We start from the raw sequence: 72,089 nt of genomic DNA on the forward strand, positions 1-72,089 counted from the left end.
AAAATGTTGGCTGCTCTTAGTTGTTTATTAATTTAAACAGTCGAGTACCACAATAAATTGTCAACCCGGGAAAGTCCTTTTATCTCAAAGGTGACCTCGTACTGTATGCACTCAATTCTAAAAGCATTAAAGGCTATAGTATAAACAATCTATTCTCTGTCAAACCCTTACTCTGTGTTATAGCAGTTATAATTTATTGTAGGAATGGAATGAAACGGATAATTAATTTAAGGTAACAAATCTGCAAAAAGAAATGATGGTTGTCTTGTAACAGAGGATCAAGACCCTATCCTTAGAGTAAGAACATTCAGCACCTGCCCCTGTTATCCAGTTTGCCAATACACTCTGGAAATCCTAATCACCAGTGAGACACTCTTTTACAGCATCAATTGATTAAGAAAACAAAATAGCAGCAAAGGTAAAATATGAGAAGCAATGCTCATGGACTAGAAATACACAACAATCACACACACACACTCAATATAAAAAGGAATGGGTGAATCTTGTGATGAAGGTGGGCCCTGTCCTTCTCACAAGATTCCCTAGGACACAGATGCTAAGTTAAAATACTCAGAACAATGCTTTATTCATTTCCCAATATGCCAAATTACAATAGAGATTCAATCTTGTTCCTTCACTACAATTTCCTCTGTTACAACCTCTTCTCCCCCTGTTCTAATGTAGATGTCTCCCCTTTATAGAGGAGACATCTATTACAATAGATTGTCATTTTTCATTCAGTTTGACTTTTTTGTATAAAAATAGTAAATCAATTCTTGTTACAGCATGCTGTTACAATAGTGTGTAACTGTGTATTCCTTTATTCATCGGATCCCTTTTCTGTCTCAACCGTCTCCTTGAAATTCACGTGTTGTCCTTTGTTGTTTCACCATTGTTGCAGATCTAGTAAATCTCAACTGTTTCCTCGAAGTTCTCATGTTGTTTCTGTTGTTTCAGCATCTGCGACTGAGGTCTTGCCGGTTTAGACGGTTGTTGATCCTCCTGTTGCAATGACTGCAAAATATGGTTTTACCATGTTTAGACAATTGCTGTTTCTGCTGTTTCGGCAACTGGTTTTGCCAACTTTAGACAGTTGTTGTTTCTGCTGTTTCGGTAACTGTAAAATATAATTCTGCAGACTTTGAACAGTTTCAACAATTACTCAGCAACTTAGTCAACTTCAAAGCTTAATTATTAAGATAACATGATTATGTGTTGAATGATTAAACATATAGCAATGAGGAGAGTTACTTCATACCTTTGGACTAATTAGGACAAAATGCTAGCAAAGGCTTTCAACTATGGGTTGAAGAGGGTAATATAATGGCAAAATATACGATCAAAAATAGACAATATGGGAACCTAACAACACGTAATCCAGGTAATAATGAGGTTAAACTCCCCCCCGCAATGTGATAGGTTGTCCCAGCCGTCAAATAAAGGAGCAGCGCCCATTTTGAAATAGAGTCATAAAGGAACAGCGTATAAAAATATGCCATGTTTAGAAAAACAACAAATTACCAAAATCGAGGCATAGAGTTGGATCGCATATTACATAAGAGGCTGTTGTGATATGATGTGAGGCTGAGAGGAGAGGACATCTGTCGTACTTTCTAAATCTCCTGTGGTCATTGTCAATTACTCTACCATGATTGGTGATAATAGATTTGCATGCGCTATATAATTCGGGAAATGATATATGATTAATTACTAAGGTGTAAGAAACAAAAGGGTGTTTAATAACTCACCTATTGGTGTAAATAATGTGACTTTGATACCACTAACAGTGCTCTGCTACCGACAGGTGTCCATAACCTTGGCAGAGTTGTTTATTTCACCCATGGAACCATGATCCGCTGTGTATACTTTAGGGAATGTAATGTCAAAATGTAGGCCATCATGCTGGCTTGGTAACTAGTTGACCATAATGTCATTCATGAGGAAGGAGCGAAAAGTGGGCAGGCCCGCTCATGATGAGACCTCCTATTCCAAGGGTTGTTTATTTGATATACCTTTTGGACCATATCCCTGGTGTGGTGGCCATAGTGGGAATGCCACTTCGCTTTTGTCCTCATGATCATGGTAGGCTGGCTCTTGATGAGACCCCCTATCCTGCATTTGACAACTTATAACTCATGTTTACTTTTTTCTTTCTTTGTCACAAAGTACCTTCCCTTTTTTATACACAATGGGTGGTTCAACACTCCTTAAGAGTACGAATGGTGGAAGAAGTCTTAACATCTCAATAGGAAGATATATACCCTTTGGTCTTATTCCTAAATAGTAATCAAAGAGGATGAAAAAAAGGGTCATCATGATGAAGATGAACAATCATAGTAGAATTAGTAGAACAATGACAGCAGAAGATGATAAATAAGTGTGTCCTTCCTTTTGTCCTCTCACCATTGCAGAGCCTTATAAAGATAGCGATTTATGATTAGCTGATTTCAGTATGTTGAGGTTTTGTATCCATTGCATAAATGCATAGCTGTATTCTAAAAGACTTGAAAGAACAGGAGCAATAAGCATCCTTAATTTAGATAAGCAAAAGGGACAAGCTACTTCATAAGGAGAGCAAAAGCATGCAAGTGGTGTTTCTTTTAGAGAAAGGGCCAACAAGAGACCTCAAATAGCAGAAAATGCAATGTCATTCCTTTGAAAAAGGAACAGCATAACATTCCGATGCCGTTCCTTTGAAAAAGAAATAGCAAGATCGAAAATATGTTGTTCTTTTGGAAAAGGAACAACAAACACACGGAAATGTCGTTCCTTTTGAAAAAGGAACAACAAAATCAAAAATATGCTATTCCTTTGGACAATGAACATCAAACACACGGAAATGTTGTTCCTTTTGAAAAAGGAACAGCAGAAATCAAAAATGTTGTTCCTTTGGAAAAAGGAACAGCAAGCATGCAAAGATGTGGTTCCTTTGGAAAAGGAACAGCGACAATTGAACACGTTGTTCCTTTGGAAAAGGAACAGGAAAACACATAGATATGACGTTCCTCTGATAAAGGAACAACAGAAATCGAAACGTTGTTCCCTTAGAAAAGGAACAACAGAACAGGCAAATGCCATTCCTTTGGAAAAGGAACAACACAAAATCAAGAATGCTGTTCCTTTGGAAAAGGAACAACAAGACACACAAAAATAAAGAAAAAGATCTTAATTACAACAAGATGACGGCTGATCCAATGGAATTTTCTCTTTTTGAAAAAGGAACAGCCGGAAGAAAATGCTGTTCTTTTGAAAAAAGGAACAGCAAAACATTAATTCAAAAATATGTAGAAAAATGATTCAAAAGAAAAAAGAACTTATGTACAAATTGTAAAAAGAAATGAATTCCTTAATGAATTATAGGTGAGGAAGACTTCTCTTCCTCCCCCAGAATCTCCATATTAGAGTCTCGGCGTAGCTGCTGAGAAAAGGACTCCACAGTGAGTGGTTTGCAATAGAGGCGAACTCGGTGGCCATTTGCCTTGAAGGCATATCCAGAACCATCAATAGTGATTAGAGTAAGGGTCCCATTGTCATGTACCTTTTGGATTTAGTATGGTCCACACCAACGAGTCTGGAGTTTCCCAGGGAAATCTTGAAACCTGGAGTCATACAACAGAGCCCAGTCTCCCTCGTGCAAGACATTGTTTTTAATAGAGCATCATGCCATTTAGCTCGCTGTTGTTGGATCAGGGTAGTATTTTGAAGTGCAGAGAGCCTAATTTCGTCCAACTCATTGATCTGCTGCAATCGATTAATTTGTGCCTCGCCTATATCTAAGCTAACTTCCTGTGCTGTCTGTAATGTTTGGATTTCGAATTCTATAGGGAAAATGGGTTGTTTTCCAAACACTAATTGATAAGGTGAGTAACCAGGGGTGCTTCTCCATGTTGTTCTATAAGCCCAAAGTGATTCAAGTAGTCTGGCAGCCCAATCACATCTATGGGATACAATGTTTTTTGTTAAAATTGCTTCTATTATTTTATTGCTGCTTTCTACCTGTCCATTCGCCTGTGGGTGGTATGGAGTAGTGATTTTATGCTGGACGTGATAATTGTTGAGTGTTGTAGCTAATCTGTTCCCAGCAAACTATGGTCCATCGTCTGTAATTATTTCTCTTGAAAGGCCATAACGTACAAATAGATGGAACAGGAATTGTATGAAAGAGTCCTCTGTAGCTCTAGGCAATGCTTCTGCTTCAACCCACTTGGTGACATATTCTATTGCCACCAAAATATATGTTTTCTGGCTTGATGATGGGTTGATAGGTCCAACGAAATCAAGAGCCCATCGCTTGAATGGTTTAATGACTAACTGTGGTTTCAGAGGCATCTCATCAGATTGACCAGGACATCCTGCTCACTGGCAGCTGCCACAGGCTTGGACATTTTTCTTTACATCTTTGAAAATCGTGGGCCAATAATACCCTGTCTACAGCACCTTATGTCCAGTTCTGCGCTTAGCAAAATGTCCACTACATGGTCCATCATGATAGGCTTTTAAAATGTCAAAGATTCCATCTTCTCAAATGCATCTCCTGATATGCATGTCTGCCCCTGTGCGAAACAAATAGCCCCCAATCCACGAGAATCGAGCACTCTTCTGAACAATCTGCTTCCGCTCATTAGGGGTTAGGTGTTTTGGTAATTTACCTACTACGAGGTAATTGGAAACATCAGCATACCAGGGTGTTTGAACAGCAACAGAAAACAGATGCTCATCCGGAAATTGATCTTCAACTGTTGCTGCATCGATTGGCTTTGGCATTCTTGAGAGAAAATCAGCTACAGGGTTTTCTTTGCCAAGTCGATCCTTGATTGTGATATCAAATTCCTGCAATAGAATCAGCCATCTAGTTATTCTGTCGTTTGTGACGGGCTTATTTGCTAAATATTTTATGGCAGAATGATCTGTATACAAGATAACAGGATATCCAGTAATGTAATGTCTAAACTTATTGACAGCATGTATTACAACTAGGAATTCTTTTTCAGTAACAATGTAATTTAATTCAGCAGGGGATAAATTTTTGCTGATGTAATAAATAGCATATGGTTTTTTATCCTCTTCCTGCCCAAGGACTACTCCAATGGTTGTGTCTGAGGCATCAGATGATATCTGGAATGGCAAATCCCAATTTGGTCCTCGAAGGACTGGAGCTGTGAATACGAGCTTCTTCAGATCCTTGAAAGCACGTTCACATTTTTCTGTCCAAAGAAAATCAACGTTACCAGTTAGTGCATATATGTTGGGTGTGGAGCCTGATTATCTTCTATATTCAAAGGTATCGCCACATAGGACCCCAGTTCAAAATGGGGGCGGCTGCGACCTTTGGGAGCCCCCCCCTAGCGGGGGGTTTCGGGGGCAGCGCCCCCGAAGCTAAAAACAGCTGTAAAATTGCCTTGTAAAAGTATAGTAATTTCTAGTAAATCTGGGCCGTTCATTAGGCAGATGATCTGACGGTAGAACTTATGTTTAGTTTAGGGTTTTTTGCCCTAGAAGGCAACCCCTCTCTTTGTATGAGGGTATTGTATTTGAGGCTGTGAGATAGATGTGTATTCTGTGAGCGAGAAATAGAGAGGTGAGACTGTGAGAGAAAACAGAGGATATTACAGCGGATTTGCTGTAGGTTGTGTCTCTTCATTTTGCTGGATAATAAAAAGGAAGGACTGGCTGTTTGGGGTGGACGTAGCCCAAACTGGGTGAACCACGTATATCTGTGTCTCTCTTGTTTTGTGCGTTTTCTGTGTTTATATTTCTGCAATATTTTATGTGTTCCATTGCTCCGTAATATATAATTTTCTAACAATATAGAGGTGCAGCAATGTGCGAATAATGTTCTATAAATCGCCTATAATAACCAGAAAATCCAAGAAAAGTGCCTACCTCTATTTGAGTAGTAGGAGTGGGAATAAGCAAAAGTATTTGGATTTTGGCCAGGTCTACCTGAATGCTAGCTGCTAAAACATAGTGTCCTAGGATAAGTCCTTCACTCATCATCATATAACATTTTTCGTGGCTTAAGCAAAGCTTGGTAGCAATGCAACATTGTAGGACTTTTTCTAGGGTGTCCAAAGATGGATCAAAATCATCTCCATATGGTTTAAATTCATCCATGTATACTTCAAGTCCATCATTTATTAAATCTGCAAAAATACTAAGGATATCCCTTTGGAATGTGGCAGGAGCATTGCATAAGCCAAAAGGTAGAACTCGATAGGCAAATGTTACCTAAGGACAAGTAAAAGTAGTTTTGTCTTGGTCTTCAGGGACAATCTGAATCTGATTGTATCCACTGAAGCCATCCAGGAAAGAAAAGAATTTATTTCCTGCTAAAGTATCTAATACTTGGTCTATGAATGGGAGAGGGAAGTGGTCTTTTTGTGTTTCTTTATTTAGCTCCGTGTAATCCACACAGATTCTCCATTTCCCATTCTTTTTTGGTACCACCACAAGCGGAGAGACCCATTTACTATCAGAGGTAGGATAAATAAAATTGGCATCTAAAAGTTTTTGAAGTTCAGCTTTTACCACATCTTTTAGATGAGGATTAAGTCTCCTTTGAGGTTGACGAACAGGTCTGGCATCCTTTTCTATATAAATGTGGTGTGTACATAATTGGGGGTCAATTCCTTTCATATCAGGGTAATCCCATGCAAATGCTTCTTTATATTTTGTTAGCAACTGGATGAGCTTCATTTCTTGTTCAGGTGTGAGGTTGGCATTAATATTTAAGGTTTTCCCGGTTCAATTTCCACACTTTTACTATTTGCAACAGAAGTAACAGGTATTGTTTGATCATGTGTATCTTTCAGAGGATCTTCTTCTAATTAATTATCAAATGCTACTTCTATCATGTGACACTGTGTACAGGATCTAGTTTGACTAATAAAATTATTAATGGCATCATCTTCTGTTTGGTCTTTAAAATCAAGTGCCTCTTGTAGAGTTAATGGAGATCTAATGTTATCAGTAAGGTATGATACAAGGTGCTTATTAGTTTTGATTATAATGACACTTGGCTGCGCTGGAGGATATAGAACTAAATTCTTGATATTTGGTCCTTTGGTTATGGTCATATTTCCTTGCTGGCAGCCAATGTAAGCATCAGCAGTAGCAAGCCAAGGTCTACCTAAAATCAGCGGGTGTCCATCAAGTCGGGTTTTGAGATTTATTATCAGGAAATCTGTTGGATATTCCCAGGAATCAATAGAGACCATGACATCATGTAGAGTACCCTCCGGCCTAACCACAGATCAGTCAGCCAATTCTAGCAAGGTAGAGGTGGGTTCTACCGACGTAATGCCCAGCTTTTGGCAATGGTTGTTAAGATATTACTTACAGCTCCTAGATCAACTAAGGCATTAGACAGGGTCTGACCATAAATTTGAACAGTTACAATTGGATTTCCTGGGTCTTCATATTTAATGGGTGTTTCTTTCCCTGATAGTAAGTCAGATAAAGTGCCGACTACTTTGACTCTTGGAGTATTTGTTATATTCCTCCTTGGTTTCTTTATGCACAATTCTTTGATAGTTTTTGCATATATGGGGATGTCTTAAATGACTTGGAGGAATGGAATTTTTATGTACAGGTTTTCTAATTCTCCCAGAATGTCAAAGTCAGGATATTGTATAGGTCGAGGTATGACTAATCGTTCTGGGAATGGAGGAGAGGATGTGGTTGCTTGATTATGAGTTTGTTGTTTATTCACATCCTCTTGTTGTGACAGATGTTCTCTGGGTAACTGATCTTCAATCTAAATTGTCTTATCACCCTCAATTTCAATAATACGCCCAGATCTTAACTGAAGATCATTGCACTCCCTTAGATCAGCTCCTATTTCTGGTGTTTCTATAATTTGGAGAGATTGGACCAGTCTGTTATTTGGATTGGGGTTGTGCTGGGCTGGGAGTTGCGGTCTCAGATTAGACTGGGGATTCTGTTGTAAGGCTGGCAGTGTAGGTTGAGGGAGTGGAATAGTTCCTACTAGCTGATGCATCGGTCTTTGCCAGTTTGTCTGCCAGGCTGAACTTTGTGAAGTAGGGGGAGTCCATTGTGGAGAATATGGGTTACCTTGCCAATATGGTGGAGTATAAGGGAAATTTGGCCAACCAGATTGGCTTGCCTGATTCAGCGACGAGTTTGAAGAAGGAAACAACTGTGGTGACCAATTTGGAAACATAGGTTGGGATTGACTTTTCCACATATTATATTGTTGAGCATTATATTGTGGAGGCTGAAAAGAAGAAGTTGGGTCTAAAAACATACCAGATTGTCTCGGCTGCCACTGACGGCACTGGTTGATCAAATACACTGATTCTGGTTCTTCTTCCACTTCTTTATATACCGCCTTCAATCCAAGAAGTGAGGGGCAGCTCTCCGTAAGGTGATCCTTTGTACAGATGGCGCATGTTTGGACTGTATCCAGTGGACACTCTTTATGACTATGCTTTTTCCTGCATCGGGGCCAGAAGATCGCCAAATTCTATTCTGCCTCCATTTGCTTCTGTTTAGCCTACATAATATCAAGTTGTGTAGTTAGTGTCCCCAGAATATCAGTTTAAAATTTTCCAATAAATTTCCAATTTCTACCCATGTTACTCCTTCTGTTGAAATTTTATTATCTCTTACAAACTGATCATGTTCTGTCGGTTTTATTCTTGTGTTGCCTCTCGAGCTCCTGATACATAAATCAATAATGTCAGCAAAATTTTCTTGATAAATATCCCCTTTTCCCATGATGTTTAATGTTTCGATCCATTGTTCCTTCACGCCCCTTATCAATGCAGTTTTTAACACATTATTAGGTAAAGGTAGTGATGCATAAGGAGATCTTTGTAGATTGCACTAGAAATGTTCCACATACTCCTCTAATGTTTCATTCGGTCTAGCTGTCATCTGGAATATTTCGTCCTTTAGTTCTCTAGACCTGCAATAATCCTGATATTTTTTTAGGAAAGATTATTTCATTTGATCCCAGTTACTTATAACCCCGCCACCTAATCCCATAAACCATCTTAAAGCAACCCCTTTTAATGTAGAGGGAAATAGTTTCAGTTTCTGGGGGTCGGTGGTGTAATCATATCCCCTGCAAAACACATCAAATTCAAATAAAAATGCATCCAGGTCTTCTGATGTGAGACCGTGAAATGTAGGGATATGTTGAAGAGGGATTGATTTCATAGGCGCATTTGCTGCAGAATCCACTATAGGGTATTGTAATGTAGAGGTTTGAGTGTTTGGCTAATTTTGAGCCATAGGGTCGAATATATGCCAATAACCTTCTGGGATATCTAGGAGGGTATTCCTAGGTTGAGAGGGAATGGCTTTGACAGGAATAGTTTTAATAGCACTTCCTCTATCTGGGATAATGAGAATGCCTGATGTCTGAGGAGATTGGGTTCCTTCAACAATGATTTTTGCAGCACTCCCCTTGTCTGGGTTGTTTAATGGCTGATTTGTTCCAATAGGAGATCCTGGTTCCTCGGTTTCACCTGTTTCTCCTTCTCCTTCACAAAGATTGCTTAAATTCCCTTCCTGCAATAGTTCTGGAGTAGAATTTTCAATTTCTTGAAAGTCCTGCTCTTTAGTTTGACTATGCACCTCAACAAAGGCTACAGATGGTGACCCTGTGGCTTGAAGGGAACTAGTAGGCTATTTAGAAATGATTTTCCTGGGTCCTACTGATGGTTGAGTTTCTGCTTTCTTGTAGATTTCGTCTATGAAGGTCATTCGGCCAAGGGTCACCAACCCCTTAGATTTTTCTGGCTTGGGTGGAGGTTTGGTATTTTTTTCCTGGTTATTTCTGCTTAGTCATGCACTCAAATGAACTACTAAATTCTATTCAAACAAAGCAACAACAAATCTGTTAGGAAAGCGGACAGAGGAGCAGGGCTTTTACATGCTCCGTACGTAGGTTCTTACCTTCCGTTTTTAAAATCCAACTCTTCCCTAGCAGGTTCATACACTACTCTGAAAAAAAGGACAAATGGCTACACTCTTTCCCCGGCAACGGCGCCAAAATGTAGAGCTATAAAAATGGTCTCTTTCACCTCTAATTACCTCACATTAATATGTCAATCTAGGAGCATCTTGTTATTTCAAAGAGTGTCTCCGACTGAGGCTATCATTTGCTAGAGTAATGCTAGTAGTACAGTGTTCGGAAATACAAGAGTAAACGGATGCTTGTCTACAACTAAGCTACTCTAAAAGAGTAAATCACACACTCAGAAGACTAGGCAACTTATCAGTCAAGGGTTCGGTAGCGGTAACCCATCCCTTTGGAAACTGATGGAAAAGGAATTATAGAACAGACCGTGGATCTGGGAGCCAGACAGTAAATGCCAAGGCTCACTACAGCCTTAGATCGTCTCCCACACCAAAATAACAAACACCAACACATGGAACGACAGATAAGAAAATGGAACAGCAAATAAGAAATCGAACAGCAAATCTATAATCGAACAACAATTCTTAAATGGAACAACAGTTATGAAATAGAATCAGTAGCTAAGTCTCGCGAGAAATAACAAACTTAATCTACCAAATCAAATGCATTAATCATAATCAAGCAACAATCTTTCACTCTCAAGGCAGATCAAACAACACACACCAATGGAACAACACTGATTACTGATAAGTTATGGAACATCGCTTGAAAGCCATATACACACACAACACGCTTAAAGAGTAATTTGATCCAAATATCAATCTTAGTTAGAGGGAATATGACTGCATTTCAAAATAGAACAGCATCGTTCATCAATTCAACAATCGTAAAGAACATAACTCCCAAGATAAATTCTGTAACGTGAATGAACAGATGCACAGCACAAAAGCTCTGTAATGGGATAGTAACAGTATTCTGTTAAGACTAGTAATATTCAATCAACTCTAAAAGGAATAGTAATATGATGCAGAGTCAATATAATAGTTCTGTCTATGGAAATCTTAATGAATTAAACATAACAGAGCATGTGATGTAAACTTATAAAGCATATCAGATTACCAAATAACGACGATAAGCAAACCACGTAGAAATCAAATCGTAATAATACAAGAGCAAGTGTCCTCCAGGGCCGGGCCCTTAGCCTCCAGGGGTACACTGCTTTAGGTTAATCTAGACTCAGAGATGAAGTAATCACCAAGTTTGTATTAATGCATGAAGTAATATTACAGTAAACCAATTCTTATCGAGACTCGATGATCGAAGTTGTGATCTTAACAGAAATTACATAAAAGCATAATCATGTCTAACTCTCCTCCCGAGCTAACAATGTTGTCCCTTTTATAAGGGTGATGGCGGAGATGTCTAAGTATAAAAATTGATAAAACAGCGATCCCCCACGATCAAGTATCCTGAGGGATTCGCCGAACCGTTAGTCCTTAATCATCTCTTTTCTCCCCTGCGTCGAGCTGGTGTCTCCACCTCCTTTTCAGGGCCAATTTGCTTTGATCTGCTTAGCCTTGTTTGCATTCGGTCTCCCGTCAAAGGGACAACAGTTATCTTATCCTTGTCCTTTCCTTTGGAATGGAAACTTCTCGTTTGCACTCTTCCCTGCATAAGGAAATGACAATTGTCAGCATTTTAGTCTTGCATATAAAACTCACATGTTTTGTTATAATTCTTTATCATTTTCCAAGTTCATGATGCAAAAAGGTTTGCAAGTTCTACTGAAAAGATACTAAAATGACCATCAAAAACCTACCTTTTTAGTGCTCCACACTTCTGCTAGAAAAGGTCCCCAAAGAATGGGACATGACAGCCCAGATCTTGGGACTGTATTTGGGTCTCCAATTTAGTTAGATCTTCTCCAATTTTGATGGCAAACTCTTGCAAAAAATTGATCTTAACTTCATGGCTACAGAGACAAGACTTCAAATAAGAAGAAAGATATGAAGCAAAGTTCTCATCTACCTCATCATCTGTGCACATATCTTCCCATTCTCTAAAGCCTTGAATAGAGCACACCTCTATTTTGAATTCTTCCTCTTTCTCCATCCATGTTTCAAGAAAGATATGCCAAAAATCTGCAAATGAATTAATAGATATGATAGGAAAACATTTAATCCATCTTCTACATTTGCCTTGAAATGAATCAAAGAACAATCTGATGAAGACATCTTCCTTTTTTACTCTAAGAATTTTCACAAATGTTTTAAAATTTTCTATATGTTCAAGAGTCAAAGTCAGATCTTCCCCATTGAATTTAGGGCCATTACTCAAAATATATGCATCCTTCGGTAATTGATTAGGAAAACCAGGAATATTAGAAAAATGGATACATGAATACTCTTAACAAATAGAAACAACATCTGAGTCCTTCATTTAGCCAGTGGAGCCACCATCAATACTTTAAAACTCAGGATTTCGAACAATGGAGTCGTCAGGTAGATGATTTCAGCCTTCATATGTGTTTGACTACTATCCACCATCAACAATAAGATCTACAACTTGAACGATCTTTCCCAGAGAAGATCTGTCACCTCATCCCCAACAGCGACGCCAATATGTTAGCACTCAGAATGAGCCTCAAGGTTCAGAAGAGGAAATTTTGAGGTAACCACAGACCAAGATTTTGATCTTACATCTAGCCCTACTAGACCAGAGAGGGCTCTCTCTTTGCCAAAAAAATGTGGTTGCGATAACTGAATCTTAGGCTAGCTATGAAGAATAAGGATTTGATTGAAAATTGTGGGTTGAAAACAAGAAGAGAAGGGACTATTGGGCTATGGATTTGGGGCTAGTTTCTGCTGACAAACATGGAGCAAGGTAAGTGCAATGTATAGCCAGATTAAAGATATAACGAGAGAAGAAAAGAGGGAAAAGACCGTTGCCCTGCAGGCATCAATCAGGGGATGGGTCTACAGTGGCAACTTTAGAAGAAAGAGAAGCAAAGGGTTACTCAATAGAGCATCTAATAGAGGATGGATTCTGAAAAGATAACCACTACATCAAACAACATAATCATTGTGAAAGGAGAATCATGCATGGATGGATTCCTAACATTTCCCTTAGAGAATTTTGTAACCAAATTTGTACAAAAAACAAAGAATGGAAATGAATTTACAAGAAAAACATGTTGCACATTAAACACCGTGATGAATCCCAAATTTAAAGAGCAAAAAAAGCTTCATTAACATAATATTCAAGGAAAACTTTACACAGTCTAATCGCAATCTCAATCTGCTGCAAAAACCCAACCATTACACTCTGAAATTCATCAAATATATATAATTATCCCATCCCTGTACTAAGGGAGTTGAGCTCAACCATCTCTCTCAAGATATAATTTGTTACATTTAATTTGGACCGAATTTCTGAAAATAGGGCTCAACGATGAACCTGTATCTCCTGAACCATAACACCTGTTACAAAACTGAAAGAGGTTTTTGTAGATAAGGTCATGTTTGAGAAAAAAATCTCTCAAATTTTGGAAATTTGTTTCCAGTTTCTTGGAATCCATGCCACAAAATAATCTCTAAACAAGAAATCACTAAATATTTAAATCTGTAAAAATAGGCTGTAAAGATCTAGTCAAATATTCCAATTCATGATACTTGTAAATAAAATGAAAAAGGTTTTTGTTATATGGCTCGTGGTTGAAAAAAACCTTCTTGGGTTTCTCAAAATTACTTTCCATCTATTGTAAAATGGCGCCGCACTACAATGGCTAAAAAAGTAAAAGAAATGAAAAATTTGTTTTGTTTTAATGTAGGCTTCAAATATTACTGCATATCTCCCACATAGTAACACCTGTGCATAAACTGAAGGAGGTTTTTGTTATGTGGTATGTGATTGACAAAAAGTCTTTCAATTTTATAAAATTCATGTCCATTACTTCAGAAACTGATTTTGTAGTAAACTTGTCCCTGTGTGCAGCAAATGACCTCAAAACAGTATAACCAAGAATCAATCATTCATTTTGATCATATCTTTTGATCCGGGAGCTGGTTTTGGGAGTGTGATATACCATTGGAAAGATTTTTCCAAGCTAATTCTAATGAAAATGCTTAGGATATGATTTTCCCTGAAACTCATGTGAAAAACATCTCTGAAAACCAGACATAGTAAGAGCCCATTTTGATCCCTGGTGACAGGCTGCGAAGACTGGAACTAACAGGAGGATAAGATCACTCACATTGTCGATCATTGGCTTGATCACGTCATAGGAGGGTTTGTAGCTAAAATTTCATTCAACACCGCAGTTAGCTGCAGTGAGGTGGAGCGACGCTTTTTCAAAGGACTGTGAGGTAAGTACGTGAAATCTTTGAATACCTGGATTAAAATGCTATTGTACGAAAAACGGTTTATGCAGCTTCCTTGATGTTTAGAGCTACACAAAGCAGAAAATATTACAGAAACAAAGGAAAAAAGGGTCCTAAATATAGAATGTTGATTTCACCTCCACGAGGTGACGAAGAAGGGATAGCGCAGGTTTCTCCGTGAAGTTCTATTCAGTTAATACGGCAAGGATTCCCGCGAATACCACCTCCACCCACACCACCTCCAACTTCACCACAATCACCTGTGACTTCACCCGTACCACCTCTGCCTCCACCACAGTGTAGTATGGAGAATTCAGTGAAGATACCTTTGTTAAAAGGCTTGGGGAATGAGGACTTGGACCAATTTTGGTTCATTGTAAAAGTTGTATGGGAAGCTCAGGGCATTATAGATGACAACATGAAGAAGGTGAGATTGGTTAGTGCTCTGCAGGATCATGCGCTAACCTGGTATATCAAGTAAACTAATGATAACCTGAATGTTTGAGTAATGGACCTAGACAACACTAAATAGAGAATTCAGTAGACCTAAATCTGAAGCACAGTCGATTGTCGAGTTCAAAGAAATCGTGATGCAACCAGGAAAGACACCTTGGGAACTCAATTAGAGGTTGAAGTGTACAATCTGCGAAGCTAACATGAACCTAACAGACAGACAACATCACAAATGGTTTGTGGCTTCGCTCCTGCCACACTTAAGGGTTGTGCTATCACAACAGAAGATAACAACTCAGGCGGAGGCCTTGGAGATTGCAATGGCACTGCATGAAACCCCGATGCAAGATCCAAATCTGGGGTTTAAATAGATCCATGCGTAGTTGAAAAATCTTTTCCTTGAGATGCAAAGTTTGAAGCAGGATAGAACAGTTTGACTAGAGGTGTGCAAAGAGGTATGGTGCCTGAAATGCAAGGGTCAGGGGAATGACAAAGACCATTGTCTAGTCTTTGCGAACTATATTGCAGGAGGAGGACCAATGCCTTTGAGGCCGGAAGCTCAAGCAGGACTGAGCGCAGGGCCTGCACTATGGTGCGCTATTTGTCAGGTAGCAAGAAAACAAGCCATGGATAGCTATCATTTGTTGCAGAAGTTTGTACAGAGACCGCAACAATTATTTTGCAACTTTTGTAGGTCGATAGGGCATGATGAGCGCAACTGTAGAAGCTATTAGTTTATGATGGATAAAACAATCAGCTATAGGGTTCAGGCCGAAACGCGACCCCTTGACCACAGCACAAGGATGGCGCGGATAGGATTTCAAGGTCGCAGACAAGGCCGAGGCAGAGGAGGACCTAATAGAGGTCAGGGACAGTTGATTTGCTACAATTGTGGAGGACCAGGACACTATGCCCATGATTGTACTAACCCAACACATCCGTCGTGCAAGTATTGCACTTCGTTTGATCATGAAACGGAAGACTGCCCTAGGCTGATAGAAAGGATACGTGACAAAGGAATGCTACCACTGCAACCAACTCAGAACCTGCAGATGATGAGGTCTGAACTGCGCGAAGAGGACCCAAATGTTAATATAGTGCTTCGAAGTGTAGTCACAACAGGATATGACAAGGGGAAACAGCCTGAAGATAGTACATGGGTGTGCAAAGCTCCAGCAAAGGAGGCTGAGTTTGATTTGGAGCATGCACGAGAAACCTTCATGGAAGCGAAGAAGAGCTTCACTGAGGCCTCCAACTCAGGAAGCAAGGATAAGTCTGATTGAGAGATGGACCCTTCTATGCTTACAACTTTCCTGGAAACCTGCATGAAGTTATTGCACGATAACAAGGCTGTGAAGGGGCTGCAAGAGCTCATAAATAGATGTGTTGTAAACACTCCAACTGAGCTGCACATGGTACGAAAGCTTGGTAAGCATAAAACAAGGACGGGATGGGAGATGAGATTGACCACGCAGATAGGAAAGTATGAAATGGATCAGGCTATCTTCGACCTGGGGTCAGGTGCGAATGTCCTACCTAAACAGACTTGGGAACGGATGGGAAGACACGTGCTACAATGGTCTCCGATTCAGCTAAGGATGGCGAATCAGCAAAATATCATCCCCATGGGGCAGTTACAGGGGGTGACTATGGATATTGAAGGTGCGACCGCGCTGGCTGACTTTGAAGTAATAGAAATTGTCGACGATAGCAACCCCTATCATACGCTCTTGGGAATTGATTGGGCTACTGATATGAATGGGGTAATCAATCTAAAGAAGTGAAAGATGATATTTGAGAAGAAATTGCTATGCGTAATAGTACCCCTAGATCCTGTTGAAGGATCACGCTATACTGAACCAGTCTGTAATTATGAGAGTGATGATGATCTGGACTGTATCTATAAGATAACAACGCGAGACCAAGATTGGGTGAATCCAACAGTGGATGGATGAATTACCTGGGATCGTGAGAGTTCATGCACCTCAAACTCTGATGAAGAGCTAGAGTGCAAGCAAAATCGGTTACATGAAGTAACTACAATGAGTTGTAACATGATGACTCGGTCGCTACACTATGTGTCATCAAAGGCAAGGAAACTACCCACTTATGATGGCCTAAATGTTGTAGATATTTTTCTGGATGCATTTGAGGGGGAGGTACCAGAAAAGCAGTGCTTCCAGGCGTTGGACTAGGCACTGCGCGCTACGCCCGCAAGGTGGTGGAGTACGGACAAGGGAAGCTTTGATGATTGGCGAGAATGTAGGAAAATGATGAGAACTCGCTTTGGGAAGCTGAAGGTATGAATAACAGACAAATATGATGGCCAGGAGAAGAACTATTCCAAGGCAGAGAAGAACTACTCCACCACCGAGAGCGAAGGGTGAACCATGGTGTATGCGCTCCAGAAGTTTAGACATTACTTGTTGGGAGGCCATTTTAAGATGTACACAGATCATTCCGCGCTGAAGTACCTGGTCAATAAGCCTGTGTTGAGGGGGAGAATCTGCAGATAGTTATTATTGTTCCAGGAGTATGATTTTGAAGTTATTGTGAAGCTTGGACGACTGAACGCGGGACCAGACCATCTGTCATGCATAAAAAAAGGGGTAGATCCCACTAATTTGGAGGAAGGATTGCCTGACGCGCAACTATTTGCAGTGCACATCGTGGATGGTCATTTTGAGGATATAATACACTTCCTAATGAAAGGAACTGCCCCAGAAGGATACACTATCCAGTAGAAGAAGGAATTAGTAGTGCGCATGGAAGATTTTTCGGTTATTGCTAGGCATCTTTATAGAATGGGGTCTGATGAGATATTGCGACGATATGTACCTGAGTTTGAAAGAAGTAGCATTGTCTCAAATTCTCATGGGGGTGCTGTGGGAGGGCATTATGCAGGAAGAGAAACTGCGCAAAAGATTCTACGCGCAGGGTTGTGCGACCAATCCTCCATCAGGACTCCAAAGTGTACTACAAGGCGTGTGATGTATGTCAAAGGATGGCAGGCCATCGTGGAGGGATGATTTGCCTTTGAATCCTCAAATGACGTTGCAACCCTTTAAGAAATGGGCGATAGATTTTGTGGGACCCATTCAGCCCCAAGGAAACATGGGAGAAAGGTAAATTATCACTGCGACAGAGTATTTGACTCATTGAGCGGAGGCACAGCCTTTGAAGGATTACACAGGCGCGACTGCTGCAAACTTCCTCTTTGAGGATGTACTGACGCGATTTGGCTATCCAAAAATCTTGATGAGTGATCGTGGTATGCACTTTCTAAATGAGATGATTAGCGCGCTAATGGAGGAATTTCAGGTATATCACCAGAAGAGCATGCCTTATCACCAACAGGCTAACGGGACAGTGGAAGCATTCAATAAAGTGCTGGAGAATGCGCTGACCAAGGTTTGCAATGCTTAGCGAAGTGATTGGGAGCTACGCATACCTTCAGTACTATGGTCTTATCGAACGATATGCAAGAAGTTGATTGGACAAACCCCCTTTAGGCTTGTCTATGGCGTTGAAGTGGTAATGCCTATGGATTATATTGTGCCTAGTTTGCGCACAGCAAAGCTCACAGGTATGATGGATCGCAGAGCCCTGGAGGAAAGGCTCGCACAACTGGATGAACTTGAGGAAGAGATATTTCTAGCTGGATTTCACCAATAGGTCTAGAATCAGCGCGAAAAGGCATGGCATGATTGACATATTAAGCTGCACACCTTTAAGGTAAATGACCTGGTTTTGTTATATGATAGTAAGTTTGATAAATTTCCAACCAAGTTCGGGACAAACTGGTTAGGGCCTTATGTCATTAAGGAAATTACCGATGGAGGAGTTGTACAGCTGGACAAATTGAATGGAGAATCCTTCCCAGAAAAGGTGGATGGCAGTCGCTTGAAGCCATACACCAATGGTCCAGCCATGTGACTAGATGAAGGCAGCACAGTATTAACGCTCTAGGTAGCTAAAAGGAGGCACGTGACTATAAGCTACACTGCTCAGGTTGGGAAGCTACGTGATTGGAGGTTTTTGTGAAGCAAGGAAGTGTCACAGGTTCCGCGGTAGCGCGAAGGAAGCTATGCTACCCAGGGAGAAATCACGCAAGTCGGCCGAAAAGTGACTGTTAAAGTCACTGTTCATGATTTGACAGTTGAAATGCAGCCAAATGGAGTGGGCGGTTGGAATTTAAGATGAAATTTATGGCTCAGATCCTTGAAAATATGTCCCCAATCTGGCATTAATGAACCAAATTTGGGGGAAACGGTCAGATTTGAATCCAAAATGCCCTATAAATTACAAGTGGCTATCCAGCGAAAAACACTTGGCATTTTGAGAATTGAGTTGTTGAGCTCTCAAACACCCATGGACTGAGAATTCTTCGAGGCTTTCAAAGAGACTCCCACATTTGCAAACTTGCCAGAGATGTCGCGAGCACTGTTCAAAACTGTTATGTCAGCACTCGTAGAAATTATAAATACTGAACATGTAATAGAGGAGTTGGTATAGGAAATGGAAAGAAAGGCAGAACTAGCTGCTCCAGAAGTAGCCAAAGTATTGGCAGAGGTCGCTAAATTGCCGAGGATGACGAGACCAAATCCAACCCCAACCAAGGAAACCGTGAAGGACAAGAAGGGCAAGCAACTTGCCATACCAGTGCATGCATCGCTAAGGAGAAACCCACCATACAGGAGAAAGGAAAGGCCATAAACTTAGAACTAGAGGAGGAAGATATTGAAGACATCCTGATGGACGATGAGGACGTGGGAGTCGAAGTAGAGGAGGTTGAAGCCGAGGGCACGAACCCTATTACTCTGTTGCCAGAGTATGTCCCTCTGTACAAGCCTAAGTCCAAGGTACCAAAGGACATTGATGAGAGTAAGACTCCCCTACAAACTCTTCTACTACCGGACGAAATTGTTTTCAATGGGTCGTGCTTGGCATGAGTGTCGCTGCTGAAACTTGAAGACTGGGACTTAGTAGACCGCAAGAAGTTCCCACACCAGGTGACCAAGCAGCTGATGTGCCACATCATTGATACGAATTTGGGAATGACCACACTGGAGCCGCAGAGGTAGCTCAAGGGAGTAGAAAAGGAAGGGTTTCTTAACCTGCTCTAGGTGCCACACTACAATCGCACCCTGGTAACAGTTTTGGTCATCAAGCAGGCACTGTGCTTGGTGCATGATGGGTGTCTATGGTTGGAGGAGCCGATACCCATCAAAGATAGGTTGGTTCACCAAATAATGAGATTTCCATATACAAGGGACAATCTAGCCATGATCTTTGGCAGAAAAGGTGGCAAACAGGCTCTCGCAAAGTCAATGAAAGAAAATTTTAAACTGGTGAAGAAACTGTGCGGATACACTATATCCAGTATCTATGACCCTGTTGTGAAGGTAGCCACACAAACCTTAGTGTGGAAGGTGATGAGGAAGTGTCACGTCGATGAGGTGCCAGCGCATGTCATCATGCTAGCAGCACAGTGCACTAAAGGAGTCCAGTTCAACTGGTCAGACTACCTTCGCGGAGAGTTCCTGACGAATTGCTGCGAAGCACAAGAGCTCAGCAAGACATTCCACTATGCGTGGCTCTTGCTGTCAATTGTGCTAGTAGCATGGGAGATGCCAGAGGACAGCCAATTCCCTTCGGTTGCACCAGACCTCCCAGAAGCAATGAAGTATGCTTCGTTGTGGGCGACCAAGGATGCGCAGTGAGTCAGGGACATCAATATCTTTTGGATCTTGATGGAAATGAACATTCGAATGGCCATCAATTGCGAGCCGTGATTCTCACTTATGGTGTACACCACCCTGCAGGGCTACGCTGAATTCAAAGAAGACTTCCATCGAGTATCCATCAGGGCGCTGAAGGACCTTGTGCAGAAATGGTATGACTTGTTATATTTGGAGACAGATGATGCCATTGATGCAGTGCTTGATGAATGGCCGACAGAGTGGCAATCTACAACAGACTTGGCAGTGGGAAGAAGAAAGTCCACTGCACAGAAGAAAAAGGAGGAGGCCAGGCTTAAGATGACACAGCTGGCTAAAAAAAGGAAGAAGGAGGTTGCTGATAAGGCTCAGGTGGAGCACGAGGCCGTGCAACAGACAGGTGGAATAGAGCGGGGCTCTGACAAAGGCGCAAGGTCGCCTTCACCTGAGACCAAGGAGGAAACAGATGAACAGCACAGTGCGGACCCTCAAGAGACGTCCGCCTGCATCAAGCGCCAAAGAGAGCTGGAGAAGGGAGGGTCCAGGAAGAAATCAAAGGTGACCAAGACCTCGTTGGACCCCATCACATTGACATAGGGTGATTTACATGATATCGGTGACACAGTCAGGGATGTCACCGTGGAGGCCCTGCAACAATTTGAACAACAACAACAGATCATCCTAGGGGCTATCCAGATAGGATTATAGGCACTGCAGACCCACACATCATAGGCTTGCATGGTGTCTACCAGCTTGGCTATTGGCACTTCATAGGCTGTCGATATGCTGCACATGAAGGCTTCTAGTGCGATAGTGCTTCCAGATGGAGGACTGACCACATAAAAGGAGGCTAACAGGCCCACTATTAGTGCCCTAAAGGGAGTGGGGTTGAACCTAGCAGTGCTACCACGCGAAGCGCTCCACCTCCTGTAGGATGGAGTAATTGCAGAACTGAGGGCCTGTGAGCACCGTGCCCTCTAGGTGATCAGTGAACAACAGATAAACAACGAGCAAATTGCCCTACAGAGAAATGCTTCCATCATCGTTAATACCGAGGCAACCAATCAGAAAAAGCACATTTTGTAGATCGTTCAGGAGGCATGCATAATGGTCCCAAGGTTGGCCCATCCGGAGGAGGAGCCAGTCGAGGTAAACATCCGAAAGTTGGCTATAGGGGTGCACGACACTCAGACTGAGATGGTGTGGGTTCAGTTGGAGTCGAACTTCCAAATTACATAATTATAGTTGAGGGCTCAGCCTTCAACTCTGCCATAAGTGAAGGAACAACAAGCGACCACTATCACAGAGGCAGTAGCGGCGGTGGATAGTGCAGTAGCAGACTGCACACAGTTGTTTGAGCAGTCATTTGAGGTCCTGACAAGCTTGCAGGAGGACCCCAATATACAGAGGTTAGAGATGGAAGCGAGCGAGCTACAGTAGCACTACGATGAGGTCAAGGACACAACATGAACTGTTGCACTGACACATAGACTAGCCAAGTTGTAGGAGGCCAAGCAGCTGAAGGAATAGGTGGATGCATCGTTGCACAAGGAAGCAGTGCTCAAGGCGAGACTAAAGCCCTGGCTGGATGAGGCTTACGTAGTGACAGGAAATATCAAAGGCAAGCTTGCGACTCTGCAGGCAACGCAACAAAATCTTCAGGTTAACAGTGCAAGAGCAGTGACCAAGAAGACAGTGGAAGACACGAAGTAGGCGGCAGCTCAATGCATGACTGAGGTTGCAATTATACGGGTTGAGCTGGAAGGACTTCACGTAAATATCTCCGCACCTACCGAGTGACTCGAGGGTGAGTCACGATGTTTGTGTTGGGGGCCTGTTGGGAACGGGATCCCCCAAAGGGTAGTTTTGGGGCTAAAAGCCCATGTTTGAGTCAAATTTTGTAATAAACTTGTAAAGACTCCGCATTTTGTGGTCACGGAGCATGAAGGTGTCATAAGTCATAAAGGGTTGTCCACCCTTAGTTTTGTAAAGTAAATTCAGTTGTAAGAGATCTACCCATGGTCCGCAGACCATGGGATTGTATAAAAAGAGCTAAGCTCTAAGTAGTTAGAATAATCAAGAAAGGAAGAGAGTCATAGCTCAAAAGAAGAAGTCTAAGCTTCGAGTCATAGCGTAGGTAGAGGCTCTACAGCTGAGTGCACAGAGCCTAGGGTAGAAGTCTGCAGTTGAGTGCGTAAACCCCTGCAGCTGTGTGCACAGGGTGGATAGAGTCTGTAATCGATTGAAGATATCAATAAAGAGAATTATTCTGCAATTTTTGTGTCTTTGTCTCGATTGATGCACCTTGTCATTTTATTTATGAATTTCCTTTATAATTCTTATATGGTGCGCGTATGTGTATAATTATGTTGGATAATTGAACGCATATAAGAATATCTATTTATGTGGTGCTAACTATGAGTATCTAATAAGATAAGTAAGATTATTAATATAACTTGACAATGTGTGCAATATGCTACCTTAGTAACGCGAAAGTATCTGAATCGAAGGACAGGGTTGCGAGAAGGTCAGTCGTACCCTTTCACAGATGTATTGAAGAATGGAATAGAGGGCTCATCTGGTAAGCCCTAGAGCGAAGTCACCTGCATGAAGGCACGAATAAAGGGAATAAAACGACATCACGACTATCTCAGGGTGCGGAAACGTGGTTCCAGCATCCCCCCATATTGCTTTGGGTGAGACTTCGGTCCGCGCTCTGCGGGTTGATGCCGAAAGGGCCAGTGGTGTAGGGATTTGTTTGGCTAATTAATGTTGAACCTGGGTCAGGCCCCTTCAAGCAAACACGAGCAGCGACTGCTGCCGGGATGAGGGCTTGGGAGGCCCATCTACGCAGTTTATGCATGCAAGATAGATAGGGAAGCTTGGACAACACTGCATTGTTTTGAGGCACAGGACACTACTGCGGGATGGGGGTCTTGGGAGGATACCTCTGTGCAATTTTTGAGTGTGTTGCATCTTGGGTAGCTAGGAAGGAATATTGCATAGTTTATTGTAAGGCACTACTGTAGGATGGGTTCTGAGAGGACACATATGCACAATTTTAGGCTACAAGGAAGACTGAAAATCCAAGGGACAATACTACGCAGTTTCTGATGATAGTGGCATTCGGCTTGGGGAAGGACACGAGAGGAAGCCACAACATAGTTCTTGATGCCAAGGGATGTGGGATGTTGGGGTCTCTGTGCGCTATGGGGTTTCAGTAGGCAAGGGAGGAAGCTTGAGGGTTGCAGAAGCAAAGTGCATAGTTTCAGAAAGATGGATGAGGCTAAGTTGCTTGGGAAAATGGCTAAGTGTGAGATCAGTGAAACATATGTAAACATCAATAATACTTCACTGTGATCGCACACGAACACTTAGTGATCCAACATATACCATACATAATGTATAAAACATACTCTTCTTGATGCGACAACCTTCGTGAAAAGAGTGCATGAAGTGAGTGTGAAACATGTCTCTGTGATGATGTCGACTCATGCACGTATGCTTTCCCATGAAGCAAAACAACATTCCCTTTGCATGACAAACAAAAATTATCATAACGAAAGACAACACTTTCTGTGTAAAGATGAGAACATTACCAACTCTTAATATCAATGAGGGGAATATTGAGATCATCAACTTACCGAAAAATGACCAAGGATGATCGATCGCAGGATCCAAGGTAGGGTTCAAAATTTGCATGTAAGCCAAAGTTTTGGAGGGTTGTTGTAGCTGCTACAACACCTTGATGTGTTCAATTTCAAAATCAAACTTTGTGAAGAGAGCTTTCCATGACACAAATTTTGACTCTCCTGGTTTTTTTATATCTTTGCTTAGAACCTTCTTCATGGCCGAAGCATCAGTTCTGAGAAGAAATCTTTTGTTTATTAGGTGTATATCAAATTTATCAATGCAATTCCAGGCAACTTTTACTTCTTTCTCAATAGTTGAATAGTTTTTCTCTGCAGGATTCCACACACCTAAGGCAAATTGGATAATTTGTTCTTGATCTTCTTTGATTTTCTTGAGGACTCCTCCCCATCCTATATCACTGGCATCAGTTTCAACAATTTTATAGAGACTTTCATTAGAGATGTACAAAATGGGAATCATTTTTACCTTTTCTTTAATATTTTTTATAATAGGAGTATGTGTTGCAGTCCATGGTTCTGGATTCTTTTAAAGTCTCTGATTTAGCATCTTTCTATCTTATGCACAATCTTTGTAGAAATTGTAGACATAGTTGAGACAACCCAAGAATCGTTGAAGTTGGGTTCTGTATTTAATCTCATCTAGGAATTTACCTGCAAATGCTACTGCATGTTGCTGGAGAGAAATTTGACCATTTTCTATGGTATGTCCAAGGAATTTGAACTTGGTCTGAAAAACATCCATCTTTTTCTTGCTCAAAACTAACCCACTGTTTTTGACTATCTCCTTGAATTTGTTTACATGCTTGAAGTGTTCATCCACTGATTTGGAAAATACTAAAACATCATTAATATATACAATTAACCAATCAAAATATGCCCTAAATACCAAATCCATATCTTTTTTGTATTTGGAAGGAGCATGCTTGAGGCCGAATGGCATAACATTCCATTCATAATGTCCAGAGGGGACACTGAATGGTGTCTTGAACCGATCTTCTTCTTTGTTTGATACTTTCCAAAAGCCCAATTTCATATCAAATTTTCAAAATAATTTTTCCCTTGCAATTTTTTTATATAAGATTAACAATGTAAACTTTGAAATGGGAACTATAAACTCAAAATGAGAACTCTACCCAAAAAACCCCGAAAAAACATGAAAAACAGTGCTAAAAACGAAAAGTGTGTATACTAGAACGATGGCTTTTTTTAGGGTCAATTTTGAACATGTTTTAAAAATGGCATTGAGAACGATTTTTTTGTGCAAAAATTGTGCAAAAACCAGCCTGAAAATGAAAAGCGCTAATAATGGAACGATGGATTTTTTTTTTGGTAAATTTTCAACATTTAAAAAAAATACCAGTGAAATCGAATTTTTATGTGCAAAAATTGTGCAAAAAACACCCTCAAAACGAAAACTGTTGATGCTTGAATAACACTTTTTTTTTGGTAAATTTTCAACATTTTGAAATAATAGTGTAAAATATTTTGTTATGACTCCAAAAAACATTAAAATTTCAAAAAAACAATGAAAACATAAAACTAAAAATATAAACAATGAAAAAAACACAAAAAAATGTTAAAGAAAAATACCAAAACGTAAATAAAAATATATATTAAAAAAAAAGGAAAAAAAAATCAATCATAAAAATGTAAAAAAAAAAAGAAAAAATCCAAAATTAACCTATAAAATCTAGGAATTAAACAATTAACAAAATTTAAAGAAATAAATAATAAGAAAAACATATTTTCAAAAAAATAACATTTTTTTAATGTGGTAAACCATAAAAAAAAAATGAAAAAAATTAAAATAAAATAAAATAAACTATAAAATTAAGTAAAAAACCCTAAAAAACAAAAATACACTGAAATTAAAAATAAAATAAAAATCCGAAAAATAATTAAAATTAAAAAAAAATACATATTTTCAAATTAAACATCATTTTCAAAAAAACATTAAAATTAAAAAAAGCTAAATATAGTTTTGATATTTTTTAAAATAAAATTTAATATATATATATATATATATATATATATATATATATATATATATATATATATATATATATATATATATATATATATATATATATATATATATACAATAAACATATTTAACAAAATTTATTTTTTATTTAAAAAAACAATTTTATCGGCCACCACCCCCACGGGTGGCCGGGCGGTGGCTATTTGATTCCGAGAATCAAATAGCCACTTCCCGGCCACCCCCACGGGCGGTTGGGCGGTGGCTATCCGATTCTCGGAATCGGAGAATCGGATAGCCACCACTCAACCCCCTATGGGGGTGGCCGGGTGATGGTTATCTGATTCTCTGAATCGGATAGCCACCGCTCGGCCGCCCGTGGGGGCGGCCAGTGATGGCCATATGATTCTGAGAATCGGATATCCACCTCAAGGGCAGTCAGGGGATGGTTATCCGATTCCTAGAATCGGATAGCCACCGCCTGACCGCCAGTGGCGTGGTTATCTGATTCTCGGAATCAAATAGCCATCACTCGACTGATCGTGGGGGTGGCTATCCAATTCTCAGAATCGAATAGCCATCGCCCAGATGCCCATGGGGGTGGCTATCCAATTCTAGGAATCGAATAGTCATCGCCCGGTTGCCCATGGGGGTGGTTATCCGATTCTCGGAATCATATAGCCACCGCCCAACCACCTGTGGGTGTGGCGGGGCAGTGGCTATCTGATTCTCAAAATCATATGGCCATCGCTCGACTGTCTGTGGGGGTGGCCAGGCGGTGGCTATCCGATTCTATCTGATTCCGAGAATCGGATAACCACCCTCATGGGCAGTCGGGCGGTGGTTATTTGATTCCGATTACGGGAACTAATACTGTTACGTGTTCAATATTTGTAATATGTGTTTTTCACATTAATTTTTAAGTTAATCATTATTTTTTGAAAAAAAAAAGTGATTATTATTATTTTTTTGACATAAAATTCATAAAAAAAAACTATTATTTAACCATTTTTAGTTTAAATTTTCATATAAAAATTGTGATTTTGACATGCCAATTCTAGCAAAAGATTATCAAAACGTGTAGTTTTTTAGTTATATTTATGTTAAAAATGGTTTTTTTATGTCCACTGTTAAAAAATATTGTTTTTTATAAACAATTATTTCATGTGGATTGAAAAATTAATTAAGGATGTATAAATATGTAGAATATCAAAAATTCAAAATATCGACCTTCTAATTTAGAAATGAAAAACAATAAAAACCTCACTACAAAAAAATCAAAATTAAAATAAAAACAAGAAAATATGAAGAAAACGACCACTTCAAAAATTATTAAAATTACAAAATAATTATTTACATTTCATACATTAGAAAATTTAAAGTCAAAAAATAGGTCTTTTAAAAAAAGGGTATGATGCAGAATTACCACTTTTTTAAATTAGCATGAAAATCACTACCATTCTAAAATTCAATGTACATAAAAAAAATTAAAGTGTCAAAAACTATGCTCTAAAACAAAAACATTTGTGTTTTGCATCACCCCTTTTCAAAATCAGGTCACTTTTTTGCTATCTCTACAAAACGGGTAACAGTATTAGTTCCCGTTTCAAAGCTTACATTGTTGATTTCCCTTATGGCGATTGGATAAGTATCATCAACCAAAACATTATTTAACGACCTATAATTTATCACCAATCTAGGTACTCCTCTAATCTGCTCAAAACGTTTATTTACATAGAATCCATAACGATTCCATGGACTGTTTTATTCTATTATCAATTTTCTCTTAAAATGGTCTTGTATCTCTTTCTGGAAGAGCTTTCTATATTCTTCATTCATGGGTATGTCTCTACTCTTATATGGTTTTCCTTTATAATCTGCCTTGTAGGGAAATTCCATAAAGCATGGTTTCATGTGCCAGAAATAATTTGGTTCTTCTAGACAACACTATTTCTCTAACTATCCCTTTAATCCTTCTATTTTTCTGATGATTGCATCTTGCTTCAATCCTTCTTTAGCCTTCAGGTAGGACTTTAGATCCTTGATCTCTTCTAGAATTTTTTTATGTTTGTCCTAAATCCTACATAGCTTAGACCATGGTTGAGATTCTTGGTGTTGATATAAAAGGAAATGTGATAGCTTGCAAATATCTTTATTAATCTAGAACATAAATAAAATATCCAAATTTCCCATCATCTAGCCTTGTTGATCCATGGGGTTCTACAACTGTAAGGAATGGGTTCCCTAGGATGCATTCTACTGGAATACCCCATACTACAAATTCAATGTTTGTGGAGTAATTTTCTAGGCACTAGGTGGCTTTAGGGACATCATATTGGAAGTTGTATTCTTGTTTTCCCAATCCTATGCCTTCTCTTTTTGCCTTAACCGAGTATTTTGCATGAATTGAGGTTTTATTTAACACATTTAGTTCAGCTCCTATGTCTAACAAAATTTTTAGAGTAAAGACTTCCACTTGTATTTTTAATTTGAGCATGATATGCTATGGTTGGTGCTAGACCGCCATGATTTTCATATTGCTTAATCTTGAGAAATCATCTGTCTTGACCTCATAAATTTCCACATTGGTATTCTTTTTGAAAAGAGGCTATTTTTCTGAGATATAATCTTCCTACTTTTCTTTCCCCTTTTCTATTTTGGAAACCTAAGTTCTATTTCACTAATCTCTTTCTAAAAAAATATATTTCATGGCTGAATTCATTTAATGTGAGTATTCTATGCTTATCTTGTTGATGGTTTCTTTGGAATGATTTAGTGTTTTTCTCAAATGAAGTATCAAGAAAGAGGGTTTTTGTGATAGTACATTTTCTTAGAGGAGTTGAAGTAGACCCTTGATTTTTTATCATAGTTTGCAGAAATGTATCCATCAGCGTTTCTTTCATTTCTCATTGAGGAAGCATCTTAATGCCTGCCAAGACTTTAGCTTCTTCATCGTCTGAAATATGTCATGCATATTTTCAATTTCTTCTATAAGGCAAATTCATCTTCAGTGTTATATTCTGATTCTAACTCTAAGCCTTTCCAATGACATTCTTCTGAATCTGTATAGTCACAAAAATCAGTAAGAAAACCCGCTTCATGTTCATCTTCAGATTTTGTGTCAGAATTACTAAAACTGGAAGTTTCTATAGAATCGCAACACTTTTGTCCCATAATATGTATTTCTTCTTTGATATGAATATTGGGACACTTTTCATTTTTATGTAGTTTGGAACGACATTTATAGCACTAGATGTGGACTAAGGGTTTTCTTTCTTCTCTTTTTTGCCTATCATGTTGGTATTTTCTAACATTTTCTTGGGACCTTTTCCCTCTGTGTCATTTTGATTCTTCTCCCTTGTGGACAATTGTTTGAAGTATGTCCCTTTTTCCCACATAACCAACAAGTGAGCCTATTCCAGGCTTCTTGTTTGTGAGCCTTAAGATGAATATCTTGAGGACCATAATAACGGGAATTTAGAATTATTTTGTCATAGCCTTTTTCTTTTCTTATTCTTTGGGGTTTTGCAGGATGGTTCATTTTTATTTTTGAGATTTTCTTGAGGGCCTTCTTTACCCTTTTCTTTTGTACAACAAGATCATATATATAGATAGACCATATTTTTTGCAGATAGATCTACTGTCAGGTAGCCTAGACAATTTATGTATAGATTTATTCACCTTCATATTTGTGCATAGTCCAACCAAGGCTTTTGTTATGGTATTATATATTTCCCTCCAAGTATAAGATTCATAGGGGTTTTGGAATAATTTTTGAATTTTCAAATAATTTACAAATTTAGAAGGCAGAGCAGAAAAATGCACTTGTTTCCATAAGAGATTCTTGCTATCTTTTACTTCATAGATTCTTTCAATCCAATCCCTATGGAGGTATTCATTATGGGACATGTTTTTACATTTGAGATTCATTATTATCATATAGTTTTTATTTGATATTCTTGATTCTGCACCGCACCAATGTTCAAGGATGAATGATGTCAGAGCTCCAATCATGTTATTTTGGGGATCCCCATTTTCATTATGTACAACATCCCCTTCTTCATATTAACTATTTCTTCTGCCATTTTATCTACCAATGTCGTAGAGGATTTTGTTTCCCACCATCTTCTGAGTGTACAAGTAAAACATTGAATTGGTGCCTTATAGGCTTCTACTTCACTTTTACCCCTCATGAACATTAGCTTATATTGAGTGAACATTTGATGAATCATTTGTCTTATCTGGCCAGAACTTAGATTGTCAATGTTCCATTTTTTATGTGCATCATTGAATTTTTTTTGAGATTCTGGAAACTTACCCTTACCACTCAAATCAAGAGCAGAATATCTTCAGTACTGGCTGGGAAATGGATCATAAACTGGTATTAGATCAAATTCAAATCAGGTCTCTGATTTTTCTCATTTCTCTTTTGGAAAAAAACTGGGAAATTTATCTATATATTTCTGGATACAATGTATAGGGACATGATGGATAAATAATAGTGAAGAAGGAATGTCTTTATCTTTGGACGTAGAAGACAATTTTCCAAATTGTGAGGAAAGATATTCAATATTTTTTTGGGTCAACACAAAGGCTTTGTGGATTTCATTTTCGATTTCATCAAATTTTCCATCTATTTTTGCAGACAATGTTCTTGATTCACTATGAGCTTCTCATACAAAGCCTTCTATTGTAGAAACAAAAAACTGGAAATCATTCAGAATTTTATTTATACTATTTATAGAGACCTGCATAGACTCTACTTGTTCTTTGTGTGCATTTTATGCTAATGCATGCATATCTAAACTCTTTGTATTCTTCCCTCTATTCCTATGGCTAAGTCATCTTCAAGGACTAAAGGTATTACTTTAACCACCTTTCCTGTTTCTTCAAGGACAATTCCTTTATATGGAGAAAACGTATAGGTGGATTCTATCTTACTACCATCACATGTTGTCCAATGGTGTTTAGAAGAATGTTATGTTGATAACATCTGTAAATCCATGTTTTCTTCTTGCTTCTTCCATTCATAAAAATAAATTCATTAATATGTATAATCCATATATTCCTTCCATCTTAATGAAATATTTGTTTTTTCTACTAGAGATGTAGTTAAATTGAATTCCTTGACATCTCGATGAGTAAATAAATCCCAATTTATAATTATTTTCATCCAAGCTCAAATTAGTTTATACTTAGGACAACCTCCCATGAGAAAGAAGAACTTAAACATCTCAGGCTTAGATGGCCTTTTATAATCACTTGGGACATTGTTCTAAAATCGGCTTGATGGGATGCGATGGTCCATTTGTTCCAAATACCCTAATCCATAGTTGGGAATACCTGACGACCTCATTTTTCTAAACATTTATGTTAGCCTTGGATCTTCATTTTCGAGGGATGGAAGTTCATGTATCATCATGACAATATCATCTAGAAATGATATATCGTAGAGTCTTCCTCCAACGGAGAATGAAGCTTGCAAATGAAAATGATTCTGGATTGAGCTACATGAACACTTACATGAACTCTTACACAAACCTTCAAACAGATCCAACACAAATGCACTCTTTTAACGACATCTTTCCTATACAAGCAAACTGCACGTGAGGATCCTAAGCGAACCTCAGATGAACTTCACTTAATCACAAATAGTTTATGTGCAAAGATATAGCACATAATGGAACTTCTGCTTTTCATTAAAGAAACTGGATGTTACAACAAATGGGTATTACAAATAGATCCAAAGATCAACAAGACACAAAACTATCTCAAGCTAAAGTAGAGATTGACTACAAAGGAATTTACCAAAGGAATATTATCGTACTACTGATATTGACTAGTGTCATTTCCATATATTAACTGAGATGTAGGTCAAATGGCACCAATCATCGGAGAAGCTCTCTGAGTCTCAGAGAATCGTCTGGTAAAGTCTTGTAATAATGACTTTTTGGGACATGCAATCATCCTAAAATTATAAAGTATACAAAGTGGATATGCAAATCCCCCATCGATACCTTTATTTACATAGTGGATATATTATCGGAATCCCACGATACCGGTCACACTCATCGTCAAGTGACTAGAATTTTACATTATTTCACAGAGTGGATTCTTTTATCGTGCAAATCCCACGAGAAATGAATATATGTAAAATAGTTATGTTCCCAACATATTTGTGCCAGGGAATCTCTATTTAGAATATCTTCCATTGGTGTCCCATGCTTTAGAAAAGATGCGTCAAAGTATCATGGGATTCCCAAGTACTATTTGATGCTTCATTTTTGTCATGACTAGCCATTGGTGATGTTTAGCCATAAAATCCAAAATAATCCCATCATCTGTGAATATGTTTAAATCTGCTACAGTTTTACAAGGTTGGTGAAACCAGTCCATACATTTTTCAAATGCTTGTCTGTAATATGATTTGGAAATAAATGGGGTCCATAGGATTTTTCTTTTATGCCGAACCATGTCCACCATGCTTTTAACCAGTCGGGCCGATGTAGTAGCTGAGTGAGAAATAGTGATCCAAATTTTAAGAGAGTATAATAGGTGCTATCTGGTTTGTCTCTGCAAAGTAGGTTCCACCATAACCCCTTTATGTCCAGAGAAATCATAAAAATAATCAGGAAAAACAAGTTATGGGTTGTGTTGAGGCCACAAAATTCTATGGAAATATGGATCTCTAGCTCTATTTATCACATAATATTTGTGGAAAATATTAAATATGTTATTTTCCTCTCCCCAAATTATGCTCAAGTCTTTGAAATGAAGGTTTAAGGCATCTTCTGTCATATTTTCCAGAGGTTTAGAATGGTCAAAACCCATATCATGGATCCATTTGTTGGATTTTGGATAAACCTTTCGTTCTGGGACAAAATGTTGTAGATTTCCATGAGGTTGGAGATTTGCATCTACGACATGAGTGTTTCGAAGCTACCAAGTTTGTTTCCAAGAATTTATATAATATTCCCACTTCATGGAGCCTGGAATTTCTCTTAGAGTTTCGTGACTAAGAACAGGATCCCATTCAGTTACTATAACTGACTGCTATGAAATATGAATCAGTTGCTATGAAATCAACTACTACAAAATTGGAACCAATTTCTATGAAATAAACTACTACAAATTCGTCCACTACAGAATTGGAAGCAACAACTAAGAAATCAACTGCTACAGAATTGGAATTAGCTGATATGAAATAAAATACAACATAATTGGAATCAATTTCTACAAAAATTGCTTAAACTCGATATGAGATTGTGTTATTAACTTGTATTTTTTTTAAAGTTGTTTATGGATCCTTTTAAATATCCAATCATTATGTGTGGGCTTAAAAATTCTTGAGTGATTTGAAAGTTGGATAAAATACTATTTCAAGATGGCTAATCCCTTAGCAAAATCATATTTAAATGAAGCAAACAATTTGGATGGTGTCAATTACATGAATTAGAAATTTAATATTTATACATTGATGGAAGGATACAATGTCTTGTTGATAGTGAGTGGTGATTGAGTGAAGCCAGAGGCAGCTGCAAGAGCTATAGTTGCATCAATTAAAGATTGGGAGAAGTGAGAGACTAAGGTGAAAGTGTTGTTGTTAATCTCTGTAAAAGACAACATTATACAACATATTAGAGATTGCAATACATTAAATTAGAATTTAACAACACTTAAGGACTTGTATGAATCAAAGAATACAAATCAAATCTTGTTAATGAAGAGTAAGCTAATGTCTAAAATGAAATAAAATGGAAGTATCAATAATTTTAATTCAATAATTAAGGATTTTAAAGATAAACTTGGAGACATAAGTGAAGCAGTATCTATCATTGAACTAGTCACTCTAACCTTAAATGGGATGTTAGATGAGTAGCATGTGTTCATCACAGGTCTTGCAGCAAAAGGGAGAAAGCTCTCACTTTTGATGAGTTGGAAGGTATACTCATGCAGGAGGAAGAAAGACGAATACATATTAAGCCTAAAAATTCTGATTTGGAGTTGATGGTAAAAGGGAAACCACCTTTCAAAAGGAATGTGGAAATATGGTGATAGAATTGGAACTACTCAAGAAATTTAATATAAATCAAGAGACACAATTCTACTCTACTGCTCTACAGAAATCAATTCATAATTTAGAACAACATTCACAAACATGCATCAATCACATGCACAAGTACACATATGTATCTAGGGGAAACCAACTGGTAAAAACCCCTTAAGCCTTTTTTCAGTAATCATATGAATAGAGACTTTATTACAATTGCTAGCTCTAGCTCAAAGAACAACTTGCAAAAGAATAACTATTCTCTCTGGTCAATGAGAAGCGATGACCCAGACTTAGTAAATTTATGCCCCCACCTGATCTCCTATTTCTTGGCACATATAAGCTAATTCCATCTCCTAAAAAATTAGGAGGTCCCTATTTTATTGCGCAATTTCCAAGGATTGATTGACTTCCTGCATGCAAAATTATGTACACTCAATACTAGTATACAACTGATGTTACATTGTTGTTAGTGTCCAAGTATGAATCATGTAATTCACCCAAACCACATTTAATTGTCAACTCGAGCTTCTATTAGTTGTTTCAAGTCTATCATGCACTATAGGTCCAAGCCACAATTTCGCTACCTAGCAATGAACATTAACTATAAATTCATCAATGTGTAACCACAAGCAATACTGTAACAACAAATAAGAGTAACACCAAGTAATAACTGTAACAACGAATATGAGTAACAACAATAACGACTCACAACAACGAATTAATAAATATTCACAGCAATAATAAAATTATCGAAATAAACCTAACACACATCTAATCCAGGAGCACCTGTACAGGAGAGTGGGCCCAACTCCCTGATCAGGGATAGGGCAGATCAAAGAATCACCATATGCTCAGAAGATCAATTTGTCATTAATAAAATAAATATTACAATTGTGCTATTATAGACTCAAAGTTAGAGTATTCTCTTGCAAACTTAACGCCTCTTAACAGTGTTTCCTTTCACAGCCCGCAACTCTACTTTATACAATTTGTCAATGATACAACTCCCACAATTACGACACTATATTCCCTTAATTACATGGTGGTTTTTATAACAAAATAGAATGTTAAAATATAGAAATGTGTCAATCGAATGGTTGATTCACCGTTGCAGCCAATATTGAAGAATAGCATTGCCAGTTTGATAGCATCGTTCATTAAATCACAGTCTTGGTCATTCTCCCTTCAAATCTGTGCAAATAACTGAATTAGCAAGTCACTTAGGTAATAATCCCCTATGACTATGCTTTATTGACAAATAATCCATAAAGACATGACGAGCGGTATACCTGTGCAATTTAAGATATCAATTAACCATTATTGGCGTGAAATGCATAAAAGACCAGGGTAAAAAGGGTGAGTAAAAGTATGAAAATATAGCCACCAACATATCCCCCCAATTGACCTTACTGCATGTCCTCATGCACTTTTTCGTCTGTGCAAGTCTGGGTTCGAGCTACGATGGTCAGCGTGAAGTTGTGCAAGGTCATATTTAGCAAACATCTCTGTCCCTGGAGGTTTATACCCATCTGTTTGGATGACTTATTTCTACAAATCTTTGCTCACCTTGTAAGATGGGGTGTATTGATCAACTGGCACCCAGATGATGGGAAATCGAAACCTCAAACCCATCCATCAGACCCCACGAAGCCATATGCATGCAATATATCGGGGTACCCTATGTAGAGCCTGTGTGAAATTGGGGGCCCCAAAAGGTTCATGTATCCTGATAGCTGATGACGAGACCATCCAACTTTTTTGGCAGTTGTCCCTGACCTCCTCTTAACAAGAAAAGATTTGTTTTATGCATATATCAATACACAATTGTTAAGTTTCCAACATCTTTTCTTTCTATCATTCAATCCCCAAGAGGGTTTTGTGTTTGTTATAAACATTCCCGGACTGACAATTCTCCATCCTAATTACAAGTGACCTATTTACTTGGTTTTCTTCAAACATATAAAAAGCCTTCTTCAATTTAACCTGGTTGAGGGTGTAGGAGGTGAAATTTGAGGGTTGTTGATATTGTTGGACCCACCAACATTCAGGGGATGACCCCGGTATGAAGTCCAAACTAGACCTCACACCGTTTGGTGTGAGAGCCCCATTCGGTATGATGTCTCGGTTGCCATTATCTTAAGGATTTTCCTCAACTCTTGTTTGTCAACACAGGAGAGTGGTCTACTTTGTCTTCGCTAAGTGAGGTTCGTGTGCCTCGTGAGTGTAAGTGTCACTCGTGTCAATGGTTCTTTCAATGTAGAGGGAGAGGGTGAGAGTGAGTCAAAAGTCAGTTGGGAGAAGTCCCAACTCTACTAGGAACACATAACACAACAAGATGTCCATAGCTTCCAGCAGAGAAATCCACACGGATGCGGCAGTCACAACACATAAGGGAAGATAACACGTATAACACTCAACGGATTACTCCACATGAGTGCAACGGTTGTTAAAGAAAGTTTTATGTGAAAAGTCTCCTTGATGTCCGGGAAGGTAGCCACCATGGGCGAGACAACGTTAACATCATATACAACACATTTTAATTAATAGATTATGTATTACAACAAGTGAAATAGTTAAAATATGAAACAAGGGTTAAAGTAACATGCATCAAAAGTGTTTTAGATTAGTCTTACAACAGTTACAATGCGTGTGTGAAAATGTACTAGCCTGTTAGCAGTCTTTTGAATTAAGCGAAAGTTCCAAGACATATCGTTACACCATACATCACTAACCCCGTGAGAGGGGCATTGGAGCCACTACTTACTCCTCAAAGAAAATATTACAGACTCTCTTGGCTATGTGGGAGGAGCTGAGGTGAAAAGTCCTTTGCATGTACAAATGAGGGGGTATTTATAACCAAGGGCGAAGCTAACCATTTATGGTTGTTCGACTACCCTCATGACTATTTGACTTCCATGACTTTTCAAATTTACATGACTCTTTGTACAAAAAGTGGGTCTCTTAGACTTCTGCATTACATTACATTGATAGATAGTATGGCCCATAATAGAGATGTGGATGACATGATTCATGACATGACTCGACATGACAATGCTGGTACATTCGTGCTGCTGCTAGGTGATGGATGTCCTCATGGTGTGTCACAGCTTCACCTCCGCATGGAAAAGTGTGCGAAGTCTTCGATGGTCATTGGTTCACTTGATGTTGCTTTTACACATTTCTCCTTGCTTATATGTTGGAAGGCTTGACAACTTCGTTTGTTCGCGAAAGGTGCATGTCTGTTCATCCATCCATCCATGAGCACATCTTGCATGTTTTCTCATCCATCTGTTCGTGAACACATATTTGGATGATCATTTGTTCACAAGAACATCTCTTTGCATGCATCATATGTTTGTCCGTTGGTGAACTTGTCCTTTCACATGCGCTCCCCTTCGTTCATCCCCTTCATCATTGTGCCATGTTTGTTTGTGTACCTGTTCCTATAGTCACTCATGACGAGACGACATCAAATCCAAAAACCTCCTAGTCTACCATGATACATGATCATTTTGGATGCAGGTGACTGGGAGAGGAAACAAGGTTGCGAGGCGGGATGGAGGCTCCGGGAACTGCTGATGAAATTCTTCAAGAGTCACTAGGTAATGGATATAGGCAATCCAGATCGACAGTGACTGTTCATGAGGTCTGGCCCAACTAGAGGACAAAACTGCACATTTTTTTAGGGGAACAGTCTGGGTTGCAGGAAGGCTGGGCAGGAAAAATCTGTGCAGTTTTGGGAGCGAGCGGGAAGTGGGGCTTGGCAGCAAAAACTGTGCAATTTTTTGAAGGAACAGGCCGGGATGTACGGAGGCTTGACAGACAAAAACTGCACAATGTTTTGGAGGAACTGGTCGAGAGCCTGTGAGCCAAAACTACGCAATTCTTGGAGGGAATTGGTAGGTGGATGCTTTGTCACTAGCAGTAGAAACCATGCAATTCCTAAGGGGAAATGGAAGTCAGCTGTCAGGAGCTTGGCCGCAAACATTGTGCAATTCCTGGAGGGAACTGGCAGTCTGTTGTCGAGAGCTTGGCAGCAGAAACTACGCAATTCCTAGAAGGAACTGGAAATCTACTACTGGGAGCTAATGGCGAGATAAGTTGCACTGATGTTGGGAGGCCATCCTACTGATCATCTTTGTGCAATTTTTGAGCTGAGCGGACTACTGGGCAGTAGAGGGCCTACTCATGAAAACTGCATAACTTTGTACATGCGCAGTCGATCCACTATAGGGAGAGCTAGCTAGAAAGATTGTGCAATTTCTTGAGAGAGACAGGGACAAGCACTGGGTGTCTATCCAGCCTGTCTGTACAATTTTCTCAGTCATCACAGTGGGCAAGGCTTGCAGCCCCTGTACAATTTTTCAGTGGAGTCAGTCCCGAGGTGGCTGTCCGGTCAAACTCTTCGATTAAATGGCACATAGACTGATAGATTTTCTTGTGGGAAACGCATCTTGAAATGACTTTCTTGGTGCTCTTGTGTTGTTCTCGGTGACAACCGATCCTATAGGTTTTAACCTTGTATAGAAATTACCTACATAAAAATGCTAAGAACAGAAAATAAACAATGCGAGAACATAATACATAAAACACATCTACACAGAGATATTCCCCTGGATCCCAAAACCAGGACTACCAGGTTGATTTTTCATTTTCTTCCTTTCAATGTTACAATACATAGTTATACATGTTGAAGAATCGAATACCATGGACCGAAAACCATCGCGTCCAAAAGCATGTGTGAAAACCATGTACAAAACCATAGGTAAGTTCGCCCCACCTAATATAGGGTCCAAAAAATAATTTCCCTGGGGCACTGCCCCAGACCCCGTAGAGGGGGCCTACCCGCCCCCCTCGAACCCCTTGTGACCCCCCCGCTGCGCAGTCAGTGCAACGAAGGGGGGGCTCTGCCCCCCCTCTAACCCTCTAGTTAACTAGCGGAGCTAGTCATGGAAAGAATATAACACAACCCAACAATATCCCACTTGTTGTTTTCTTTCCATAGGGGGACACAGGAGAGCTTAGTCATTTATCCAGCCCTGTAATGCCCATTGTTTCTATACACCAAGAGAGCTTCTCACAGCTCACAGATTTTGTCAATGCATCTGCAGTATTCTCCAAAGTGTCCACCTTTACCAACAACTCCCGCTCAATACTCCCACTGCATGTGCAATGTCTGATCTAGTACAGACCATCGCATACATCAGACTACCGACTGCACATTCATATGGAACACAAGACATGTCATCTTCGTCTTCTTATGTCTTGGGACATTGTTCAGTAGATAACTTTACACCTACAGGAATAGGAACCTTCACCGGTTTACTACCCTGCATATTAAACCTCTGCAATATTGTCTTGACATACTTCCTCTGGTTTAATCAGAGCTTCCTCTTTGCTCGATCTCTTTTAATTTCCATGCCCAAAATATAGTTTGCAGCACCAAGATCTTTCATGTTGAATTTGGAGGGCAATTGGGACTTCAAATTCTGGATAATTTTTGTGTCATTTCCAACCAGCAACATGTCATTCACATACAAGACCAGATAAATAACACGGTCACCAATTAATTTAAAATACACACAATGACATGCTTTGCTTCTGGTGAAGCCAAGTTCCCGTATAAATGTATCAAATTTCTGATACCACATCCTTGGTGACTGTTTTAGCCCATACATAGACTTATTTAAATTTCACACCAGTTCTTTCTTACCCTTCACTGAAAATCCTTCAGGTTGCTTCATGTAGATCTCCTCTTCTAGATCCTTGTGAAGAAATGTTGTCTTCACATCCATCCATTCTACCTCAAAATCAAAAGCAGCAGCAACAGATAAAAGTAATATAATAGAAGCTACCTTGGCAACAGGAGAAAAAATATCATCAAAATCAATTCCTGCTGGGAATAACCTTTTTCTACAAACCGAGCTTTGTATTTCTACACCTTTCCTTCTGCATTTGTCTTCTTCTTGAACACCCATTTTCCACCAATGGGTTTCCTTCAAGCCTGCAACTCCACCAGATCCCAAGCCTCATTTTTGTCCAAAGATGCCATTTCATCAACCATGGCCTCTTTCCAGAGTTTTCCATCCTCTAAATCTAGTGCTTCCCTCATAGTTCTAGGATCATCATCAGTAATAGATAGAGAAAAGTTTGAACAAAAAACAGATGGAATATACCTTTCTGGCTACCTACTTTCTCGAACTGATCTTCTGACAACCGGAGTTTGTGGCCCTTCATCTTCTGATTCCTCTTCTGTTGTAGAGTATGTTTCTTCCTCCTTTATCTTAAACTCTATCTTCTCAGGTTCCTTTGATGGGACTTCATGTTTAACAACAATTTTCACCTCTCTGAACACCACATCTCAGTTATACACAACCTTCCTTGTTACTGGGTTCCAAATCTTATAACCCTTTAAACCATCCTTATACCCAATAAAGATGCACTTTTCATATATACTATCCAACTTTGTTCTTTTCTCCTTTGGAACATGTACATACGCATCACAACCAAATACCCTCAGATGTGAAAGAGAGTGTGTCTTACTAGTCCATACCTCTTGTGGAGTCTTATCCTCCAACACTGATGAAGGTGATCCGTTGACCAAGTAACATGTTGTCTCCACCGCCTCTACCTAGAATTTCTCTCCTAACCCGACACCACTGAGCATGCTTCTTGCCATTTCCATCAACGCCTTGTTCATTCTCTTTGCAACTCCATTTTGGTCAGGTGTGTATGGAGTAGTCTTCTAACATGCTATACCACACTTCTTACAGAATTCTTCAAATTCCTTGATGCAAAACTCTCCACTCTTATCTTTCCTCAACACCTTTATCTTCTTCTCTAACTAGTTTTCCACGAGAGCCTTAAATTCTTTAAACCTGTCAAAAACTTCAGATTTCTTCTTCAGGAAATATATCCATGTATTCCTTGAGAAGTCATTTATAAATGATACATAGTACACAGACTTACGCAGTGATGGAATCTTGACAGGTCCAAACACATCACTGTGCACAAGCTCTAATATATGTTTCACCCTCTTACCACCAGAGGGGAAATTCACCCGCTTCTCCTTCCCATATACACAATTTTTACAGAAATCAAAATCCAGAGAGATACTAGTCATACCTTCTACCATACCTTTACCATGAAGTATTCGAAGGCCCTTCTCTCCAATATGTCCAAGCCTTTGATGCCATATCATGGTCTTTTCTTCAGAGACCACTAGATTTTTTGCTCCACTTTCAGGAACCACAGAACTATTGCACCCATCAATAACAATGCTACCTTGCATCTTGTACAAAGTTCCAATCTGAACTCCCTGCATCAATACTAATGCTCCCCGAACCATCTTGCAGGTATCCTTCTCAAACACTATTTTTACACCTGCATCATCTAGCTTGCTTACAGAAATCAGATTTTTGGCCAATGCAGGAATATGTAGAACACCCTAAAGTGTTCTAACACTTCCACCTTGAAATTTCAACTTTACTTTTCCGTGACCAATGATTCTAACCTTCCTATCATCCCCTAAGAAGACATCTCAACCATCATATTTCTCATCCTCGTAGAACCACTCTCTATGGGGAGTGAAGTGAAAGGATGCACCTGAGTCAATCAACCATGCCTCATGATCTACATGTGTACTTGAAGAAGCCAAGTACACATCCCCACCTTCATCTGAGGTGTTTTTTGCCTCTATAGAAGGATCATCATCAGATCCCTTTCCTTTGTCAGGAGCTTTAGATTTGTAGTGCCTTTCATATTTCCATTCCTTTCCGCATTTCCAACACACCCCCTTTACAAGTTTTCCTGGAGATTTAGATCTCCCTCTAGATTTAGACCTCCCACTCAATGACTTATTTTTGGTTCTGTTCTGGGACCGTCCTCATACAAACAAGGAATCACCATTCCAGCTCTCCATATTTTTCCATCTCATCTCCTCCGTCGGCAAGGATGAGACTATTTCATCAAACTGCAAGGAAATTGCATTGCTACCTATTACAATAACTAGACTATCCCACGAATCTGGTAGAGAACACAACAAACTGATGCACTTATCTTCATATGAAATTATAATATCAACAGATAATAACTGACTTACCACAATATTAAATGTGTTCAGATGCTCTGTCACTGAGTCTCCATCTTTCATCCTCAGGTTATACAACTTTTTTCGTAGGAACAATTTATTCACCAGAGACTTAGATTGGTATAGTCCTTAACCTGTCCCACAAAGCATTCGTTGTAGCTTCCCCTGATACATTCAACAATACTAAACCTAAGACACAGAATCGTATTGTTCTTTTTTCCTTCCGATCCAACTTCTTCCATTCTTCATCAGACACTCCCGTTGGTTTAGTACCTGGATCTACTACAATCCACTGATCTTTATCCACCAACACATCCTCCATCTTGAGTTTCCATAACTCAAAACTCTGACCATTAAATTTCCTGATCTCTATCTTTCCACTACTCGCCATCTTCTTTCACCACCAGAATCGATCCCGCAGATATCCCACTGAACAGGGTCTACGACAGGCCTGAGCGAAACCCCTCAGCAACAAAGGTGTCCCTTTGAAGCCAAAACAACTCTGATACCAAATGTAGGTTTTAACACCGTATAGAAATTACTTGCATACGAATTCTAAGAACACAAAATAAACAATGCGAGAGCATAACACATGAAACACATATACACAGAGATTTTCCCCTAGATCCAAAAATTGGGACTACCAGCTTCATTTTTCATTTTGTTCCTTTCAATGTTACAATAGATATTTATACATGCTAAAGCATCCAATACCATGGAGCGAAAACCATCGCATCCAAAACCATGTGCAAAAACCATTCACAAAACCATAGGTTGGTTCGTCCCACGTAATATAGGGTCCAAAAATAATTTCCCTGTGGTGCTGTCCCAAACCCCGTAGAGGGGGGCTATCCGGCCCCCTCAAACCCCCTATGACCCCCTCGCTACACAATTGACGCAACGAAGGGGGGCTCCAACCCCCCTCTAACCCCCTAGTTAACTAGGGGAGCTAGTCGTGGAAAGAATATAACACAACCCAACAGATCGATTCAATGGTGGGGTGATGGTCTGGCTTTCAGAGGGGAGTCTGGTAGTCAGAACTTTAGCAAAATGGCTAAGTTTGTGAATGAGTGAAAGATTCATATGTGATCTTGCAACACACACTTGCATGACTCGATGACGAGATGACTCAAACCATCCAGACACATATGTACAACATGACTGACCAATGGTGTAGGCGACAAGCATGACACTTGTGATTGATTATTGGTTGACCATGACGATGCTTGCGCGATAGTGAATGTGACTTTGTGTGTGAGTGTGATAGATGTTTTCATAGCGAACACAACAAGTACACATGAAGCGAAGACTTTGAGCATAACCAGAACATGGTCGCAAGCATGACTTTGACATCAACATGCAAGACTTGGTGAAATGAACAAGCAAGGCGAATGCGAAGACTCACGTGAGCTCATGGAGTGAACCCGAGTGTGTTTAGTCATCAAGTGAAACTCTCAAAGGAGGCGACAAAATTGGGTGCAGGCAAACATTTTGGAGGGTAGTTGTAGTTGTTACAACAAGGGTCTAGGAGGTAAAAGCTCTGAGTTGAATGTCTCCTACATATGGAACTGGGTTAAATGATTGATTATTGCCCAGGAAGTAGTCATGCATGTATAATTCGCATGTCAAATGCTGCTCCAAAATAGTGTGGCATCTCAAGATGTGCAAAAACTGCATTGAATCTTCTATATGATGACTGATCTCCTCATGGATGCTTTCTAAAAAAAAATAATAGATATTGTTCATGGAGGAAAAAGATGTAGGTATGAGTAGGGGGACAGAAATCCATTTCCCGTTGAGACAAGGTAAACATCTCTTCCTTATTGGCCTTGAGTAACTTCACCTATTCTTCCAAGCACTCAATTTTCTTCTGTTGTTTCTCCTACTTCCACTTTTCCCTTTCTATCTATTCTATGTAACCAGAGACTATTTTCACAGCTTGCTCACGAGTTTTCCTTATTCCTTCTCGGTGTGCCTCTAAAGGAATGGACCCTCGTTGAAAATGAGTTGTTGTAGCTTGCCACTTCTGGATTTCTTTGGACATGACAAACTCCCATGCCTTGATCATATGCAAAAACAACTCTATCTGTGTAGTTGCTGAAGTCGTTGGCCTATCGTCAGTCTGTGTAGCTGCTGAAACAATTCTAGGCTGGGACTTTGCATCATTTTTCTTTTTCTTTCTCACTTATCTTCATATGAACCACAACTGTTTCCTCAATTTAATGACGTCCATTTTCAACTACATATTCTCTCTAAATTATGCCTAATATTGTTCCTTAAGAGGTGGTCTCCTTATCGCACATTGTTAAATAAACTCTTGTTTCACAACTACTTCTATAGGCCTCACAGCTTGTCCACGGCCTGGCGTATTGCCGTTGACAAAATCATCAACCGGTTCTTGTTTTACTCTGATTTATTTTGTTTATTTCCTAACTTGGGGAACAATCCTGCCATCTCTTTCTTCTAGTCTCAAGACTTCTAAATATTCCCTCTGTGCTTCTGGATTCACTGCAGGGTCTTGTGTAGTAGTGTCTTTGACACCCTCCTCTTGCAATTTCTCTGCTGCCCGACCACCCTCCTCCACCTGTGTAGGAATGGTTCCTAACCCTTACGAGTTAGTTTTGTCAGCAACATCCTTTTCCGTTTGCTCGGGAATGGTTTTTAATCCTTACAGGTAAGTTTGATCAGTAGTGTCATCTCCCTTCTTCTCTAGAATAGTTTCTAACCCTTGCGGGTCAACCTCATCTATAACAATCTCCTCCATTTGCTCAAGAGTAGTTTTTGGCCCTTGCGAGTTGGTCTGTTCAACAACATCTTGTTCCATCGACCCAGGAATAGTTTCTACAGGACTAATACTAGCCAAAGCATCTTCGCTTCATTTTTCGGTCGACATTTGTTCTTGTCTGATAGTGTTGACCTCTAACCCTTCAATTTGCTCAATTATTTCACCAATCGACACTAGTTTTTGATGATTGTGTCGATAATGGTGCCCTTAGATTTACCAACAAATTTCAGGATTGGAGGAGAAGCTTCTTATTTCTCCATACATATAGAGGAACAGGTTTTCCTTTCCCCTCATGGAAAATATGCAAGAAAATGAGAACAAGTAATGATTTCATCAATTTTTGTTTTCTCAATGCGTGCTAACACAGGCCCTCCTTCCTCTTCTTCTACATCCACCAGTTTTTCTATGCTCCCCTTTCCTCTTCCTTTCTGTGCTTCTTCCGAGTTGTCCTTCTTCCTACCAACCAACACTGTCACCTATGGAGTGGTGTCGACTATGGCCCCTGTTTCTCCCAAAGGTTTTGCACTCAATTGAACAGGTGGCGCTAGTTCTTATGTGACAACACCCCCTACATTTTCAATCATAGGTTCTTCAACTGTTTGAAAAGGTGGTGTTAGTTCTTGTGTAACAACACCACCTACATTCTTAACCAAGAGTCCTTCAGTTGTTTGGACAGGTGGTGTTGGTTCTTGTGTAATAGCACCGCCTACATTCTGAGCCAAGAGTTCTTCAACTTTTCGGATAGGTGATGCGGGTTCTTATGTGTCATCACAACTTGTAACCACACCCAAGGGTGGTGATTTTTCTCCTAGATTGTCAGTCGACATTGGTTCTTGTGCAGCAACATCGACTGCACTCTCTTCTACCTCCATTGCATCAATATTTGTTGGAAAAATAGGCGACGTTGGAACATCGTCGCCTATGGCCTCTTCTTCCATTGTTACATCTTCTTCCTCTTCTCTTCTAGGTAGCAGGCCCACAAGTTCTTCCTCTGCCAATTCGGTGAATTATGGCCAAGCCATAGAGGTTCGAGAGAGAGCGTGCACCACCAATAATCTCACCAACCCATGATTTTTAAGAACCGCTAATGGTTTTCAAGACCGCTGAGCATATTGTGCCATTAAGTGAAGGCTGCTCCATATGAATTATAGCATGTTCAAAGCATGAACCTGTGCATGGAAAAACCGAAGGCATGTAAGAAGTTTGAAGTGGTACTTAAATAATGTAAATAAATGGCCTTCACAAGTAACATACCTCATTACAAAATATGCCACCTCACCCCATGGGTATGGCAGTGATTTATGATCATACCCTCTTCCTTTCTAGATAGCTGTCTCCCCAGCCTATAAAAAAAATCTTGAAACTCCGCAGAGGAGACTTCCAAGAGAACCATTTCTGACCTCTTCATTGTAATCCATTAACAATTGAAATAGCTTCCTTCGTGATAGAAATATCCAATCCACGGATTCTAGAATGATTTCCTTCCAAGTTTAACGCAAGTTCTACTACGATAGCTTCATCAAATCCTTGTAGTCTCTAAAAATACACATGCCACCCTGCATCCAAGAAAACTTGCCAAACATTTGCATTATGTTGAACCTGCTCTGTATTCTCTTGTTCGTGTCTCACAACATGTCCATCCATTCTGCAATGGCTTGTAACAACACTTTGGAATAACAACAAATTGTCGGGAAGGAGTTTCAGCAGGTAGATTTGCAGTGAGAGCTTGTGACAAGGATGGAGTGCAGTGAGAGTTTGTGACAGGGATGGAGTGCAGTGAGAGTAAAAATCGGAAGGATAATGATGAAAATATGGAAAAAAACATGGCATATAATGGATAATAATGGAAGGTAATAATGGTAATTATTTTGTAGCACTAGAAAGGACTGTCCATCAGTACAATAGTACTAACTGCAAGTCTCGATGCATATGGACATCGTGCAAAATATGGTGGAGAATCATGCTTAGTACAAGGTTTGATAAAAGTAATAATAAGTCATCATTATAGTACCTCCCCCCATCTAATGGATGACCATCTACGGTCATGTCGAGTCATGTCACATGAATTATTAATTAAATCCACAAAGTCAATCGGGGACGTACATGGGCGACCTATCTTGACAAAGTAACAATAGCTGGGGAGTAACAACATTGAGAGAGTAACAACACCCGACGAGTAACAACACCCTAGGAGCAACATCACTGCTTAAACACTTAGTCAAAATCGCGATGGAGTAACATCACCAGAGGAGAAATAGCACTGGAGGAAAACTAGCACTGGAGGAGTAACAACACCAAAGGAGTAACAACACTGAAGGAGTAACAACACTAGAGGAGTAACAGCGCCATGATGTACCTGCAAGAAAAATATTGATAGAGTAGTAACAACATTATATATATATATATATATATATATATATATATATATATATATATATATATATATATATATATATATATATATATATATATATATATATATATATATATATATATATATATATATATATTAAATCATAGGTGCAGAGGAGGAATGCCCTGCACTAATAACTTCAAAACCAGAGTTATCAGAGAGATATGTGATAAAGGAGTCCCTTGAAGCTGGACGGAGATATAATCTGAGGCGATGTCCATTCACGATCAAAGGAGTATGTGCCTTATCAATTGTAATAAGTCTATGAGTCCCATTATTGAATACCATATCAACTTCATATGGTCCCATCCACCTAGAGCAGAGTTTTCTCTTAAAATCCTTGAACTGAGAGTCATAGAGTAATGGCCAATCCCCTCTTTGAAACACCTTTTTCTTATAAATTTGTCATGTCATTTAGTTCACTGATGTTGAATTGCAGTAGTATTCTGGATAGCTAGCAAATGAATTTCATCCAACTCATTCAACAGTTCCAACCGATGTTTTTGGGCTTCTGAAAGATCTAAACCTACTTCAAGGGTTGTCCTGAGCATCTTAATTTTGAATTCCACTGGAAACAAAGGGGTTTTCTCATAGATAAGCTCATATGGTGAAAACTTTGTTTTGTTCCGCCATGTTGTTCTATACGCCCATAATTCCTGAGGATGTTTTTTAGCCCAATTCCAACGATGGTTTGCTGCATTCTTCGTAAGAATATTATCTAGTACCTTGTTTGTGCTCTCAACTTGACCATTCACCTGAGTGTGATATGGAGATGTTACCCTATGCTTTATTCCATATTTCTTGATGAGTCCTGCTATCATATGTGATGTAAATTGTGCCCCTCCATCTGAAACTATCCCTCTAGGAGCTCCATACCGTGCAATAATTTCTTCAAATAAAAAGTCCAAGAAAACCTGTTCCATTACTTTTGCAACAACCTTGGCCTCTACCCACTTTGTTACATAATCCGTGCAAACCAAAATGTGAACTTTATGTTGTGAAGATGGATTGAATGGCCCAAAGAAATCAATAGCCCATTTTTCAAAGGGCTCAAGAGCTAGTTAAGGCTATAATGGAATTTCATCTACGCAACAAAGTTGACCCATCCGCTAGAAACTATTGCACCCTCTAGCATATTTTCTTGCATCACGAGAAATAGAAGGCCAATAGTATCCCATTTGCAACACCTTATGACCTGTCTTCTTATCTGCAATATGACCCCCACAGGCGGCCACCATGAGCAACTCTCAAAACATCATGGATGTCATCTCCACTTATGCAGTGCTAGATTTGTTGATCATATCCTGTATAGAAGAGATATCCCTCTATCCATGAATAACTAACATTGTGATGGATAATCCTTCGTTTTTCTCTGTTAGACGTGTTGAGGCACCTTTCCCATAGCAAAAAAGTTAGAAATATCTGCATACCACAAAATGTGAGTATAAATTTGAAAAATATGTTCATCTGGAAAACTATCCTCTATTGGTGTACCTTCATCACTAGTACCCATCCTAGACAGGAAATTTGCAACTACATTATCTTTCCCTAGTTTGTCTACAATGGTAATATCAAACTCCTGAATTAACAACAACCATATTGTAACATGACCAAGGGTTTTTGGTTTGCTCATAAGATGCCTGATAGCTATATGATCAATGTGCATGAAAGTAGGATATCCTGCAATGTAATGCCGAAATTTATTAACAATGTAAATAACAACCAAGAACTCTTTTTTAGTTACCGTGTAATTTAATTTAGCAGGGGTCAAATTCTTGCTGACATAGTAAATTTCATACGACTTCTTGTCCTCCTGCTGCACCAAAACCACCCCTACTACTATTTGAGAAGCATCAGTAGAAATGTGGAACAGGAGCTTCCAGTCAAGACCACGCAATATTGGAGCCTTGCAGACTAGTTCTTTGATTTCTACAAAAGTTTCTTCACATTCATCTGTCCACAAAAATTCTACATCTTTAGGCAACAATTGAAAAAGTGGGAACGTTATTTTAGAAAAATATCTACGAAACACCTATAATAGCCAGCATAACCAATAAATTTGCATACCTGTGTCGGTGTCTTAGGCGTAGGAAATTTTAAGATTACCTCTACCTTTGCAAGATCAACCCGAATTCCTGCAGCTGAAAACAAGTGTCCCAACACTATCCCTTCCTTCATCATCATATGGAATTTGACTATACTTAGAGAAACATGTGTCTACTTGCATATTTCTAGTACTTTCTCTAATTTTTTCAAAGCTTATGTAAAGGAATCCCCATATGGGGTAAAGTCGTCCATGTAAATCTCGCCAGTGTCATTAACTAGATCATAGAAATTCCTAATATTTCCCTTCGAAAGGTAGCAAGAGCATTGAAAAGGCCAAATGGAAGGAATCTGTAGGAAAAGGTTCCCCAAGGGCTTGTGAAGGTAGTTTTGTCCTGATCCTTAGGAGCTATTTGTATCTAGTTGTATCCTCTTAATCCATCCAGAAAAGGAGAAAAGCTCCTTCTTGACTAATGTATCAAGGACTTGGTGAATAAAGGGTAAGGGAAAATGGTCTTTTTGGATTGCTTTGTTTAGTTCCCTATAATGAACGTAGATCCGCCACTTTCCATTCTTCTTAGGAACAATGACCAGCGGGGAAACCCATTGACTGTCTGATATTGGATAAATAAAGCCCACATCTAATAGCTTCTGCAATTCATCTTTGACAATGGTTTTTAAGGTAGGATTCATTCTTCTTTGTGGCTTCCTAATAGGCAGACATTCCTCTTTAATGTATATGTGATGAGTACATAAATCAGCAGGGATGTCTTTCATATTGGTATACTCCCAAGAAAAATCTTCTTTATGCTCCCGAAGGACTTTTACCAGTTGTTTGGATTGGGAGTGTGAAAGGTCTGGATTAATATTCAATGTTTTCCCTAGTTCAATTTCTACAGGAACACTATTAGGAGGCACAATTTCAGGAATGTGTTCTATTTCTATTTCTGGTTGGATATCTTCCTGAACATTGCAGCTCATGACAGTTTCAAACAGCTGACAGGTTGAATCAGAACAAAGGCAGGATTGCTGAGAAATGTGATAATGACATCTTCCTTTGTTTCATATTTAAAATAAAGAGCCTCGCTGATGGTAAGAATGGGTCTAATTTCTTCATCTTAAAATTTAGGCTCTTTGGCAGGTAGAGACTTTTGAATCAAGGTAAATCCAGGTTTATTTGATGAACTTGGTTTATTTAATAAGGTTTTTTGTAACTTCCACACTGGATATTACCATGTTTCCATAACGACGCCTAATGTAAGCATCTATGGTTGCGAGTCAAGGTCTTCCTAAAATCAAAGGGTTCCCAGCAGCTCACGATTGGGTATGTAAAGCTAGAAGGTCAACGGGGTATTGCCATGAGTCTACCGAAATCATGATATCTTCCAGCTTCCCTACTCGTCTAATAGTAGACTAATCTGCCAATCCTAGTATGATGGGAGTCGGATTAAGGTTTCGTAGACCCAAGCTAATCATGGTTGCAGAGGTTATAACATTAATTTCTAACCCGAAATCTACCAGTACATTTGGGATATCCACCCCATTAATCTGCACTGTCAGAATTGGATTCCCAAGATTCCCGTATTTGACAGGTATATATTTCCCCAACATTATATCTGATAATTTTCCCATGACATGAATAGTGAGTGGGTGCTCTAGTTTTCTACAAGGTTTCATATAACAATATTCTTTAATTTTCTTGGCATAAATTGGTACGTCCTTCATAGCCTGAAGTAACGAAAGTTTAACAAATATATTCCGCAATTCTCCTAAAAAGTCAAATTCAGGATAAGGACTTTGTTTGCTCAAAGATAGTCTTTTAGGATAGGGTGGACCAGTCTGACACCCTTTAGCAGCAATAGTCTGTGAAGGCATTTTTTATTTTATAGTAATCTGCGCTGGATCTTCTCCTATCATTCTTTGTTCTGGTTCTGAGACTTCATCATCTGTATGCTCAACAATTATAGGTGAAGTCTGACTATTGACCACCCAACCATATTGAAGATTTAATTCATTACATTCCATAGTGGCAATACTATATGCAAGGAGGTTGAGTGTCTCTACCAGTTGAGCCCCTCTGTTATTTGGATTTCGATTGGGTTGGACAGGAAATTGAGGATGAAGAGGAGGGTTACTGGAGGGTGTATTAGCAGGCTGTTGTAGTTGTTGTTTCGGCAGAGGTTGGGAGAATTTCCTTGAAGGAGAAGGAGGATGTCCACGCCATTTCTGGGACCATGAAGAATTTGGACCATATAAAGGATACCAGGGTTGCCAGGGCATTAGATACTAGTAAGACTGTGGCCAAGAGGGTGAAAAAGGTATAGACTTCTAACTGAAATTCATATTATTAAAATACTGAAATGGGTCTTTAGGCATACCTTGATTCATACTTGGCGACCGTGGTTGCCATGGTTTCCTTGATCCCATAAAATAGAGTTGTTATGATTCTTCATTCATCCTATGAAATATGTCCTTAAATCCAAGAAGAGACGGGCAAGTGCTCGTGGAATGACCCTATTCACATATAGTGCAAGCCTCCACAAAATTTAATCGACATTCCTTCAACGGATGATTTTTCCTGCATTGAGGGCAGAAAATAGAAATGGCCTTCTCTGCTTCTATCTTCTTTTGCTTCACCTGTAACACATATAGTTGCAATGATAATGTTCTTAGGATATTGGTTCTCAAGTTTTCCAGTAGATTCCCAATTTTAGCTTTTGTAACTCCACCACTAGATGTTCTGAGAGTTCGGATTCCATGCCTCTGCCTCGTAGCCCCTTGTGAGAACTTGATGCATAATTCACAGATGGTATCAAATTCATCCTTTGCTATATCTCCTTTCCCTACTACATTCAATAGCTCCAAATATTCCTGAGAGATGGTATCAGAGCTAAGTATTGTTTGAGTTGATATTTTGCTGTGAGATATTGTTTGAGTGAAAAAATTCGCTTGAGTCCTGAATAGCGTTCGAGCTCATTGTTGCCGGTGTTGGCGTTGGAGAGCGTTGAAGACGTTGGACGAGAATTTGCCGCAATTTCTCCTTCAGAAGAAGACCGCAATTCTTCTCATCATTTTCTGCAAGACTTTTGAACGGGTATTTATCTATTCTAAAATGGATGCTCCTAGACATTCTTCAGCTGAATATTCTGAGTCTATTTTTGGATCTAAGCACTTTAGAACTATGAAAGATGAAGAAAAATCGAAATCTGCATTAGAAGGGTTATGTAGATCTGAATCTACTTCTGGTAATTCTGCTATCATAGAACAAGAAGAAACAGATCCCTCTGTTAACTGGAAACTTCCACCAATTTCTCCACATGATGTATACAGAAATTTATCCTCTTTCAATTTCCGTGCCCTTAGTCAGATCAAAATCAAAGAAAAATCCATCAAAGCAGATTTAACTTTGAATGCTATGTTAACTATATCTCTCCTCGAAGCCAAACATATCAAATCAGCTCTCAAAGCTGGTTACCAGTATGTCCATCTGGGGATGGTAAGGATAGGACTGAATGCATTACATAGAAAAGGACAAAAAGCTTATGTGTTCTCAGCCCTATTTGATAATCGATGGACCACATTCACACAGGCCATGATAGGTGGTATTGAAACAAGCCTTGCTGAAGGCCCTGTACAGTATGATGTCTTTCCAGATTTCTCTGTTGCACTTGACGACCCAAATGTCCTGCAATGCCTAACCTTAGGTATCCAGACCGCTGGGTATGAAAATTTCAAAAGAAAAAAAAAAATTTGGCCATTTTTTATATTACTTGTGTTAGGTTTTATAATACAACAATCCCTGCTGTTTTTCATACCCCTGATAAAGATGAAGGCCGAGTCACTCTTATCCAGTATGATTCATCTTGTAATCCTGTAGCACCAGTCTATGTTTCCCGAAATGATTTATGTCCTCCTGATGATTGGGTAACCAATTGGGGGAAACCCACAAAGAAACCTGTTGCTGCTGCACAATCAATAATAACAGAGATAGATGGAAAGGTTACCACACGATTTCCCAGAATTAACACATTTCAGCATGAAGGACCCTCTACTTCTGTCTCTGCAATTCCTACTACAATCAGTCAGTTACATCCTGGTCAGTCTTCTGCACCTCCACAGTTTGTAATAGACCAAGCAGTGTATGATTCTATCAGAAGAATGTTCTCACAGCCAAGCCCATCTCAGCCTTTTAGTTCAGTATGTGGTCATCCGCACTGCTCCAAGAATTTCTGTCAATTTTCTTCAGAACCACCAATTCCACATGGGGAGTCATCAAACCGTCATAGGATAAACATGATCAGATTTACTCCTCCGTCTAACTCTTCTGAAGAAAGTTACAAAAAGGTTGTATTTTTCAATCCACAAGAAGAGCTACTTGTACATACTGTATCCAGTTCGTCTACGTATGGTTTAGGTTATGTTGATTCTTCACCTATTCCTGAATACAGAAGAAATCCTATTGACAAAATTCCAAAGCATGTAGAAATTCCTTCTGATTCAGAGATAATTGCCTTTTTAAAGATTTTTAAAGGAATCAGTCCATATGATCCTAACGATCAATGGAAAAAGAAAATGTTCAATTGGGATATGTTCACACATGAAAAAGAACATTTGTATTTTGAAGAAGTAATGCTTCTTCCAAGAAATGATCGTCCTGCCTTCAACAGACAAAATGTTGAAAAATGGAAAGAATGGATAAAGGCAGAAAATCAATGGATATCATTCTATGAATGGTATTATCCTTCTGCAAATATAATATAACATTCCTTGATGAAACAAATCAGGAACCAGGCTAAACAGAAAAGAATCAAGGATCCAGAAAAATTTGTAGAAGAAAAGATGAAAGAAAATCCGGTAGTGATTCCTCCTCCTTTGAAAGCACATGTTTTTCAGCCAAAAATTCAGAGTATGCTAAATAAACCAAACATTCCCAGATCTCTGATCGCTGTTCAAATTGAAGGAGAAAAACTACTAAGAAAGATTTGTTCTCAGTTGCAAGTAAACATGATGAGGTCCGGGACCCCAAATAAACACAAGTGGGAACTCCTTGATGGAAACCTTTTAGAAACAGACACAGAGTTTCCCCCTTGGAAAAATTTTGTGATAAGAAGTCAAGATGGAAAACTTTACAAATTACTTCCATCTCATGTTGATGATTCTAACTTAGTAGCAAGAGATGTTGTGGCTGCTACTAATTGGACAAATTTAGCTTTATCCAGTCTTGAGAAATTTGTCAGCTTTAAATTTGAAAATATTGAAACTGCTAATTCTGAGATGAAGACCATGCTCGAAAGTATTCTCAGAAAACAAGATTACAATACGGTATGTTTGAATAGCAGTGTTACAACTTTGGCAGAAAATGACAAGGCTCTTACTAAGAGTCTTGACAGGTTATCTTTACAAACAGGACAGATAGACAAAAAGACCCATGATGCTACTGTAGCTCATGGAAAAGAAATTGTAAAGATTAGTAATTCCCTAGATATTGTAAAAAAACAAGTCTGGGAAGTAACTCAAGGGATAGAATCTTTGAAGAAAAAGCCTAGGGTTGAGGCCTATAAATCTGCAACTATATTTTCAGAACCCAAGACTTTTGTCCCATATTCTATTACTCCTTCTGTGGAAAGCCTTATTAGAACACCCAACTCTATAACCTTTCCACTGCCTACTTCCTCTCATCCATATTCTCTGTTTGCAAATCCCAGTTTCTTTAGCCCACATCCTGCCATAAAGCAATCTAAAGAAACTGAAGAATCTAGCAAACTAGAATCTTCTAATTTCATGTCTGAAGATTCCTACACTAGAGAAGAAGAAGAAGGTTTTGATACAAGCTTCCATAAGACAGAAACATCCTTTGGTGATATGACTCTTCACAAGATAGAAGCAGAACCACAAATTGAAGAGCTTGAAACCTGTATCAATAACTTATCTTTAACAGATGAAGACTAGGAGCAACCTGATAATGAAGATCAAGTCAATGCTACATCATCCAGGTCAAGATGGGAGACTACTTGGAACCCTGCTCCTGATAGAAGAGATCTTATGAAATCTGAATACCATAAGGATTGCTCTGTATTACATTCCATGCTTGTATGTTATAGGACTTATCTTGCTAATGATATAGGTCCTATTAATGCAACAAGGAGAATAATAAGAGGATTTGAAGGAACATTAGATTCTTGGCTGAAAGCTGAGACATTAAAAGATCCTAGTCTCCTTGCAGGATGGGAACAAGCAGTTGTCCAAAATGAAGATGGATCCACCCACATAGATCCTGTCACTAGTTTGCCTGTCAACAATATGATAGGAAAACTTCTTTATGCTATTACAATTAATTTCATTGGTTTTCCTCAAATAACCAATGATATTACAACTATTACTTTGTTGGCCATGAAGTTGCATAATATGCAACATTTTGATGAGTACTTTAATGAATTCCTTCACAGATTGCATACATTGACTCCAGATCTCATTCTTGAGCCAAAATGGAAGGAAATTTTTGTTGCATCCCTTCCCCAATGGGTCTCTTCAGCTATTGTCAATAAACTACCAGGGAAGGTTGGGGACTATAAATTTGGCATAATCAGACAAGCTGTAAAAGCAATCATTGTAGAATTGTGCTCACAAATGAAGATTGCAAGAGCAGCAACCAATCCTAAAAAGCCACATGGATATCAACAACTCTGCAAACAATGGCACCTTGGTAAAGCTGGAAATTCTGAGGGGCATAAGAGGAGGAAAAGACATTTCAAAAAGAATTCCCAGATATCCCAAGAAAAATCGAAAAGAAAACATTACAAAGCTAAACCATACAAACACACAAGGATGTTTTCTAAAGACAAAGAAATAATTTGTTACAATTGTAACAAAAAAGGTCATACAGCTCCAAATTGTCCAATCAAAAAGAAAGACTCTTCTAAGAAGAAAGTCCAGTATAGAAACAAGAAAGGCAAAGTAAATTCTTTTGATCTTCCAAGCAGCTGTGATGAGTTGGTATCTTCTGATTCAGGATCTGAAAATGACTTTAATTTTGTTGATTCAGAAGAATCATCTGATGAAGAATTTTGTAATGATCCCCATTGTACAGAATGTAGATATTGTGATTGTGATGACCCTGATATTTGTACATGTAATGCAGTCAGGATGATGAAGACTGATTATGATGAAATCAGTAAAAATATTTTTTCACAAATGATGGTTGCTACAGATCCGCAAATGAAAGAAATGTACAGATCCTTGCTGACAGAACATTTGAAGAAATCACCCTCTAGTTCAAAGAACTCTCCAAATAAAGGGTATGTTCCTCTTGCTACTCTTTTCTCTGTTGAGGCTTTAACTAGACAATTCAAAAATGAAGATTTTGGATAAGACTTGCCACAGACTTTGCCTGCAGTACATCAGGCAATAAAAGAATTGAGAAAGACAATCAAAGAGAATAGAAGATTGTGTGTTGAAAGGCACAATGAGTTAAGCCTAAAGATGTTAAATGCACAAGCTCCTTTTGCTTCTTCATCACAAGATTCTATTTCAGGGAAGACAGAAAACTGGACCTACCATTCAGGACCAGCTCAACAGCAGTATAACAAAGAAGAAGAAGAAGAAGAAGAAATAGTAAGAACAGATTTTGGATGCAATAGCATGAATAGAGATGTCATGTACTGTGTCAAAATGAAGGTAAAAATCAGAAACCAGTATGAATTCTGGAAAGCTCTTATGGATACTGGTTCCAGGTTAAACATAGTAAGTGATACAGTAGTTGGCATGCACCACAGAAGGCCAACAACATGTCCAAGGGTGATCACTGCAAGTGGTGATATCCCTACAAAGCATGAAGCAGAAATTGATGTTCTGCTTACAGATAAAATTGGAGTTCATTTGGTTTGTCCTGTTGTTCCAGGACTGGATTGTGCAATGTACCTCGGAACACCATTTTTTCAGAACTTTAGTATGCATGGAGCAAGATTTGATACAAAAACACAAAGGTATGGATACTTTGTCAATTTTGATAATAAGGAAGTCTTTTTCCCATTTATTAATTCTAATTCTCCAATTAGAATTAAGAGAATAGAAAGAATGGAAAATCTGCTGGCGAAAATGGAAATAAAGAAAGAAGTACTAAAAACAGAATAACTTTTGGATAATGGGAAATTTGCTTCAGAGATAGCAAGTCTCACTGCTCAGTTTAAAGAATGTTGTTCAGATGATCCAAATGCTTTCTGGCATATTAAGAAACAGGAAGTAGAACTTCCTCTCAAAAAAGATTTCAATGGAAAATTAAGGAGGTCCAAAGCAGTGGCAATGAATGAAGAACAGATGAAGCTTTGCAAAGAAGAAATAAAGGATCTTTTAAAGAAAGGGCTTATTAGGAAAAGTAAAAGCCCCATAGCATGTTTCGCATTCTATGTTAATAAACATGCTGAAATTGCCAGAGGAAAACCAAGGTTAGTCGTGAACTATAAACCTCTGAATAACATTTTGGATTATGATGCCTATCCTTTGCCAAAGCCTTCTTCCATACTTGCTCAGATATCAAAGTCCAAGATATTTTCCAAATTTGATCTCAAATCTGGTTTCTGGCAAGTAGGAATCAAAGAAGAAGATAAATGGAAGACAACATTCTCTGTACCAGAGGGACATTATGAGTGGAATATCATGCCATTCGGCCTGATCAATGCTCCTTCAGCCTTTCAGAGAATAATGGATGAAACCTTCGAAGGAATGGAAGGTTTCCTGAAAAAATATATTAATGATTTATTGATTCATTCTGATAATATTGCTGACCATATCAAACATTTGAAAATCTTTCTTCGCAGGGTCAAAGAAATGGGCATAGTATTATCAGAATCCAAGATGAAATTATTTCGGCCAATAATAGACTTTTTGGGTTACAATATTCAGTATGGATCCTATACTGTAATTCAAAGAAGTCTAAATTTTATTGATCACTTCCCTGATGAAATTAAAGATAAAACAAAATTGCAAAGGTTTTTGGGAAGTTTGAACTACATTTCTAAGTTTTTGAAGCATTGTGCACAAGAAAGGAAATTGTTAAATAAAAGGCTTCAGAAGGATCCAATTCCATGGAATAATGATTGCACCAAGGCAGTCAGAAAAATAAAAGAAAAGGTCAGAAAAATTCAGCCTCTCTCTCCTATCAGAGAAGAATGGGAAAATATAATCATGACAGATGCCCGTTATGAAGGATGGGGAGCAGTTTTGTGTCAGAAGAACCCTAGCAGCAAAATTGAAATTGAAATCTGTCAATATGCATCTGGACTATGGGCCAAAAATCAATTGAACTGGTCTAGCCTGAAGAAAGAACTTAGAGCAGTCTGTTTGGGAATAGAAAAATTCAGAGACTTTGTTATCTATACCAAGTTCACTGTTAAAACAGATTGCCAGGCCTTAAAATTTGCCATTCGTAAATGTGATTTTGAAGATGCTGCTATGGTCAGATGGATTATGCAGCTCAGCCAGTATAATTTTGAAGTTGAGTTTGTTAAAGGGGATAAGAACAATTTTGCAAATATGTTGAGTAGGGAATTTCTGTCTGAACATTCAATCCTAAGTTTACATTACAATTATATCAGGAGAAGGGAGAGTACTGTTGAAATAGAAACACCAAATGGTTGGGTAAGCTATATGCTTGAAATTCCTCTACTTATCCATGATGTAGATTGGTATCCAATTAAAGAAATCAGGCATCGTGAAGATATTCCTTATCTTTGGACAGAAACAATGCAGGATGAAATGAATCAAGAGTCAGTGGAAGCCTTAGAGTATCTGGAATATATTGACAACATACACTATACTCTTGAAAGAGATGATGAAGATGATGATCGAATGACAAGTTGCCATATTACACTCCGAAGGTTTGATAATCATCTTCATCGGGAAGACTATGATCCCGACAGGCAAAAGGAATGCTTCTTTACAGCTATGAATCTTCAAAACTGCTCGACTAACCTATTCTATTCTATACAGTCTTCATTCATATTTGAAGGTATGACAGCAGAAGCTTTAGAACAAGACGACCCTACTCCAGATTGGTTCATTGAATGGTGGAAAATTTATGGTCTCTCAGCTTTAGTAATAAAGCCATATACATTACACATGCTCAAGATCCCTGGTTTTAGTGAACCCAGATCCCACATGAATGGTATAGTATACAAGAGTGTTGAAAACATTGCTGACATAGATGATTTGTCCTTCTTGCAAGCAATCCGACGCTGCGGTCATATCAGATGGTTTGTCACAAATCAATACAAGGCAAGGATGATATCTTCCAGCACCAACTATGAAGATTTCCACAATCAGTTTGATATCTCATCAAATCCTTTCCAACCCATCAACTTTATGGAACCACCTAATAGGAACAGTTCACAAATGTGGGAATCAGAGAAAGAAATTAGAGTACAGTACTTTAATAATTCTCTTATTGAAAGATTCAGATATCAGCATTATACACATCTGCAGATAGAATATTATACAATGGACTAAGTGTTGTCTTTCTGGCCGACTATGGTGCCGGACAAGCTTTCGTGGATTCCCTCGCTCTGGAATCTCCACTTTGTACAACCTCGAGATTTGCAAATCTCATCTTTTATGTCATTTTAGTCTTTCGAGGGTTCACTTATGAATTTCCTCTGTGTAAATAGTTTTTTGGTACTAAGATTCGGTCCCCACATGCCTCGGGCTCTCTGATAAGGAGTAGGGATGAGATAACATAGGACGATATTGTCCTATGCCCGAATCTTGCTTTCAGCGGTTTATCCAGATCTGTCTGAGTACTTTTATTTTGAGTCATCAGTCTGTACAAAGCCCAGTCATGAATGTTTGTTCCCTTCCAGCTTATAAATAAGAGCTAGCTGCGAAGTAAGATTGATTCGAGAGGGGAGAGAGTCTGAGTTTAGAGTCATAAACTTTTCTTGCTCTGCATCTGCGGACATCTGTGTCTGATCTGCTTGCATCACGAAAGGTTTAATAAGTCCTAGAGTCTGGTTTGGAAGCCTGCGCATCAGTGTGCTCGGCACTGGTGAGAACCTAAAGTGGCTGAACCATTAGGGAAGTCTGAGAATTTGTCTGTCATCTCTGAGGCAGAGTCTGTCTATTGCCAGGTAGCCTCCGGTGATACTTGTTCCTTGAGAACAGTATAAAGTCCGGTGAATGCGTAGACAGTCAATCTCTGTAAGGAGTCCGGTGAATGCATAGACAGTCAATCTCTGTAAGGAGTATTTCTCATATGTAATATCTGCATCCATATAATAAAATTCCAGTTCAAATTTCCGCAATCTTGCTGCTGTGTTCATTTGCTTCTTAAAGGTCCTGTGAGAAAAATGATCTTCAAGCTATTCTTATCCAAGTCACTATGACTGGATCTCTGCAAACTATATTGAAAACGTTCCACAAAATCTTCCATATTCTCATCCTCTTTCTGCATAATCCTAAAAATTTCTTCCTTTACATCTAGAGATTTGCAGTATTCATGATATTTCTTGAGGAAAATCGTCTTGATATCTTCCCATGTAGCAATAGATTTTCCTCCCAAACCCATAAACCATCTCAAAGTTGTGCCCTTCAAAGTAGCATGGAATATCTTCACTTTCTGAGCATCAAAAATGTAATCATACCCCCGACAAACAACATTAAATTCAGAAAGGAATGTGTCAAGATCCTCGAAAGTAAGACCATGGAATTTGGGTAGTGTTGTCAAAGGAACGGACTTCATAGGTGCATCACCTCTGATATTTCCAATTGGGAATTCAATTGAAGAAGTTGCAGGAGCCATGAATATCTTTCAATACCCACTCAGAATTTCAATAGGTTATGGCTCTAGATGTTCTATAACAGGTGATGTAAGTTCTTTAACAACACTCCCTTGATCGCTAAGAAATCTTTCAATTTGTCTTCCTCTGAACTTGCAATATGGTGTTCCTCATATCCTCTTCTTGCTACTTCTTCTTCCCTGAATTTCACTTCTACTACTGGAGGAGGTTCTGGTTGTGAAATTGATTGCCCTCAAGATTTCGTGTTAGATCTTACCCTAGCAGCATGCCATGATGATGCTCCAGACTCAGCCCTTGAGATGATCTCCTCGATGTAAGTTTTTCTCCCCAAATCAACCCTCTTTCTTTTCGTGGGTATCCCTCTTCCCCTTTTATTGGTGTCTTTGTTCATACAATCAGGAAATAAAATGGAAACATTCAAACAAATTAAAATCTCAAGACCTAGAGGAGGATAAGCACTTCCTTCCCCAAGATGAGAGAGTGGCCCCTAAAGGAAACAAAGGAAAGAAAATAAGCAAATCACGGAAATCAAGCTTAGGGCTTGAAATGACGTGAAAAATAAAGCTTCCCTTCCTAGAATGAGATAACAATACTTAAAAAAACAAAACAAAGCAATCTAAAGCTTCAGACCTGGATCAAGGTGATAAAAACTTCATTCCCCACGACGAGATAATAATCCTACAAAAACAAGAAAAGCAAAGAACTAAACAACCAAACAATCTAATACTCAGGACCTGGAGCAAGGTGTAAACTTCCTTCCCCAGAATGAGAGAACAGTTCTATGGTCAATGTTGGTTGTACTTTCGTGCCTTTGGTAAACTCCCCGGCAACGACACCAAGATGTTGGTGTCCAAGTATGAATCATGCAATTCACCCAAACCACATTTAATTGTCAACCCACAGTTCTACCAGTTGTTTCAAGGATTTTCTGCACTGTATGTGCAGGCCATAGTTTCCCTACCCACTAGTGAACATTAAATATAAATTCATCAATGTGTAATCGAAAGCAATATTGTAACAACAAATAAGAGTAAAAACAATAAAGACTCACAAAAACGCACTGATAAACATTCACAACAATAATAAGCTTACATAAATAAACCTAACACACATCTAATCCAACAACACATGTTCAGGAGAGTGGGCCCAACTCGCTGATCAGGACTGTGGCGAGATCAAAGAATCACAATATGCTCAAAAGATTAATTTATCATTAATAAAAGAAATATTACAATTATGTTGTTACAGACTCAAAGGTAGAGTATTCTCTTGCAAACTTAATGTCTCTTAAGATTCTTGCCTTTCACAGCCCGCAACTCTACTTTACACAATTTATCAATGATACAGCTCCTAGAATTATGACACTTTATGCCCTTAATTACATGGTGGTTTTTAGAGAAAAACAGAACGTTAAAATGTAGCAGTGTGTCAATCGAAGGGTTTATTCATTGTTGCAGCTAGTATTCAAGAATAACACTTCCAGTTTGATAACATCGTTCATTGAATCACAGTCCTAGTCATTCTCCCTTCAAATCTGCAGAAATAACTACATTAGTAAGTCACTTAGGTAATAATCCCATACGACTATGATTCATTGACAAATAATCCATAAATACATGATGAGAGGTATACCTGTGCAATTTAAGTTATCGATTAACCATTATTAGCATGAAATGCATAAAAGATGAGGGTAAAAAGGGTGAGTAAAAGTATGCAAATCTAGCCACCAACAACTGCCTTGGAATCTACACCACAATTGAGAAATTTGGATTCCTTGCATGCATGAGCTATTTTTTTTTTATTGATCAATTGGATGATATTTGAGTTAGAATGTTGTCCCACTGCAAAAATAACCTCCAAGTAGTTCTATTAGCAATTAGAACTAGTTTAACGAAGTAAAACTACAAATAAGTGAATCAGATTGCTACAAATTAGCAATCAACACATGCAAACTGAACTCCAAGCCTAGTAACTCAAATTTACTGAGCTAACTAAGTGACAAGAGCCATGTCACCTCAGTTAATTACCTCCAAGTTTTTTGCTAATGTGGAAATTTCAATTTTTCTCAATTTGACCAAGGCTAAGTCAAAATGAGCCTTTCTTGGTACACTTCTCAACACTCCCTCTTAGCAAGGAAGGGATTTTCAACCACCCCTATTCTGCACTTGTGGAATGTATGTAGAACTACCTCTGATCCAGGTGGATGTTGGTGGCCACCCACCTATCCCATTTGGACCCCCACAACTGTCTCTTTCAGTTTTTTTTGTTTCCTTAATTATAGCACAGTTTACTATTTTTAGCAGTTTTTCGGGTCCTAAACTTCCGGAGCCGTTTTGAGGCCCTAAACGACGTTTTTTGGGAAATCCACTGCCAGCGATTTTTTTGTTTAAAAATCATCTTTTCCGTCATAGTCCTCGGAGTGATCTTTCCAATGGGCTATCATGCGCGTCAAACGGAGATAGTACGACCAATTCGCGACCCCGGGAAGTTGATGTACCAACTTACCCAAAAACGGGGCCCACAATTTGGCGTTTCATCTTCTAGGGTTAGGTTTTGGAATGTGAAGGGTTTTCCATTGTTTCTCAACAATAAATAGGCCCTCGAGCCTCATTGTAACACAGTTTTTGGAGAACAGTTCAGAGGCATGTCGCCGACACATCTCTTCTCAAAGATAAGCTACCATCGCCCTAGCTGGGTTATTTCCATTTCTAATTGTAAGCATATTTCAATATTTTACAGTAATGAAATGAAGTATTATTTCTGTTGCATATTTGTCTTTATGGTTATCTCTGTATTTTATTGCGTTCCTGTTCAAATCCGGATCAACATCTCACTATTTTTGTTGCACTATAACAACTGCAACTGAGAAGAATCCAATAAAAACACACTTAATCAACTGTGTCTGCAACTGTCTACTCGGAAAATTGTTTTGTTGCTGACTCTACTACTAAGCCTCCTGCTCTGCTATCAACACTCCTCTTCACTCCTCAGTACCCGACAGACATTGATCCTCCTGCTATTGAATAATGTGGTCCCTTGTAGGAAGGGTAATGATCCATGAGGAGAACGCGTCAATGGACCCTACCCAAATTTCCACAACTCTAGGACTAAGGATCTACATCACTCGAGCTCACTATTAGAGGTATAACTACAAATGCTCCCTCTTCCCACTTGGCTTAAACTATCTCTCTGCTGGAGGTCTCTGGCTAGTCCTCATCATCATCATCATCATGTTGGTTAGCCCATTTGCCAACTTGCCGAGGATCCATTTTGAGAGGTCTATCATACTCCCTCTCAACCACACCATCTTTAATCTCTACATTGCTCCTTGTTGTAGCCAAACCTTTCCTAGGAGAAATGACATGAAGGATTGAGGAAATGACCACATTTGTCAATATAATATGATTTCATCAATAACCAAGCAAAGGGCAATGGAATTTTTGTTTTGTGTCTTTAATTGTGAACATAACCATCTGGAAGGTCATCTACCATATGATACACTTGAAAATATTCACCTTCATAATAATTTATGGAAAAAAATGAGAATATGGGAAGTTAATTATAGTTTGTGGAGATCGACACACACCAACATTATGTGAAAGAACTCAGTTGAGATTTTTGTGGGTGTGCCATGTTGATAATGTTGTAGGTTACTGTGTCCCGACAAAGTTTTCAATTTCTAGACAAAATTGGCCTTTTAACCAATTTAGTGCCTTTTAGTTCAAAGAATTATATTTATAAAAATATTGGGCTCGATGCCCAATCTCTAAGTCAATATGCTCAGGTTACAATCCCAATATTAAATTCCACTGATCACCAACATCCATATTACACCAAGGCAATGATTAGACAAAACATCAATGTGGAACCATGAAGAGTAATAAATATACACAATGTATTCATACGAAGGAAGACGAAAGTTTTATAAATTTTCATATGTTATATCCCCAATCTCTAAGTCAATATTCTAAGGTTACAAACCTAATATTAAATTCCACTACTCATCAACATCCATATTCCACCAAGGCAATGATCAGACAAAGCATCAACGTGGAACCATGAAGAGTAATAAGTCTGCACAATGTATTCATATGAAGGAAGACAAAAGTTTTATAAGTTTCCATAAGTTATATGGGACAAATTCAATTTTTTATAAGCATGACAAGGCTTTCGGCTTATTTTTCAAAAGTTATTTTTTATTAAAATTGTTGGACCTTAGATCTCTATGTTACAAGTGGAGCATACAATAAAATGTAGACAAAGCATCAATATGGAACCATGAAGAGTAATAAGACTGCACAATGTATTCATATGAAGGAAGACAAAAGTTTGATCAACATCCATATTCCACCAAGGCAATGACTAGAAAAAACATCAAAGTGGAACCATGAAGAGTAATAAATCTACACAATGTATTCATATGAAGGAAGACAAAAGTTTTATAAATTTTCATATGTTATATGCCCAATATCTAAGTCAATATTCTCAGCTTACAAACCTAATATCAAATTCCACTAATCATCAACATCCATATTCCACGAAGGCAATGATCAGACAAAGCATCAATATGGAACCAGGAAGAGTAATAAGTCTGTACAATGTATTCATATGAAGGAAGACGAAAGTTTTATAACTTTCCATATGTTATATGGGAAAAATCAATTTTTTATAAGCATGACAAGTCTTTCGGCTTATTTTTCAGAAGTTATTTTTTATTAAAATTGTTGGACATTGGATCTCTAAGTTACAAGTGGAGCATATAGTAAATCAATTGTCAACACTTTTCAAAAGTTACAAGGAAATGATGAGACAAAGCATCAACGTGGAACCATGAAGAATAATAACTTTGCCCAATGTAGACAAAGAATCAACATGGAACCATGAAGAGTAATAAGTGTGCACAATGTATTCATATGGAGAAAGATGAAAGTTTTAAAAGTTTTCATATAAGCATGACAAGGCTTTCGGCTTATTTTTCAGAAGTTATTTTTTATTCAAATGGTTGGACCTTGGATCTCTAAGTTACAAGTGGAGCATACAATAAATCAATTGTCAACACCACAATGGTCTCCAACCTTCAGAAACCATTTTTTATTAAAATTAATCTCTATCTCTAAATTACTTTCGACTTACTTTTCAGAATTTATTTTTTATTAAAATTGTTGGACCTTGGATTCAATCTCCAAGGGGTCGACACTCACACAAGGCATTGTCAACACCACAACAGTCTCCAAGGTTCAGAAGTTATTTTTTATTAAAATTAATCTCTATCTCTAAGTTACTTTAGGCTTATTTTTGAGATGTTAATTTTTGTTAAAATTGTTGGACGGTCTCCAAGGTTAAGAAGTTATTTTTTATTAAAATTAATCTGTATCTCTAAGTTACTTTCGGCTTATTTTTGAGAAGTTATTTATTTTTTATTAGAATTGTTGGACATTGGATTCAATCTCCAAGGGGTCCACATGAAATTTCGGCATATTTTTCAGAAGTTATTTTTTATTAAATTTGTCCACATGAAATTTTGGCTTATTTTTCAGAAGTTATTTTTTATTAAATTTGTTGGACCTTTAGGCTTACTTTTTAGAAGTTATTTTTTATTAAATTTGTTGGACCTTGGATAAATCTCCAAGGGGTATTTTTGATTAAAATTGTTGGACCTTGGATTCAATCTCCAAGGAGTCAGCATGAAATTTCAACTTATTTTTCAGAAGTTATTTTTTATTAAATTTGTGGACTTATTTTTGAGCTTATTTTTGAGAAGCTATTTTTTATTAAAATTGTTGGATCTTGTATTCAATATCCAAGGTATCGGCATGAAATTTCGGCTTATTTTCCATACGTTCTTTTTTATTAACTTTGTAGACATGAAATTTAGGCTTATTTTTAAGAAGTTATTTTTTATTAATTTGTCCACATAAAATCTAGGCTTAAGTTATTTTTTAATAAATTTGTGAATATTAAATTTAGGCTTATTTTTCCGAAGTTAATTTTTATTAAACTTGTTGAACATTGCATTCAATGTCCAAGAGGTCTATTTTTTAGAAGTTATTTTTTATTAAACTAGTTGGACCTTGGATTCAATCTCCAAGAAGTCTATTTTTCATAAATTATTTTTTATTAAAGTGGTTGGACCTTGGATTCAATCTCCCAGAGGTCTATTTTTCAAAAGTTACTTTTTAACTTGTTCGCCCTTGGATTCAATCTCCAAGAGGCCGAAGCTCACACAAGGAATGAATAGAAGTTATTTTTTTATTAAACTTGTTGGCTCTTGGAGATTAGGTGGACGCTCACACAAGGCATGAATACAAGTTATTTTTTATTAAACTTGTGGCCCTTGGATTCAATGTCCAAGAGGTCGACGGTCACACAAGGCATGAATAGAAATTATTTTTTATTAAACTTGTTGGCCCTTGGATTCAATCTCCAAGAGGTCGACGCTCACACAAGGCATGAATAAAAGTTATTTTTATTAAACTTGCTGGCCCTTCGATTCAATCTCCAAGAAGTCGATGCTCACACAAGGCATGAATAGAAGTTATTTTTTATTAAACTTGTTGGCCCTTCTATTCAATCTCCAAGAAGCCGATGCTCACACAAGGCATGAATAAAAGTTATTTTTTATTAAGCTGGTTGGCCCTTGGATTCAATCTCCAGAGGCCGACGCTCACACAAGGCATGAAATAGAGGAGGAAACTACATTCAAGGAGCAAGTATTTTTAGTACTCAATGTGTTAGATAGTATTGAAACATTTGGGGAATATAAACATTGATGACAATCAGACACCATATACGTGGGACCACTTCCTCAAATGTTTTTTCAAAAAAAAATAAAAGGGTTAATACCATGCAATCGCCACGTTAATTCTCCCAAATCACAAACTGAGCGTACAAGGTAGCAAGTCAGAGGAAGAGCCTACGATAAGATGAATAGAAACCAATTTTATAAAAAAAATGTTTTGGGTCCTAGCCCCTATTTAATTAACTTATTCTTTCTGGGTGAGAGAGATCTGGTATACAATTCAAGATATTGGAAATTTACTGTCGTTGAAATTGGAGTTGTGCGTGAAGGCTGTCAAATTTTCACCATTGATGAATCATTGTTGCAAGTTAGGTCGCTGCCGTCATGATAGTTATGTGATGGAGAGAGAAGCACTGTTAAGAGGGCATGCACGGCAAGGTGCAATGGGATCGTGAATTTGTCAACTCTATGCTCAACGATTCATTCCTGCAGCTCGTAGGCGCTCAAATATCAAAGTATAGGTTTTTCCAATTATTAAAATGGAATGTAGGTTTGAGTTGAGTCCACAAGATTTAATTTCAGAATTCAAATGAGGAAACATTTTGAAGGAAATGTGAGCCTTTTGAAAGTATTCGATAGCAGAGGGAGTTCCTGATAGTTTTCTGGGGGGTCGATTTATGCAAGAAGCTCATTTGGTATAGTTGATTTGCATTAATGGTTCTGATGAAACCAAGGCTTGGATAAATGTGGATGTGTGGAAGAAGCCATGGGAGTAGGAGAAGCCTCTACACAATAGATGGCATCCTGAGGTTCCCCACGTTACAAAAGCTTTGGAAATAGAAGTTTTCATTGTCGAGACAATTGATTTTAGTGGGGGTGCGATTAAGGAAAATAATTATGTAAATGATGTCAAGCTTTGTGATCCACTCATAGCACACTATCTTAGTGGACCAATCATAATTATAGACCCATCAGGCTATGTACTTCGAAGGAATTTTTGCATATTATTCTCATATTTCAGGTATTCGATTCATCTTGGTCTTGTTGGAATTGCACTTACAAAAGAACTCCTTGATATATATTTGTCAATTTACCACCTCCAAAAAGTTCTCTGGTTGGATTGGTGGAAAAGGGGACAACTAACTGGGAAAGAATTGCAGCTGAAGCTGCAAGAACCATCCCTGGCCATGAGAATGTTGGAAATTGTGACATAAAAAATTTCAGCAAGGGCTATTAAGTGTACTTCCTTGCTTTTATTGAGAGTGCCGATCTTACATGGGTGACATGCATTCTTCACAGGGCGATCTGAAATTTCATTATGTGATTCCATTGAGATGAGTGGATTTCTTGTGCTAAAATGTGAAATTATAAGAGATGGAATGGCAAAGTATCTCACCTCAAAGGAGCCAACACTACTTCATGTCAGCGTGATTTTTGAGATTGATCCTATAGAACTGACATTATCCGAATGGGTAGTATATGAAGGTATTAGCGCAGATTAAAGTGGTTGTCAGCATTTCCTTGATTCGAGTGTTGCATTCAAATGTGTTGTCGATTATATTTTCCAATTTGGATACACCAAAAAATAGAGTTATTTGCTCCTTTGTTGTTGTCCCTTGTGAAGCCAAACTATCAAATATTGTTGATACTCCAAATGTTGTTGAAACGCTTGTCATTGAGTTAGAATACGAGACATCCACTCACACTGGGCTTGAATGGGATTGGTATTAGAGTCACTAACATTGAGTCTCTTATAGAGGAATTGTGGAATGAAAGAACAACGCAAGCATTGAAGCTCGCTGCTAACAGTATTTATGGCTGCCTGGAATTCCCAAACTCGAGATTTTATGAAAAGTCGCTGGCTGGAACGATGACATCACAGTATAAGTTTATTAGATCCCAATATTTGAGTGGCAATGCTCACTCATCATGTATGTATATATATACTGAGTTTCCTTCCAGGCTTGATTGAATTTAGTAGGAAATTAAAACTAGCATTTGCACCAAATGTTGCAAAAGAAACGCCATAAGGCATAATTTGAGGAACAATCACTACATGGGAATGGGCAAATCTAAATGAGATGCAAATATGTAGCAGAAATGAAATTCTAACGCTGTATAAACAGAAGTTGATTTAGGGTGCCTCACACTAATTTTTATTAATTATTGAATTAATATTGCATATAAATCTCATAAAATTCAATCAACTTATAATTTAAGGCTCTGATCTAAATTTGACTTTGGGTCATTAACAGGGTGATGCCGTGTCTCAACTACTTAACCACTAAACCATAGGCCAACAAAGAAAAGACTGCAAAATGTTACAGGCATTACCATAGTAAACCCAATGACTCTACACACAAGAATTTTTGGGGGAGAGTGTTATTGGAATTAATAAATGGCATAACAGGAGCAGAACCCTTGTCTTGCTTCCAATCCTCGTTTACAAAAGAAAGCTCATTTTGAATGATATATCTTAGGTTTGGATCGGAAGGCAGAGCTGAAGCCTCTGATAAAAAAGAGCGACATTTTTCCTTCACTTCATTAAAGCGACTATAAGTGGGAGTGGGAATATAATTTTTGTTAGTTTTGAAGGTAGATGGAGCATCGAATTTCAGTAATTTGTAAGGGGATGAACTGGCCTCATTGCAGTTGTTGTGGTCTAAAGTGGTTGTTAGCTATTTTTGTGGTTGATGTGAGTAGTTTTGTGAGTGTGGCCTTAATGCAGAGTGTTCTTTGTCTTATGTGCTTCTATTGCATTGTCTACAAACTCATTCTGGTGAAAATTGGGTTGGCTAGGAATTTAATGCAGGACCTGCTCTACCAATGAGCTACCTGCCCTTTTGATGATGGGCATATTTACCGGTTTGATATCAAGGTGTGAATTGGTACCTCCAACATTCCATTGGGTTAATGCCAAATGGTGTAGTAGCACATAGGCAACTTTTGCAGTGACATTTCGGGGGAGTAGTTCAAGTTCTGCTGATATTCACCTTCTTCTGCTAGCTAAAAATGTGTTTTAGGTATGGTTACTCAAGGTTGAAGTTATGATAACGAGAAAGATCAAGGCCTAGGTTTTGGGCCGAGTTCTTTGTATGTTTAATCTGCTACATGTGCCTCTGGTTAGAGTTCCTTCTTGAATACTTACTTGAGTTGGTGGAACTCGGAGTTCATAACACTTTCCAGCTTATTTCAAAATTCATTCCATATTTTCATGCAGCATTGCCTAAAAGTTTCCATGTCGGCACTGGTTGCCTTTTCTCCAGACCAATCCTGGTTCAATTATGCAAGTACTCTTCTTAATAGCATACGCTGTGTTGGGTGCCAAATTATACATTTCTGTTATTGAAATTCAACTCGAGAATATGGTAATATGGTCATATGGTCATATGTTTATTTTGTTTTCTATTTTCCAGTTTTGGTCTGCCAATCATGTACACGAGCTTTTTTTCTTATCTTCACAAGATAAGATAATGCATGCTATGTACGTTTAGGAACATTTGAAATCTTCTAAGAATTGATGGAAACAATAGATGTTACTATGGAAAAATCAGATGAGTCCAAATTAATATCACATGGATATTTTGATGAACTAGTAGTTGTACCTAAGCTAACCTTAACTGACAACACCTACAAGTCATTACCAACTCCCGTGTTTTATGATGCTAAAAAATAACTTATAGCCTTATCTGTTACAAAAATGGTTCTCCATCAACAAAAGGAGCATTCTACATCTGCAAGCGAATGGATTTATTTGGATTTCCATCACTCACAGGGAGGGGACTGCAACAATCATAGTTGTTTTTCTCTTCGGAAAAATATACAAGATGAAGACAACTGCAAATTGATTAATTTTACAGATCCTTCTTTGAAAGTGACTTCAACTATTTTGAATATAATGGAGTATTTTGATAAGCACCAGGATAATCAACCTGAAAAGAATGGTCCAGAGCTCTCCGAAAGTGTTGGTATATCAGATATTCCAAGGTTCAAGTTTGAAACTGTTCTGGGTGGGGTACCTGACAACATTGACATGAAAACACAGGATAATCTGCAAAATGCACTTCAGTCAAGAACTAAAAAAGTCTCTTTATTGTTCAACTCTA

Source organism: Pinus tabuliformis, chromosome 9 (genome assembly GCF_031772625.1).
Source record: "Pinus tabuliformis cultivar Carrire ecotype Pingquan chromosome 9, CPIR1, whole genome shotgun sequence".
In the NCBI taxonomy this organism is placed as follows: domain Eukaryota; kingdom Viridiplantae; phylum Streptophyta; class Pinopsida; order Pinales; family Pinaceae; genus Pinus; species Pinus tabuliformis.